Consider the following 65,107-nt stretch of genomic DNA (forward strand, 5'->3'; position numbering starts at 1 on the left):
CCCGATGGAGCAAGATTGGATTCATTGGGGTCCTGAAACCAGCACCCTGCAGCAGGGGTGAGGGGGCGAGGGTCCTGGGCCAGCGGGGCCAGCGTGACCTGGGGGCTTGATAGGAAGGGGGAGTCAGAGACCTGGCCTCAAGCCAGTCCATCAGAGTCTCTGGGTGGGGAGAGCCCAGAAGGTGTGTCCCCAAAGCCCCTTGACATTTCACTACATTCCCCGGGGGGGTTTTCCAAAACCTGACGGAGCTCAGAGCGACTCCCCACCTCCCCCCAGAGTACAGAAAGGGCATTTCGAAGTAATTCATCCCTAGCTACAGAAAAATACAATGTTTCCAATGTTTAACAATGAAATAAATTGCAACACCGCTTACCATTGCATATCGCCCCACGTCTCTGAAGAGACGTGGGCCTGACTACACATGTCCTGTCTCCAGGGCCCTGGGTGCTGGCCTAGAATTACCCACACGTACTTCATTTATACCTGTATTTATATAAGTTACAGCTTGTATAAGTTATGTAATTTATAACTGCACTCATTCTTATAAATATAGCTTAAGATTATTCTAATTTTATTCCTAGAATTCATTTCTAATGTATTTACTTGTGTTTATATGATTTATAAGCTCTGTGTGTATATTATAAATGACATAATTTATCATTATATTAACTGTGCAATTTCTAGATTTGTTACAGTAAATATCCTTCCTGAATCTCTATAACATTTCTATCTCATTGCTATACATAGTTACTTATATAATTCATAAACTCTATGTATAAGTTATAACTTACAGAGTTGAATTTGATATTATAAATACTTACATTTTATTTCTATTCTAATATAAAATGGCCACATAGAAATAGTGTGAAATTGTTGCCAAAAATGGCAGCCGCAGGGCAGAAGGCCTGGGGTTTCCCTGTTTGCTGGTATCGCAGGAGATTAAAAAGAATTTATGTGTTTTTCTGGGACATCTAGTGTTTTTTACAAGGAGTGTATTTTGTGCAATTACAGAGAAGTTGCTAACAAGAGGCATTTTTCTCTCCATGCTGTTTCCATCATGGATTGGAAATTATTCCTGATGTCAGAGGATCTACTTTTTAAGAAGAATGCATGGGCACATTTCCCATGTTTCCCTAAATTCATCAATTGTTTCCAACATAGCCTAACGTTTTCTTACTTTGAGGCATGAAAGTGATTGTTTGAACAGAGAGAGAATTCAAAACCCAGGACACATTTTTGACATGCTGTTGGATACCCCAAACATCGCAAGACCCAGAAAAATATGCCCCTTTGAAAAAATTGTTTTCTTCATTTTCAAATGTACTTGTATTTCTAACTGGGCTCTTTTTTCTCGTAGATGAAGATTTTAATTTATTGGATGCCTTGCCTGGTGAGTCACAGGGACATCATTTTTTTAAGTACGATGAACGTTTTATTTAAACAATAGTAAACATATAGTTGGAAAACGCAGGGGCTAAGCACACTGACAGTTGCTTCCCAACACAGCTGAAAATCCTCATATAACTTTTGAACCCCACACCCAAAAAAAAACTTAACTACTAATAGCCTATGACTGACCGGAAGCCCTGTGGAAAACATAAACAGTCAATTAATGCATATTTTGCCATTTATATGTATGATAGATTTGTATCCTTACAATAAAGCAACCTAGAGGAAAGCAAAGGTTTCTTGAAATGGTTGCAAACCTGCACAAAATTTCCCAATATACTTATTGAAAAAATCCACGTGTAAGTGGACCCGTATAGTTTGAACCTGCATCGTCCAAGGGTCAGGTGTATATAAGGCACTTGAGAGGGACTGTCCCCGGTGGGCGTGCTGACGTTCCGAGGTGCCCCACGCCTTTGCTGGTGGTGTCTGTCTTTGCACGCCACGTCCCTGCGTGTCGGTCCCTGTGTGTAGCCACATTTCCTTTTTATGGAGGCCCTTGTCCTGTAAGGGTGTGCCCTCATCTGCTAGGAACTCATCTTAAAGCACAGACTGCTGTCTGCAGAGACCCTGTTTGCAGGTGAGGTTCACGGAGTGGATGTGAATTTAGGGGGCATGTTATGCAGTTCAGGACACCTTCATAACTCTTGTGGGCTGTGGAAAAGGCTTGAGTCCAAACCGTGGGTTGGGCTGTTCGCAACAGCCTGGGCCACCGTGAGAGCTTTCCGGAAAGGGGGTGTGGCAGACGACCTCCACCTTCTTTTTCCAAATAAATGGAACGCCTTTGAGAATTGACTCCATGTCCCAGTTCACGTTTTACTGACTAAAATGTCTTTTCTCTTCAGATAATGCCCCGAAATCCACTCCAGTCCCCAAAAAACCTTCTGCCGGTAAGAAGCAAATGTTCCTGGTATGTGCAGGGGATGGGGATGTCACTGCTGGGGTGCGGAGGGGGCCCCGGGTCCCTGAGAGCCGGACGGGACGTCAGCAGCCGGGTAGATGCGTGATTCAGGGGCTCTGGGCAGAGTCTGCTCAATACTTGCATTCTGTTGTGATGGGACACCTTGGCGTCCCGTAATTGGTGTAGGACAGTGGACGCCAACGGTTCTGTGATGTGTTTTGGGGACGTTGGGACAGCACCTCTGGGTGCTTCGACTCTGAGCACCTGAGACTCTCATTTTGGATGTTTATTTCTTAGGAGAAGCCATTTTCGGGGCCGAGATGCTTGTACCATCCCAGAGCATACTCAGATCTCAGCCTCTAGGGTGCGCGAGCTGGTTTTCATTACAGAGTGCTTAAAAATTATAGTCAGGAGTCAGGGACAAATGATGGAATTGTTCAAGGGTCAGATGCATCGTCGGTCACCCGCCCAGAGGGACACGGATGCCAGGGTTATGGACGTCTCACCACGGTTCATGTTTGTATTTCACAGCTTAATAGGTCTGGTTGAAAACAGGGCACTGTTGTGCGGTGTCACCTCTTGAGTGGGTGGACGACTGGCTTCTGCCCATCCACATTCGGCTCCTTGAATGGTGCAGACGTGCAGAGGGTGCTGAGAAGTAACTGTGAATGACTGGCTGAATCTGTACCGTCACGGTCTCCTTGCGTGGACTGTATTCCCACGCAGGATTCATGATAGCTCACACCCTTGTGTTGGCCGGATACACACGTGTCTCTGGAGGTAGCCAGAGCTCGAAATGAGTTCTTAAAACTAAGAAGGCAACCTTTGAACCATCATGAATGGTCCCATCCTCGCGTGGAGCGTGCCCGGGTCCCTAGAACCACATGGTAGGTCCCGTTAGCCCAAATCTGAGCCAACATATCCATCCCTTCCCTGGCTGGGCCTTGCAGAAGTTTCTGGCCACTCGGCAGGAGGTGGCGTTAGAACAGGAAGTGCCTGCAGGCTGAGTTGGAAATCCACCTCGGTCCGTGAAGCGTAAGGGATGTATACATTCGTCTCATTTGGGGGGGAGCGTGTCTTCGATAATTCTCTTCACAGGAGAATGACATGGACATGCTCAGGGCTTTGCTGTTTCTGTGGCAATGCTGGTCAGGCTGGTATTCAGAAAAGTGTTTAGGGACGTGGAGATGCACCGTTTAATGGGTTAGGAACTGACCTCTTTCCGCGTTTCACCCAGGACTTCGGTATTAATGCCCACTTTGCCTTTTAGATGGTGGCGGCTTTGATTTAGAAGATGCCCTTTCTGACACAGGCCAAGGTAAGTCTCTCTATTCAATATCCTAGGTGGTTGAATTCCTTATTAACAGCAGATTATTCTCATTTCCAAGAGCCTTCTCTCTTTTAAAAGATACATACAACTGAATTTTGACCAGGAGAACCGAGGGAATGGTGTGGTGGTGGTGTGGGTTCTTGTTCTGGTCCTATATGATGCCTTTTGGGTTAAAACTGTCACAGCTTTGGAACACCACCCGGTAAGTGTGACCTTTACCAGGGGTGCCCTCTTGGGCATGTGACCTGCGCCTGTACTCCGACAAAGCCACGTTCTTGGTTGAATGCTTCGTGATGCCTTATTGAAAGGCGTAATATGATTTGGAGATGAGACCCTACATTCCATGTACACGGGGCCCCACATGCCCCGTCGCTGCCCCAGACACCTGCTTCACTTCCTGTGGGAAATACAAGGCACAGAGTCCTGCAGCTGGATAATGGTAGAAAGAAGTGGGCAAGTGGCCGTGGGTGGGTCTCCCCAGCAGAGAAACGCACCAGTTTCTGACTGTTTGGTTAGACCTTCTGTTTGCAAACCCATGTTTTGTTGTGTTTATAGCAAAGTGCCAGTAATTGTAACACGTATCTTTTACAGATGACCCAGGACGGCCTAACCCCCCCAAGCCGAAACCGAACCCAAACCCCAAACAGCCTGGATCTTCCGGTAAGACCCCCACTGGCTCTGCGGGCCCACTCTGTGTGTATTTAAGAGTACAGGGTTCCCACATCAGCCAAGGACAGGTAGCTCCAGCTTCGTATGTGGTAACCATGGAGTCTGCGTGCAGGGTTAGTTTTGTTCCAAAAGACTTTTTTAGTTCGCTTATTTTACTGCCAAGATTTTACAGACCTTGTAAATAAATGAATGCAAGATTTCAAATACATAGAATTGATATGGTGCATGGTGTCTGCCGTACTTCCCTTGTGGAGAAGCCATTGTGTTTTAAACCGTTTTTGCCTTTTTCTGGCATCCGTGTAGACTCAACAATAACCCGACACCTGTTCTCTGAATTGAATTGCTTTTGCAATTTTAGCTTTCGAGCAGGTTTTTTGCATACATCTTTGTTTAATTTTGAACAGAGAGGAATATAAGTATCGCTCACATTCTGCCGCTGTGAACCTTGTGATGATTCCTCTCCCCAGTGTTGTCTGTCAGTGTAAATGAAATAGATTTTATGTAAACAGGTCCATCTTTCATTCATTCTGCCATTAATATTGTTTTTTGCGATGAGTATTCCATAAACGTCTTCTCATGCCATTGGACGGTGTTTATTGTATGTCTTTTGATGGCTGTTTATACTGTTAGCTGAACCCTGATTTCAGAGCACTGCGTTTCTTCTGATGTTTTAGAATTAACGACTCATGAAACACCCCAAGTTGATGGTGCACTTTTGTTTTTTGGTGTTTTTTTTTTTACTATTCTAGAAGTTAGAATGTTTAGGTCAGTGTGTGTGAATAATGCTATAGTTTTTGGCATGTTTTTAAAAATTTGCTCCTAGAATTGTTACCACTATTCTGTCTCCATCCAGCCGTGGGCACAAATATCCCTTTCCTCACACCATCACCAGTCCTGTTATTATACCAGAAAACCCTTCTCAGATCATGTAAAATATTTTTCCCGCTTACCAGAGTTTCATGTCCTTACTTCTGAAATTCATTTCCGAAATCAAACAAAATTAAAAATTCAGCGTGTCAATTAGCCACATACGGGTTTTCTTTTGCGGGTTTGTCACTTCTGCGTTATATTTTAAGGTGACCCAGAATTTCCTTGCTGATTCATAAGCCTACTTTATTTCTTTGCGGATATCCATATTGTCAGTCATTTATTATGGAAGTTCTTTCCCACTTAATTTTTGCTTCTGAGTCAGGTGAGCAGTATTTTTTGATAAGCAGACTTTATACACTTTTTTCCTCCTGGTGTCCTTTATGCTTGAATGGCTTCCCTGCTTTTGGGGGGCTATAGATTTTTTTCCTTCTAATGTCAGAATCATTTTGTCATTACTTGTCTCCCTTCTTGGGAAAGATAAAGCTCTCTATTTTCATTGGAATTGTTTATAACTATAATTCGATTTATAGAGCGCTGACACATTTATAGGCTTTTTTCCTTGGGATTCTATTCTCTTTATGCTTCTTTCTCCTAATCTTTAAATATATTTCTAAATTTTCCCCTAGTTTTTATTTGTTTCTATATGAATATATTTTTATGTCCATTATCTTCCTGTTTATATATAGAAATGGGTTTGTACATTGTTCCCCACTAGCCACTTAATGATGAACCCTTACTAACTTTGAATAATTTTCTTTGTTCTGTGGCTTTTGAAAGAAGCCTGTCATATTATTTGTAAATGATTTCTTAAAGTGCCCCCCATTTTATGTTTATATTTCCTCTTTCCAGTTTACTTCTCTCTGCATCATTTGGCCTTGGCTAGAAAACTCAGGACACCCTAAAATATGAGGGGAGAGAGCAGCCATTTGTCATTCCTGAATTTTAAAGCCCAAAGAAATGCACCTTTCAATAAAAGGAATGGTCTTTATTTTTTAAAATAGATACTCATTTCGTGAAGCATCTTTCTATTCTCATTCACTTCCATTTCTAGTTCCTAAACATGAATAAATGTTCGATTTAATCAGGCGCATGTTGTCATCAAGGCCTGTGGCCTTTTTCTTTTTTTTCTTTTAACCTGTGACTATGACAAGGTATAGTGAAGGGTGCCTTTACCTAAAATACATCCTTGCATTCATGGAATAAACTGTCCTTAATCATGATAGATTTTATTAAACTGATAGGTTAGATTTGTTGTGTATCAGCTAGCTATTGCTACCTAACAAAACAGCCCCAAACCCACAGGCTTAAAAAAAGTCTTAAAATTTGTTGCATTGTTACATCTGACAAGTATGTTGTTACATCATTGCATTTGACAAATCTATTGTTATACTGTTACATCTGATGAGTCCGTTACATTGTTACATCTGATGAGCCTGTTGTTACATTGTTACATCTGATGAGTCTGGGCTGGGCTTAGCTGACCTTGGCTTGGCTGTCATACCTCTGTGATTGAGCTGGTGGGACTTTGGGGGTGACTTGTTTGGGGTGGCCTCGGCTCGGATGCCTGAGCCCATGCACATTTCCACTAGCTTTGTGCAAGCCCGTTCTCAAGGGGCAAGGGCACGAGCCCCCAAAAGATATCATTTTTAATTATCGATTTGTCTCCCATTTTGCTAACATCCCATTATCCAAGGTGAGTCACCCGGCCTCCCAGAGTCTAAGGGTGGACCAAATGCTCCACCCACCCACAATGGGAAGAATGGAAAATAGCGCTCTTAGTGCAATGACTCTATATCAGATAGTTCCTTATGGGATTATTTCATTTATAATCATTGAGAAATGGGTAGGCACTTTCAATTTCTGTGGGTGCCATTGTTTACAGGATCCACAGGTGAGTTTTGGGTAAGGCTTATTTTAGGGTTTTTAAAATAAATGGGGGTTTAGTTGTAGTTGCATATTCTGAGATTTCTTCCATCAAGTAGTACTTGTGTTGAGTCCGCCCACATCTGCTTTCGATTCTGAAGTTGTTTCTCCTCACTCCATGACTCCAGGACCCTGTGGACAGTTCCCGTGTGACCCATGACACTGTGTGTGCTTTCTCTCCTAGATGGCTTTTCGGATTCCGATCTCGTTGACGGGACCTCAGATGGAGGTATGGTTACATCTCCATCCGTGTTTTTCCTCTCTCTGTTCCTTGTTGCCCACCTGCTGTTTCGAATCAGGCAGGGTCTAAAGTCTTAGCCCTCAGCGAAGTCACAGCTGTTTGGAAACCACCTTTGGACCCTGCCGTTCACAGACAGGTCAAGGGCATGGACCATAGGACCTGCTCCACAGAGGCTGGTCCCTGGTTACCACCGTCGGTATCCATGGGAGTGGAGGCTGGCTGATCGGCCCTTACCAAACGTCTCCTAATCTAACCAGTCACCCGATTCTGCTGCGACTATGCGGGGTTGCTCATGGTGTGTGCTGTTTCTTATTATTTAATGCATGTGGAAGTCACAGTCATGAGCATGAAGTGGTGGGACTTCACACAGATGACCCTGCTTGCCTGCATTACAACTGATAAAGCAAATTTTCTACCTCTCTCTTTAAAATCTTAGGTCGGTGTAGGGTCCAAAGCAGTATTAAACATAAGTAAATAAGTATAGGTATGATAATACATATGTTTGTAATAATTATAATATATTTGTGTATATTTATTATATTTATGGTTGACCCTTGAACAACGTGGTTTTGAACGGTGCAGGTCACTTACATGGATTTTTTTTCCAATAAGAGTATTCAGAAATTTTGTGGAGATTGGCAACCCTTTAAAAAAAACATTTTCTTTTCTCTAGCTTACTTTATTCTAAGAATACAATATGTGATACTTATGCAAAATATGTGTTGGTTGTTTATGTTATCATAAGGCTTCTGATCAATAGTAGGTTATTCGCAGTTAAGATTTTGGGGAGTCGAACGTTATACGTGGATTTTTGACTACGTGAGGGACTGATGCTTGTAACCCCTGCATTGTTCAAGGGTCAAATGTGTATATGTTTACATACGGTTTGTTTTAATATGTATTTATATATATATACTGAGAATATTCTCAGTATATTATAGTGTGTTTTGGGTGGGCTTGAGGGCCCTGGCTGGGGAGAGGGGACAGCTCCTAGGACCCCCTGGAGCCCACCGTGGGGCTGATTTGAGTCGAGAGCTGAGCCTGGTTTTCAGGGAAATGGGAGAGGGAAGATACCATTCATAGCACAAGGATATCCCCACCCATGAAAGAAAAAGGGCTCCCTAATATTAAACAGCGGTATCAGTGCCAGACTTATTTCTGTTAAGGTTCCTTCCTATCTCAAGGTCACAGGAGTGGATGCTTAGTAGGTCGACACCTCTCTCACCAAAAATCTTCCCAATGCAGTTTGTCAACAAGCCTGTTCCTGTCTTGCAGGCGGTGGGGGTAGCGGCGGCCGACACAGCAATGACCAGGATGGGCAGGGTATGTACACCTGGTGTCTGATGTCTCAGGTTACCCAAATGTGCTTTTGGGAAAAGGTGGAAGGCAGGAGTCAAGACATAACCTTTAGCCTTTGCTCTGTTGTCCTAAAGATGCTGGCATGAAGTGGGGTTGTTCTGTGCCACGTACATGTTGAGCACCCGGCTGAAGTAGCTGGTTGACATCCTCCATGTCCTCGGCCAGAGATGCTGACACGGCCCGCATTGCAGTTCAGGCAGCTCAGCAGCCTCCCAAAGCCCCCTGAGAAGGAATACCATGTGTATGACCCAGGGTCCCCCGGAGAAACAGAACCAGTGGGGTACATATAGGTACACACAGATTTATTCTGAGGAATTGCCTTTTGCCTTAAGGGTCTAAGAAGGTCAGAGTCTGTCTCCTGCAAGCTGGCAACCCAGGGGAGCCCATGGCGTGGCTCAGCCCCACCAGCAGCGCCTGATTTTACTCTAACCAGACCCTCGGTGGTGTGTATGATGCACATCTATCTGCCTTGGTGAGGGCCATCTGCTTTCCTGAGTCTGTGGACTCAAATGTTCATCTTTCCTGGAAACACCCAGATGGACACACCCAGAAATAATGTTTTCCCAGCTCTCCAAGCATCCGCCAACCCCGTCAAGTTGGCACATGACACTCTGTCCTTTGTGCACGGAGCCGGTGTCTGTGTACCCACCATACTGTAGACACAGGACGGAGGTAGTTTGAGAATGACTGGTAGCGGATGGAAACACCATCGTAGCAAAGCACATGAGTGTTATGAAGGGTCAGTGGCTTTGATGTTTTGCAAAAGGCATGCAGAGCTGAGATCTGGCTACATGAGGCCGCTGGCTGCTTACTGGTCCCCACCTGGACACTTCCACTCTGAGATGTGTTCCCTCGCCGGCAACTTATCCAGGTGTTAGGACCATGAACTTGTCATGGGGCTGGGGAGGAAGCAGGTTTGTCCCCCTGAAAACCATTTCCTGGGGGAAACAGTACACATAGTAAAACAAATTCCAATTCCAGATGTCACTTTTGGGGGTCAGGAAGGAGGTGCCCCTCGGAGGGGCAGTATGGCTGGCCTCTCGTATCATGCAAACAGATGCGAGGCTGTGTTTGGGAACCTGGCAAGACCCAGGAGGGGTCCCCTCCACGGTTGCCCAGGGGCCCTGTGTCTCGGTGCCCAGCCTCACCTTCTCCCTGTGGTCGGGGCCACCTGCCACCTGCCCCGCGGTCACCTGTCCTTGACGGCTCCCCAGTGACTGCGCCCTGTGCTTCCTCCCACAGCCGACGCCCCTGGGGTGGTCCCCGGCATCATTGGGGCTGTGGTGGTCGCCGTAGCTGGAGCCATTTCTAGCTTTATTGCCTACCAGAAAAAGAAGCTGTGCTTCAAAGAAAATGGTAAGGTTTTCTCCGCTTGCGTCCTTTCCTGTGTGCCTCGCTAACTTGAAAATGGTGCTTTCTTAAACAAAAACAAAGGAAACTAACACAAAACCACAACTAGGTTGGCATGGAACATGTGCAAGGTGGCTGGTAGTTGGTAAAATCACTGGAGTCCTGGAATCGGACATTATTGCTGTGCTGCCAGGGCTGCTCTGCGCCCGGTGGCGTAAATGCTTCTATTAGTGACGGTCCAGTCCTTGGGCTTTCCGTCAGTAAAGTGGGGGTGGGGGGCTGGCAGTCCGTACAGCATAGGGCTTTCGTGAGGATCCATAAGGTGAGTGTGAATGTCCTGATGGGCCACCCGGCAGGGAGCAAGGGTTGCAGAAATGATTTATTCCTCATCGTTTACCACCACGATTATCTTCATCATCGTTAACACAGGAGCTATGGTTGCAGGGGTGGGAGGCGCCGCGTTCTCTCCACCCGAAGGAATTCAAATGGAAACACGGCGGCCGGTCCCAGTTCTGCTAGAAGTCGGTCCTCACGGGTAGCGGGAAGGCTCTTGGATGGGACATAAGATTTGTAGAACGTGGACAGTGCCACGCTTCCCACACACTGATGGGAGCCCCATCATCTGGCATTTTGGAACCTTATATGCAGAGTCCCTAAGTCTTATAGGATTTGCCATTGGGTGTCAGCAGGTTCTGCCGTGCACACGGCTAATGTTCATGCATCTCTGGACCACCTTCACCCTGGAAAGTCTACTGAGGGGTGCGCTGTGATGTGGTTTGTTGAGGGAATGTTCCGTGGACTGTGGATGGTCCCCCTCCACCTCCTCAGACCCTTCTGAGGTCTGGACGTCTCACACTACCTACAACATTCAGTCTTTATTCCTATTCAGCCCCTGCTCTCACCCACGTAAAGGACCACCAGCCGAGGTCTCTAGGGAAATTCCCAGAGATGTGCATCGGTGCTGACTGAGGCCAAGTTCGATTGTGGGGCTGGAGTTTCCCCTTCGTCTGCCATCATTCTGGAGTTTTAGGTCCACACACAGGATTTAGAGCCTGACATGGAAAATCCTACACAGCTCGTGGATTCAGAGGCTCAAACGAGCCGCTGCCCTTATGTCCCTCTCGTTGGCGTGAATGCTCAGGGTCTCTGACTATGTCTTATTTCACACACGGGACTGGGTGCCTCACATCTGCTCAGGGAAACCCCGCTTGGTTGGGCGTCAGGGGCCCAAATGGCAGATGACCAAGGTGGAGGACATGCCCCCAAAAGAAGTATGACCCTGAACCGAGAAGAAAAAAACAGAGCAAGTGTGTATTTGAGCTCCAGTGCAGATCTGGAGTCGGAAGCGTTTCTGTGACCGTGGGTACGGGACGGCGAAACCCTGGGATACTTGTGTGCCAAGGTACAGGGACTTGAGCAAGCATTCAGGGGTCTCAATAGACTCACCATTGTCCAGGATTTGGCAACGGGATTCAGAAATTGGGAAAAGCAGCCATTCCCCCTCCCAACCCATCCCTGGGTTTATGCTCTTTGGATGAAGTGCTTTGTCCGTCACAGGCGTGGGGCAGGCACGGAAACGGAATAGCTCCCAATGTAGGAGTAGTTGGACTTACAATGTTCAAAAATAAATGCATCCTTGTTGAAAAATTCGCTGAGGGCAGTCTAGGGTTTATGCTTCTGGGAAGCTGGCTACATTCATTTCCCCAGAATATTTCCTGTGAACTTAAATTCCTGAGCCAAATGAATGTTAGGTGCGACCTTAAGTCTTTATTTGCTTTCTAATTTTCATGGACACCATGCCTTTCAGCTTATGTAGATGCACAAAGAAAAGGACAAAAAAAGGGAAACCATGTACTGATTCCAGGAACTGGGGACTTTTGTGTCCAGTCATAAAAAGCCCAGCGTGAACACAAAGAAAATTAGGTAGTATTGTTGTTTAAACAAGCAAGGCTTCAGGGCAGAAGAGAGAGTGTCGCTCTGACTACCTGGGTAGGCATTTCAGCATTTACACTTGATACTGAAAAGTGAATTTAGCATGTGGTGCAGTTCCATGCATTTATGCACAGAGATAAGAGCTGAAGTGTGAATCCGGGTACTCGGTGCATAAAAATCCTACGACTTTCAGGGTCTGTGCAGGGCTGCTGGGTCGGTTTTATTTCTGGGACGGTCCCATTCACCCATATACAGTTGTGAGCTTGGAGACTGGATAAAAAGGATGTGGCCACCGCCAGCCTTACTCCTTGAAGAAACCTTCGTGTTCCCAGAGGGGACATTCACAGTGTGATTTCCCAGGACTTTGTCCTTATAAGTGGAGTTTGTGGGAGCTCTTGAATCTGCATCAAGACGCCGGTGGGTTTTCCCAACACGGCAATACATCAATCACATGGCATCAGCCTCGAGAGAAATTCATGTAAGAGCTTTTCCGTTATTACGGTTTGAACTGACGTATGAAAAAAATATCCCTAGCCGATGAGCAGGGATGGATCAGGCCTTTATTCCTAAAGGTTGGGTTTCGCAGTCCTGAGAGTTTCATGTGTTTTTCATCCAAATGACGGATGCCGGCCCATGGAGGTCGTTTTTGGACGCAGGCTCAGGGTGGACATGCATCTGGCATTTTGACGTATTGTCTTCAAGAAACTGGTGCAGGGGACGGGTGACGTGGAGCCGGCCCCGCTTGGATGGAGCTTCGCCTTGCGTTTTGTCTGTTGGTGTGAGCACTGCTGCTCTGTGTGCCGGGCCACTAACTTCCGATGCTCCCAGGCACGTGCACCCGCTGTTTGCAGCATCCTTGGCCGGTTGCAGTTTCTGGCAGCTTTCAGGACATGAGCTCACGGCATGTCCCCGGGCTTAATTTCAGTTTCCACTCTGCCCCTAGCTTCCTTTGCTGATGGGTCTGGACGCGTCTTCCTCCTTTTCTTCTGAGCGTCTTTCTAACATGTAGCACCCCCGGGAACGTGGGCACACGCCTAAAACCAACCTGTTGCAAGTTTACTTTTGTTTTTTGTGTTTGTTTTTGTTTCTGTTTCTCTTTTTTTCAATCTTCCGTTTCAGATGAGCCGAAGGTCTAGGGACAAGCAGAAAGCCCCGTGCAGGCCTCAAGATCGAGCTGTCCGGTCAGCGTCTGCCCACGGAGACCCAAACTTTTTATAAAGCAAACTGTGGCATTTGTCTCCGCTCGAGCTAAATGGCACGGGGATGCGATTCTCCCGGGCGGCAGTCCATCCCTTGAATTCTCTCGGTTTCCTCCCTTCTTCATGCACAGAAGTTTATTAGATAACCGCACAGGTGGCCTCAGAAAATGAAGAGAAACGCAGATATTTTTCTTTGAAACATTAGCCCAACAGCATGGGAGAGAGCAGCTTCCTTAACTGACTTAAGTTCTTCATGATTGACGGGTGACTCAGGGATCGGGCAAGGGGGTGGGGGCGGCCACCACCACCCCTGCCGCCTCCTGGGGCAAACCCCACCGCCTTTGGGTCATAGGGTTGATCCTTTAAGCCACCGGTGGAGGTGGGGACCCTGTCACGCCACAGCCCCTGGACTTCTTTGTTGTGTTTTTACTCCGTTTCTCCTGAGGCAATTCCTAATGGTCGCTGATCAGGTTTTCCCAAGAAGGGAACTTTCAGTTCCCGGGGGGAGAAGAAAAAAATCCATATTTTTAGGAATAAATAAAAATCTCACGATTTAAAACATTTTAAGGTCAGTGGAGAAGGGGTAGTAGGTATTCGGCTTTTGTTGACACCTGAGAATTTTTATGTGCCTGAGTGTCCCTTAAACTGGATGTTTATTCCCCTTCCACATGTGACTGTCACCTTTTCGGGCATAAAAATTACTTTTCTCCTTTTGACGAAGTGCTGGCATTGACTGTAATGTCCCTCCTGGGCTGGGATGGGTGGTAGAGATTTCTGAACCGAGTGGCAGGTTTAGGGGCTAGTGTGACTGGTCCATTGGGAGGAGGGTTGGGTGCCCCACAATGAGAAAGTCCTTTTCTGGGGACAGGGGGAGTCCCAGCACCATCCAGGGGTCCCCTGGAGCTTGACAGAGGTCACCTGGATGACCTTCTGGCTGTTTGGACGATATGTGCACAGGTGTCTGCATTCTGATAAAGGAGGCCTGTGCCCCAGTCAGCCCCATCAAATCCTTCTGTGCCCACTAAAAATAATGTCACTGTGGCCCCCAAAATCAGGCACTGCTAGACAGTCCCCTGGTCCCCCCCAGGGCCAGTTTTGCCACCAAGGTCATGGCATCTATATCCATAAAGAGACCCTCTAAATGCTGCTCTAATAACTGCTAATGGTCCCTACCCTGAAAGGAACCCGTGGGAATTACTTTAACAGCCTGAGACCCGGCGTGTTTGGCCTCTTCAATTGCAAGGTTGACTTGGGAGGATCCATGGAGCATCTTAGGGAATCTGTTCTCCGGCTTCTGCCCCCTGCACATATCTGTTCAGAGGATGTAGAACTTAAGATGCCTTCTATTGGTCCGAGATAATTTTGGCCCCAGAGGATCTTACCTTCCTGCCCCTTCATTCCACATGGTCTTTTTTGATTTTTTTTTCCCACGGAGCCAGATTTGACAGGCTGTTTCATGGCCCCATTAGAATATTTTTGTCCTTAGCCACCTGCATTTTTTTTCTTGGTTGGTTCAGATGATTTGCCCTGTGAAATCACTGCAGATTTAGAATTTCTTGCCCCGACAGTTTTCTCTAACCACGTACCCGAGCTTTTCACGCACCCCACATCCTGCTGATGCAAAGACCAGTGTTTGCAGCCACTGCTGTGTAATGCTTCTCACGGGCTCTTCCCTGTGGGCATTGTTCTTTACTTTTTAAATGTAGGCTTTGAGTCTCCCAGGGGTCTCCTTACAGACGACGGCATTCATTCTGTGCCCCGCCCTGCTCCGTTTTTTTCTGGGACCTGGGTGCAAATTATGTTGTGCGCTGTTCATGAAAGTGTTGCAAGATGGTGCATTTTCACAAAGATTAAAGCTTTGCGGGTGGAAAACAAATGCTGGTGAGTGGGGAGAGCTCGTGCGGGTCCCTTTCACGCGGAAAACGCTTACATTGTCTTAGCAACAGTGCTGTTGAGAAATAAATGTATTTTGTGTGTGACTCCCAAGTGTGTTTTGAATTCTGTCGCCTGTGCTGTGTGCCCGGGAGAACCTTTGGGGGCGTGGTTGTGTTTTCTGTTGATGTGTGTTTGAGAAATGTGCAGATAGAAATTTGGAAATGAGAGAAACGCAGCAGCCGAGACGCAGGAGCGCCCAGGGCTGGTGAGCTTGCGATGCCCCTGACCGGGCCGTCCTCCGTGGCCTGGTTCCCAGTGCATCGCATCACTCATGCTGCTTTGGGGGTGGGCGGCCGGTAGGGTAGGGGGTCCATCACCAGGAGGCTGCCCCCTTTAATTACCCCCTTGGGATTTTGTTCCTGCTTTCAGCCAACCAAGGCGAGCTCAACATGGAAAACCATCCGGGCAGCAGTGCCGAGCCTCCCGGTGAGCCGGGCTTTTGCCCGTCCCTTTTCTTTGCCATTTGCTTTCCTCTGCCCCCACCCTACCCGCCGGCCTGCCCCAGACCCTGCCCGTGGGGTTGGATGGCTTCTGCGGCATCCTATGGTGTTCTTGTGAAACGGGGTCCCTTCCTCTTGGCAGTTCACCGGACTCTGCTAGAGAAATAGGAGCTGGGCCGTGGAGCCGGCCCCCCGCAGGCTCCCCGCCGGATCACCAGGCCCGCCACGCCAGCCCCGGCCAGCCTGGGCCTTCGCTCCAACCGGGAGTCTGCTTGGATCTCGAGCTGCCCGTCGCCGGTTGGGTTGATGCTGTTGACTAACCTTGAGTTTTGCATCCAGAAGGGAGTGGCCATCATCTCCCCCATAGCCCTTGGGGGCTTCCTGTGGGACGTGAAGGGCTCCCCATCACAAAGCCCCCAGCATTTGAATGTCGACCCCACCGAGGTTCCCCGACCTGGAACTCTGGGCCGTGTACAAATGACACATCTGTTGAACGCGTCCAAAACGTCCCCAGCATTGACCCTTTACAGAGTGGGGTAAGACTCCATGAGCTTCCTCACTGCTTCCATTGGGTAGGAACTTTTTCACATAAGACTAATAAAAAAGAAATTAGAAACCACGTACTTTTTCTTTAAATGTTTTGCCAGAGGGTGGCTTTGCACCACAGACAGGCTGTGGAGAGGAGGGAGGTGGACCCCGTATTCTCTTTTCTAGTCTGGAAGACATATGATTGATGTGTGTGCCAGCTCTTAATTTCTGGGGTTTTTCTTTCTCTGCCAGTTTCCTTACCCTGTCGCACTGGGGACAGACTTCTCAGCATTCGGATACTCCCCTGCATCGGCTACTCCATGCATTCAGATACTCCCCTGTATCAGCTATTCCATGCATTCAGATATTCAGCATACATTCAGATACTCCTATGCATTCTGATACCATGAATTAGGATACACCCCTGTGTCAGCTACTCCCCGTGCCATCAGCTATTCCCCTGCATCAGCTGCTGTACATGCATTCAGATACTCCCTTGCAACATGTATTGCCCTGCATGTTGCATTAATGTCTAAAGTTGTGTTTGTTAGGCAAAAGGGTGTGGTGTGGGCATATTTTTTTTATGAGTACTGCCCAAGCATCCTCCAAAGATGTTGTATAAAATCATGGTACCCCCCCCCTTACCCCCAATGGTGTCTCAGATCTACAAACTTTCTGATCATTGCTAATCTATTAATTGAAAGAAATCAAAACCAATTGTTTTACATTGCATTTCTCTTCACACAAGTGAGTTTGAGAATCTGTGTGTGGAAAACCCATTTCTGTGGCACCCATTTTAATTACGCCTTCTGCCATTTTTCCTTTCCCGGTCCTCTTCTTATTGATCTGTAGCAACTCTTTACATATTAAAGATCATGCCATTGGCCTGGGAAGTAGGTAGCAAATGAGATTTTTCACTTTATCGTAAGCCTTTAAAATTTTAAATGAAGTGAATTTTCCTCATTTATTTTTATTATTTTTGTATTATTTTATATTAGTGAAAATTAGTTCATGGTTTCTGGGTTTGCTTTCCTACTTAGAAACACATCTGCTATCCTGATATCATTTTGTTTTATTGTTATAGTTTCTACTAACACTTTTATGGGTTTATTATTTTTTTAACCTTAAAATACTTGATCTCCTAGGAATGCATTTTTGTATGGGGAATGGGAAAGAGGTTCTTTTTTATACAGGTTCCCTCCCCACCCCCAAAACATTTTTTTAACTGACCCATATTTTCTCCATAGATTAGAAATACAGTTTACATCATGCACTAAATTCCTGGCTATTGAGGGTAAAGGGGATAATTGTATTCTCTTCTCTCCTGTGATCACTGTTTACAATGAAGCCAGTGTCACATATTTTTCATTTTTGTGGGTTGGTAATTATGAGTTTTTGTATGTGGTAGGATAATGGTCTATCCATTATTTGTAGTCTTCAGAGGTTTCTTGGTCTCATTTTGCTGTTAAATTTTTCATTTGTGTCTTAGAATCAGCACCTTATTCTAAGAAAAATCCTGTTTGCATTTTAACCAGGATTACATTTTCAGACTCATGTAGGCACATTCATAATTTAGAGTCGGTGTGTTTATGAACGAGCTATACCTCCCCTTTCCTGGACGTCTTTTCTATCCCGTGTAGTATTTTCCTGTTTTCATGTAGATTTGTACATTTCTTACTTTATATAAATGCTGCTGCTTTCTGTTAACTGTGATATGAAAATTTACTTAATCTTATTGCTTGCTCATACATATGAATGCACACACATACACATAATCATAATTATGAAAAATATGTACATCTAGAAAGTCCTGAAAGTATTTGTGTGCGTACAAAATCATGAAAGATCTGTTCCTCTTAAAACCTTTCCCCAGGTATGGGTTCTAAGTTCAGTTAAATGATTTTTCCAGATGTGTAGAGATCATCAGAGGACTTGTATAAATATAATGAATTAAATATACTCACATATGCTCTCATAAATAACCTAACACAGAACCGTCCTTTTACTGGTCACATGGGACCTCACTTGCTTTTTGAACGGGGAGAAGTACGGAAAAGTTAATTTTTACATTTATTTCTCCCCAAGGGAGAAACAAGAAAACAAAACAGAATCCCTCCTACCCGCACATACCCATGCCAGGCCGCCCGGGTAATGAGCCAAACCAATTTCCCAGAATATAAAGAAGAAAGCTTGTTTTTCTCTTGAGGATTCCTGTGTCCATATCTGAGTGTGAAACTGCTTTGTGTCGCATGTTTGGATGGGTTCACAGCTCCATTTTTTCATTTCAGTGGACTCTCCTCTTCTGTGCCTGCGTAGGAGTAACTGGGGCTTGGTTTGTGCTTCTCTCTTGGGGAGAAATAAACGTAAAAATCAGCTGGAAAATCCTCCATTGTTGCTAAGTTTTCAGATGCGGCTGCCTAGATTTTAGGTTCCCTCCTTATGCTCCAAGCCTGGGGGGGATTCACATTCATGTCATTTTATTTATTTTGTGTAGTGTTACTTTTCCACTTGACCTTCTCAAAAGAATCATTCAGCGATTACGCTGCCATTTCTCAGTTTGTGGTTCATGAATGCATCTCGTCTGCCTTCTCTGGAGTTACCCACCCTGCACACACACACACATCCCCCGAATCGGACGTTTATTCCCTTCATTTCTACTCTTTTTCAACATTCTAAGTATGCAAGGCTCTACCTTTTTATTTGAGCCCCCGTGTTCACATGGATATTTCTTGTTATTGTTATTTTCTAGAGAGTTGGTCTTTTTAAAAAAAAAAATCTCCTGTCAACCCAGCGGCTTTAAAAACGTCCACATGACACGTTTGTGTCCTTGGCTTTCTGCTTTGGTGATCCAAGGTCTGGTGTTCTAGTCCTGGGGGAAAAGAATGCTGTCTAGTGATTGGTCTTTCTTTGGAGTCCAGTGGTGAATTCTGTAAAAGCTCCAGGAACGTGGAGAAGGATGGGTGTGCCCTGTTGTTAAGGTATTTAATTTTAATGAACCACCTCTGGTTCCAAGATGGTTTTATAGCCGAGATCCTGGGGCACGCCTGGGAGGCTGTCACAGAGCATCAGAGATGAGGGGCGGGTGGGGCTTAACCGACAGAGGAACATTCTCTCACGGTCTGGAGACCACACTTCCTTGACCAAGGCATCAGCAGGGTTGGTCCCTTCTGCAGGCTTCCAGGAGAATTAGGTCCCTCCCAGCTTGTAGAGGCTGCCTGCCACCCTTGGCTTCCCTCTATCCCAGATTCTGCCATCACGTTGCCTTACCACATGCCTGTCTGTGTCCAAATGTCCCTCTCATTCATGAGAGCACCATTCGTTGGGTTACATCCCATGTGACTCCAGTACACCTTCATCCTAACTGTATCAGCACCGACCCCATTTCCAACCAAGGTCACATTTGGAGGTATTGCCCGTTAGGACTCCAACACAGGATTTTGGGGGTGGGGTGGACACAAATCAACACAATTCCCCATCCCTTCCCCCAGCGCCTGGCAAACACCCCCTGCTTTCTGTCTCTATGTCTGCTCTGGACATTTCCTATCAATGGGATCCCATCCGTTGTGGCCTTTTGTGTCTGGCTTCTGTCATTGAACACAGTTTTTCGTCCATGTTGTAGCATGTGTCGGCTTCATTCATCTTCATGGCCAAGGATATTCAAAGGAAACATCTTTCCAAACATGTCACCTGCTCTCCTTGGCCGTCCCTTTGATGGTTCAGGATTCCAGGTGCAGGATTCCTAAAAGCTTCACACACTTGTGTGCACCAAGACACGATCTGTACATGTAACTTAGCTTTATAAAGTTTTACACGGAAAACAAAACCCAGATCCTGACAGTGGAGAATAATACACACATTTCTAGATGCCAAAAATAATGCAGAAAATGTCAAAGGTTCATGTGTCCTTTAAGTCTTTGACCTAAATCCAGCTCTTCTGGGGATTTATAAATTGCTTTCACAACCAAGATTTACTTATTTTTCTTTTTCATGCACGTAACCCTATTCATCAGAGGGGTCAAAACCCTTTGCAAATTTTAACTTTTTATTTTTCCCCATTGCTTTGTTAATCAATGAGAGGATAGGGATAAATATGGCTTTAGGGGAAACAAATAAACACTGTGAAAATAGGAAAAATAACTCGGCTCAGCCACCGGGCAGTTTTCTTCTCCAGACAGGTTTCAAGTGGACGATGCCAAGAATTTGGCAATTACGTAAAATGCCTCCAACTTCAATCATGTATGTTCATCCATTTTTGCCTTTTCTGTGGAGTGAAGCCAAAAGAAACAGCAAAGGGGGAATTATCCAAACTGAGATGGAGCAGAAAGCTGCAGATTTCTGTCCCAGATGGCATCACAGGTCTTGGAGGGGACGACACGGTGAATTATCGCAGGAGACATCTCAGCCCCTGTTCCCTGACACGAAGCGGTTCTGCAGCGGTCGTGAAATGTGGTGATTATGGAATTCATGTCAGGTGATGACCCTGATTTTCCATTCAATGGTTCTTCCTCGCTACCTTAGGGGGCCCCTGAAAAGTTCGGTTTGGGTGATGAGAATTGCTGGTGGGGACAGTCCTTCCATGTTTCATGCAGGTCAGTGTGTCAGGGAGTGCCGATGGGAATTTGGCTCAGCTCCAATTTTTTTCAGAACTATGACATCTTTTGTTGAATCCAAGTTCTGTTTGGGGCTGGGGGAACACAACAATTCAAAAAATCAAAAAATGTCCGTGGCTAGCACTACTTCTGTGTAGTTGTGCTGAGTGACATGTTGTAGCATTCCCACCCTGACAATGACAGCTAGCATTTGGGGCTGTGGGCTTTTTTCTGGGCTGGAAGGAAAAATGTTTTTGCTTACTAACTGCCTTTCTTCTTTGTTTCAAAGAAAGGAAGCCACAGGACTCTCTGGGGGTCGCTGTATTAAATGGCCACAAACCAGGGGGCTTAAGCCCCAGGAGTCATCCTCCCCGGCTTTGGAGACCAGAAGTCTGAGGTCCAGGCGGGGGGGGGGGGGTGCAAAGTCGAAGTGCAGAAATTCAAAAGTACCCCAAGGCTCAGCATCATATAATGTGGCACTACAGTTGTTGGGTGAAGGTTCTGTGTCCCCTCCTCTTTGCAGAAAACCTCCTGTTTGTCATGCACACGTTGCACCTGGCAGTGCCTGGCTCTGAGCAAGCGTTCATGGCATGTTCACTGGGTGGAGGTGCAGCCTCCGCCCATGCCCCAGGCCCAGGAGGCAGAAACCCCGGAATTTATAAACGGGCTTCTCACCACCTCTAACCCAGCTCAGGTGAAAAGACACACGACCAGGTATTGTGTGCTTCCCTCACACCCATATCCCCACCCACATGTGTTCTCCCTCCTGTAAAGATACCTGAGAGCCAAGCACATGGAGTGACTCTTTCAAGGCACACAGTCTATTCGATGCAAAAGCAGGGATTTGAACTCGGGTCTGTGCCCTGTCCCGGGGCTGGGTCTCACCATCGCCGCCCTGTAGGAAGGCTCTTGGGAAGGACTCTGTCCCCCTGTGCTCAGGGCTGGCCCCTTTGATGTTGCTGCACCGCTCACGCCCGCAGAAAGCAGAGCTGCTGAGCCGGTGTGCCGGCTTTGCGAAGCCGAGGATGCCCATTGGCTCCCGGTGGCCACCTGTCTTCCCGTCCCTCCAGAGGGCTGGCCACTGCAGCCTCAGAGCAGGGAGCCTGGCACCAGGACGACCTTGAGCGTGCGCACACTTGTCCCACGGGTTCCTGGCTGTGGGGTTAGGCATCTGAGCGCCGGGCCCGTTTGGTTTTGGCGAGCAGATCATCTTTTGGTTCATTCTTTCCACTTGGAGACATCGCCTGCTTCCTTCCAAGCTGGGACACCAGACGTCAGCACGTCCGGGGTGGAGTGGCCGGACCTCACACAGCCTGCTGAGCCTCTTTCCTCCCGCAGCCGGCCATGGGTGGCAGCCGGGGACTCTCCTGTCTCCTGTTCCTGTGTCTTCTGACGCACATCCGAGGTGAGGGGCGCTCTGCTCTCCAGGGAGGGCTGTGTGGGTGTGGATCTGTCTGCTTGCTTTTAAAAACTCCTTTCCAAGGAGGTTTACCGAGGAAATGCCTCGCATGTGCAGGAATGGATGGCAAAGGACAGGGGCAAGGGTGGCTCTGAGTGTGGAAAGGACAGGTCCTGGGAACTGGAAAAAGAGGATGTGGGCAACAGCGTTTAGAGGCACACTGCGTTCTCTGGTTTGGGGCAGGGTGTGTCTCACCCACTTCAAAAATGGCCTGTTTCACTCGTGATCTAAGCATGGCAGGGCATGATGGGATTTGTAAACTCCTCGTTTCGGGGGGTGGGGGAGTGGAATGTGAGTCCAGCTTGGCGAGGTGGACATGGAGTTGCACATGGCTGTGTCCCGTGCGCCGGCTTCCCCGGGGTTGGGTTGGCGTGCAGGACGGCCTCCCTCCACATTTTTCAGCTTTTTCATAAATGTCATCCTTCCGTTGTTGTTGCAAATTGAAAACATCTGACTTGTTTACGCCCCAGACTAGAGCCCAGCTGGCAGTGTTCCCCAGAATCCAGGATGTGGGTTTGGTGGGGAGTCGGGGGACCCAAGTGGGGGGCCTCATTTGGGGGGACGATATGGAAACTGTGAAGCGTAGAACAGAAGCTGCAGTTGGGCAGGTGCCTTGGGCCATTTTGATATTCAGATTCCAGGGGTGGATGCCAGCCAGGATTTGAGAGTGAGAAGTATTGTCCGTGAGAAGTGAGGGCATTTCATTCAGCGGCGGTATTTCCTGTTTGCCCTGTTTCGGGGATGATAAAGGACCAGGACTTGGTATGCAGGAGCAGGTGTGGTGTGATGTTGGGAGACACCCCATGGCCCCACCCAGGACACCCGGGACCCTCCTATTAACGGTGCCACCTTCCATCCCATGTGGCATGCGGATCGTGTCAGGGTGTTCACTGGTCTCTGAGGATGGAGACATGGTCGTCCCTAAATGTCCACACAGAGGGAAAGCAGGAGGGCAGATGTCCTGTGTCCCACAGAGATGCTCGGCCACAAACCCGGCCCCAGGAAAGCCCTGCCGGGACTATGCTAGTTCCCAGGCACCCATAGCTTAGCCACGGTCCTCCTGCAGCTCAGATGCTCAGTGCGCCGTCCAAGAGATGCTCGGGGCAACCGGGGGTGGGATTCCTTCTGTTAGCCGTGCAGGTTATCAGGAATCTGTGGGGACCCTCCATGGGTTTTAACATGTTCTTCCCAAGAGACAAAAGCCAAGGGCCGTCCTGGCCCACGGCTGCCACGTAGTTTGAGTGCCGCCACATGGAGGTCTCTTCATGCCATTAGCTGATTCTCCCGCACCTCTGTGACGACGTGTCATGTTTTTTGCAATTGTTTAGGGAAGTTTTGGAAGTGCTGTGTGAAGACAGGCACTCAGGGGTCCTGGGCGCCCCCCAGGGTCATTCCATCAGCCTCAGGACTTGCCATACTAGAGGGTCAGCCCCTCAGGCCCCGGAGGGCATGTGAGTCTGCCTGTAATTTGGCTCCGTGTAGATTCCGGGTCAGCAGGTCTGGGTGCAGCTGGTATTTCTTACCAGGGGGCCGCACTTGGAGGTGTGTGGGGGGAGCCGGTTACACCGTCCAGGGAAGGGGACCCCCAGGTCCACGAGGTCCACAGCCCAGAGAATAACAGCGTTGGTGATGGGGGAGGGAATGGAGCCACAACAAGCCCTGGTGGCTTCATCCTAGACGAGGAGGAAAGGCAACCTTGAACCTGCCTGGCGACCTTATTTATGGAGCCCTGAGTATCCCACACCCGGGCCTGCCGGGCCACCGTCAGAACAGCCCTGTGAGTCACTCCAGAGGAAGGCAGTTGGTGTGGAGCTGTCACACTTGGGCACTCTGGCAGAAGGAAACCGCCTTCGGGTGGCACATGGGTGGGCGTGACATGCTGCCGCTTCCCAAGACCCCCCAAAGATGGTGAATTTGGTCCCATCAAAACCAGCCTTAAATGCCAGCATCTGACTTGCATCATCTGGGGTGGAAGCTGTTAAATGTTCCCCATGTGATTCTGGGGTGCAGTGGATGAAAAGCGGGGACAGCCCAGTGTGTCTCTTGGAAATCCAGTGGGGTCCCCAGCATAGGGTTCAATATAGGTGCGCCTGGGTGATGCTTAGAGACAGAGATCTTGCAGCCTGCCTTCGAATCATGCACAGAACTGGAGTTTCAGAGGCTTAAGCAGAAAGTTGAAAATGCGCCGGATGGTTAATTTTATATGTCACCGTGCCTGGGCTATGGCCCCAGCGGTGTGCTCAAACACCAGTCTAGGTGCCCCTGAGAAGGGGTTTTGTGGGTGGGATTACTATCCACCATCAGCTGAACAGAAGGGAAGCAGGTTGTCTGTGACCATGTGGGGCCCCCCTCCTAATTTGTTGGAGGCCTAAAAGCAAAGAGTGAGGTTTTCTGGAAAGAAGGAAGGTCGAGTGAAGATGGCAGGGTCATCTCCTGCCTCGCTGTCTAGTCGGTCCCACTGATTCCAGTCTGGCCAGTCCCACAATCTTGTGAGCCAATTCCTTAAGATAAATCTCACTAGATGGATGGATGGATGGATGGATGGATGGATGGATGGATGGATGGATGGATGGATAAATAAGGAGGTAGATGGGCAGATAGATACATAGATGATAGCTAGCTAGCTAGCTATAGATAGATGAATAGATAGGTAGGTCGACAGATAAATAGATGACAGGTAGGTGGACTGAAAGATAGATGACATTTACGTAGATAGAATTTAGATACACGATAGAGAGTCTCTCACGTAAGGCAGGATTTCTCTGTCTCACACTGGGACACTCGGGGCTGGGTCACTCTTGGGGTGGGGAGCTGTCTGGTGCACTGCAGGACAGTGAATGGCATATGTGGCCTCCACCCATTTAATAACAGCTGTCCCCCACTCCCAGTGTGATGACCAAAAGTGACTCCAGATATTGCCATCCCTCCCCAGGGCAAAGCCGCCCCCCCAACCCCAGCTGAAACTTGCTGGCTGCAGCATCTCTCCGTGGGGATGGTGCTTCTGGTGTGTGCATGCTGGGTACGCATCCCTGAATCGGGAACCACGAAGTGGCCTCCCACATGGGTCAGGGGTCCATGAAGCTCAACCCGAGGCTCCACCAGATGGCCGGGTGCTCAGTCGCTCATCGTTTCTCACAGGGGCCCTGACTTGGGCGTGATGTCACCCAGGGCACTTTGTAAACAGTAGGACTGCAGAAACCCCAACATGTTCCCCACAAATCGTGGGGAGATCCCAAGGGGTGGGGCCAGGAGGAGCCTATAAACCAGCTCCCTGGCAGGTGATGACTCTTTTGAACATCAAGGAGTGACACTCACAACGCTAAACAGCCTGGCAGGTGGATGCGGTGATACCGGGAGGGTCACACAACCCATTTGTGGCTCGACCTCCACGCCCACAGATCAAACAGTGGTTGCCAACACGCCCCGGGGAAGGATGCAATTTCAAGGGAGTCTCTGTTGATGGATGTGGGTCAGGCCAGCGTGGGTCAACTTGCTGCCGCCGGCGGGTGTCCCAGCCTCTGCAGGCCGCAGTTCTCCAAACCCGAACCCAACAGCCCATAGCAGCTGAACGCAGCCGGGGATGTGAAATGCCTACCCAGTGTCTGACACTCCGGCAGGTAACAGGAAATACCCAGAAACCTCAGAGGCTGCTGTTAAAATCTATAAAGAACATCTCTGTCCATTTTCCCTCTTTTTATAGGCTAAACATAAGGGGCAGCTGCCTTCCAACTCATGCAGAATTCTAGTTACGGCAGACACGGGAAGATGCACGGGGTGTGGAAAAGAAAGTTGGCGCCTGTGCATAACACCCATAGAGGAAAAAGGATAATTTGTACAGGAAAATGATGATTTATGTACAGGAGAAAATAGGTACACAGGGGAAAAAGGAAATATAAAAATATACATAGAAGATACAAAAGATAAGATATATGTAATTATAGATATACATAAGAAAACATTTATAATTATGTACATTCCTGTATATGTTTCCTTCCCCCCCTCCCCCAAACTGAACACAGCAAGCAGCCCCTGGGTATTTCTGTTCCCGGCTGTTCGTTTCCGAATCTGTCATCGTTTAGAACGTCTGAGCTGCTGCAAGTCTTCTGGGGTTTGATCACGAGCCCTTGTGAAATATACTGGGAATTTGGGGGCACAAAATTGTAAGCTGCTGTGTATGGGGAGTATAACCCTGTTTTATTTTCTATTTTATTGGGTAGGAATGATTTAGGGTTTGGGGCAGCACAACATCCCTCCACTTTGCAGGGCGCTGGTGTGAGGCGTCTCCAGCGCCTCACGCGATGCGTTTGGACCTTGGGAATGTGCTCAGTCCTGCAGCTGGTGCGGCTGCGTGTGCACAGCGTGGTTACACGGGGCACCGGGACCCACACCTCATTTCTTGTCTCCCCAACCTGCCCTTGCGTTTTCCCAGAGCTGTGACCCCAGACAAGTTATTGAGGCCGCAGTTCCTCTCCTGGATGCGGGGCGGGTGGCTGCCTCCACTGCAATCCACCAGGCTGTCGATGCAGCTCCGTCGTGGCTGAATGAGTTTCTCCTGTGGGTTTACGTCTGTCAGGGGCTGAACTGTGTCCTTGCAAATCCACAGGTTGCAGCCATTACTCCCAAGACCTCACAATGGGGGTATATTTGGAGATGGGGCCTTTAAAGAAAGAATTTAGATAAATGAGGTCATAGGGTGGCCCTGCTCACTTATGACTGGTGTCCTTGGAAGAGGACATGAGGACACAGACACGCACAGAGGGATGACCCGTGAGGACGCAGGGAGACGACAATGTCCACACGCCCAGGAGGGAGGCTTAGGAGGACCAGCCCTGCCCACACCTGGACCTCAGGGCCCAGCCTCCAGGACTGCGGGGCATAATATCTGTTTTTAAGCTGCCCCCTGGGTCATTTGCCATGGTGGCTGCAGGAAAGCAAAGCCAAGTGCTTGTCCTGCAAAGTGGAGTCGGCGGGCGTGCAGCCTCAGTATCCCCCAGCTGCTGGTGAGAGGCGCCACGTCTCAGGCCTGTGCAGACCTACCGGAGCTGAGCCTGGGTGCCACCCTTGTGCCGAGGGATCCGTGGGCAGCTGTCTGTTTGCAGAGGCTGGTTCAGGACGCGCCAGCCAAGATGCCTCCTGTGCAGGGACCGTCCGCCGAGTTTTCCTTAAGCCTCCGTTTCGCGGCTCCTCTCTCGCCTTGTATGATGTAGGGTCATTCCTTCCTCTTGTGACCACAGCCATCTGTGACCCTGTGACTCTGCGCGGTGCACAGGACTTTGATCTGCAAAGCGCTGAGAAGGCCGCAGGAAGACGGGGCGAAGCCCAGTTGCTATCATCTGCTGGGAGCGGGGAGGGTCAGTGGGCCTGAGGTGCCGACCAAGCACTACTACCGGGCCTCCGGCTCAGCTCCGGGGAGGTCCTGCAGCCCCTGGGGCCAGTGTCAGTCCCTGAGTCCCTGGGGTGTGGAGGGTGGGAACCCAGCTCTCTTTAAGGCTGTTCGCTCTGCCGGAGACCAAGCCTCGGAGCACATAGACACTGGAATGGACTCAGTCACACCCTCTTCCAGGGGAGGACGTGGAGCCCCACCAGAGGCACACCGACCGCCGGGAGCAATGCACCGCTGGCCGCACCCCTCCCCTCCGGCTTCTCGCCTCCATTCTAAACCTACACTGAAAACCTAGGCACAGTATTGCGTTTCTCTGCTCTGGGGGTCACGTGGTCCAAGGAAAGAGCCGCTATCATATACTTTCTGGGCATATTTAAAAAAAACTGATGGAGCCGGCGTCAAAGAGGGGCCTGGGCCGTGTGCCTAAAGGAAGCCCAGATTTGTCCCCTTGTGTCCCTGCTCCAGCTGTGGGTGATCCCGGACCTGCCCTCTGGGGGATCCCTAGAGGACACTGAGGGTCGCAGAGACTGAAGGCTTGTGGAGTCTGCACACCCCAAGAGGACTGGTTAAACAAGGGGGGGACGGTGATCATGGAACTGGTGCCGGGCCTTTGGACAGGCCGCGTGTTTTCCTTTGGGTTCAGGGACTGCCTGGACCTCCTTCTCTCCTTAGCTGGAAGGAAGTCATTTGGAGGCCGGTGGCAGCTGGCGTGTGCACGTTTCTCCCACCCCTGTACCCACGGCAGGCAAGCGCTCTTCACTGCGAGGCGCTGGCCCGGCTCTGTGTCACGATTATTCCAACGGCAGCCAAGCAGTTGTGTTGCCAACAGCCCTTTATCACCAGGACTCGAGGGTCAGCATGGAAGCTGAGAAATTCAGGCTGTGGAAACTCTGATGGGAAGTGTGTCAGAACCTCCCAGGGGTGCAGTCGGAACTGGGGAGGGGCTGGTGCTCTGGGTCTGGTCCGTGGAGACGACAGAATTCCTCCTCCACATGCTACTGAGGGCGGTTTTCTCTTAAAGCCCCAGGAACAGCTTTTCTTGGGGGTGGGGGGCAGACAGGAGGGTCATGTTTAGTGCTAGACCCTCCCCCACCACCAGCATGGGCCTGTCCGCAGATGTCTGCGGAGGAGCAGCCTCCTGCTTGCAGGGCACGTGGGGCTGCCGGGTCCTTGGGCATTCCCGGATCCCAGAATATGCGGCTTTGATTAAAAGTTGCCGAGCTTGCTAAGAAGATGCTCATCAGGAACAGAGGTTAGGCCCAAACCCTGCCACGCACACTGCGTGGACAATAAGGCGAGTGAAATCAAGTGTCCTGCATTTCTGGGACTGGCATCATGTGCTGGAGTAACCTCCCCACCGGGGCCACAAAGTGAAGTGCACGGGGACCCCTGCAATGGGTGGGGACCCCCGTCATGACGTGGCTCCAGCCCCTCAGGACAGCAGAGGGTGTCCAGGGCTTCCTGCCTGGGCTCCGGGACTGGACGGTGTCCGGGCGGCCGCCCGATGCTGGCTGGAGGCCACCGTGTTTATGCAACAAGGCCGGGTGGGACCACACCCGCCCACACGTGTGAGTCATGCTCACATACTCTGCCTGAGTCATGCATGCACACTGTCCCCCCTCCAGTGCCACACCTATAGCTGTTGCTGGGCAACTGTGTCCAGGGAGGCCTCTCCCTGCTCTCCAGGGGGAACCCCAACTCAGATGGGGAGGGCTCTTGAGTCTAATCGGGAGGGAATTCTCAACCAGGTCAAACAAGTGCCAGCAAGGAAAGGATTCATTAACACCAGAGTGGATGCAAATGTCAGCTGCCGCTCAGAGGAAAAGGAGGGGGAAACCACTGAATTCCTGTTACGCATGGAGCCATCTCCTGCCAAAGCCAGGGTCACCCGGTGTCCGGTGTCCACTTGATCTGCACGGTGTGGGGACGAGGCCCTCACCACCCCAGGATGTGGGGCACCCTCAGAGCCCCCGGATGGCGTGCGATTCTGTGCTGAGAACTTCTACTTCCCTACTGGTCTGAAATAAACCAGGGAGAGAGAAAAAGATTGCGTTAAGATTAAAAAGCTGAAAAGGGGTCGTGTCAAAGACATTGACCACCACAGGCGGACGTCGCAGAGTTCTTGGCCTTATGGAGGACAAGCTTGCAGAGAGACAAGGGCAATCGGCTTATGCAACAGGAACTTTATTTCTTTAAGACAGTACTCACTTGAGCGAGAGTGTGGGTGACCTCAGAGACGAGGTACATTTAAGGCTTTATTTAGGGTCTGGGGGTTTTACAGGGCCTTTTGTCGGGGTCTGCATAAGGCATGATGTGTATAGCTGATCCACAATTCCTTTGAATTTGTCGCAAGAACAGGGTTATTTAGGTGACTGTGTTGATTCCGATCTCAGCATTCTTTATCCACATAGGTTCACTTACGGTTTGGAGGTCTGCCTCCTGTCCTGGTTATAAAGTGACACTTCACTCATGAAAGAGCTGGCGGAAGAGGGATAGCAGCATATGGATTAAGTTGAAGAATAAACTGGGCCTTTTTTGCAAAGTAGGTAGATTTTACAAGGACATGACCCTTGTCCCATATCCTTGTTCTATCTCCCCAGCACAGCTGCAGGCAGGACCCGCCCTCCTTCCTGCCACCCCGGGAGCATCAGAGACCTCACCCAGTGGAGGGGAGGCTGCACAGAAGGAGACGTGGAGCCCTGGGCCGTTTCAGAGCCGCAGGGGAAGGAAGGCCCTGTGGCTTCCTGCTACAAGCCAAGCGCTGCCAGGGTCCCATATCCCAACAAATTGAAATTCCCAAAGGCGGCCCGGGGCCGTTTCAGGGGACACCCGGGTGCCTCCCAGCCGTGCACGTTTCAGAGAAGCCAGGAGGGGAGATAACACGGGCCTCCCCAGAGCCATGGGAGTGGCCGGCATGCAGCCTGCAGGAGATTATTAGCTGACTCTCTACGGGAACTGGCGGAAAACCGGACACTTGTGCAGCGGGGGAGAATGTTTGCAAACTCTCAGGGCTGTTGGAATGCCAGCTCTGCCCAGCAGAGCCGCCCCTGCAGGTGTCTGCCCCTTTGACCTGCATGGACAGCCAGCTGCACATCCATCCGCTGGGTGCTCTGAAAGGGAGGTGGTTGACTGCCTCCTTGCCTCCAGCCCCTGGCGGGTGACCGAGAACCCTGGAGGGAGCAGAGAGGGGCCAGCTGTTCCCGAGAGAGGGGCTGGCAGAGGCTGGAGCACAGCAGACCCTGGCAGCAGAGAGGGTGTCTGAAGGGACGCGGTGCATCCCAGAGCTGGAAACGGCTTGTTGGGGGTTGATCTGTGATTGTCTGGGACCGCGTGCCACTGCTGGGTGCACCCTCGCCTCGGTTTTCCCTGCCCTCTGATGCCTGAGGCTTGTCCTGGAGCTCAGACAGAATGCTGGTTCCTCGTCAAGGAGCCCAGAGCGTGCCCTCGGGGTACCCCAGCCGGGCCACTCCGGAGGCTTTGCGGACCCCAGGCTGGATCCAGAACCTTCCTCGAGGGCAGGCCCAAGAAGGGTACACAGGGAAAGAGACCGGGCATCTGGAAGTCACCTTGTTCCCCCAGGGCCACCTCCTAATGGGTGTGGGGGCCAGGCTGAGGCCACCGCAGGGTCTGGGTGTGAATTCCGACTGTGCCCAGAAAGGTCCGAAACACGGCCTCCGCTGATGGACACACCAACGTCCTGGCGTGAAGCGAAATCCTGCCCCCCTTGCAAATTTAGGATTCCTTTCTGAGACATGCTACCGTGTGGATGAACCTCAAAGCATGATTCTGCATGAAAGACGCAGACCCACGAAGATGTTGGTTATGGGATCCGCTCACGGGAAACGCCCGGAAGAGGCCGATCTGCAGACACACGTGGATTCGTGGCTGTCAGGGGCTGCGAGGGGTGGGGAGGCCTGCTCGTGGGGACGGGGTGGCCTCTGGGGGCCGGAATGTTCTGGAACCAGACAGCGGGGGTGGTTGTGCAACAAGGTGAATGTGCCAAATGCCCCTGAATTGTCCCTCCATAGGGGTGAACCCACGATCTGCAGCTTATGCGTCCCTAACGATGTGACAAAAGTTTGTCTGCAAAATGTGAGGTTCGCAAGAGCAAACGTTGGCCGATGTCCACCTGATGTTAGAGGCAGTGAGGAGGGAAATGTGTGTGGAGGAACCACTTTCTCAAGGGCCGGACAGCAGGCGTGCAACCCTGCCACCCTCCGCTCCTGCAAAGGAATTTTTGTGGTTTTTTTTTTTTCTTTTGGAGATAACATTCATATGCGTAAGCATCCCCAGGCCAGCCGTTTTAAAGTCAAGACTTCACTGAATTCAAACTGGGGGTGGAAACCCTCCCCCTGAGGGATTCCAGAGCTGGTTCATCACCCTCAAAAGGAGCCCCATTCCCGTCAGCAGCCCCCCACGGTACCCCGCACGCCACTTTTTATCCCCTAAAGCTGTGAGCCTCCAAGCGGCTTCCCTCCACGTCCCAGACCTCCTGCTGCTGTTTTTAGCGAGGCGGAACCCCGCACGTAAACAGAATGTCTGAGCCCTTGAGCACAGATGGGGGGGAGGCAGTGTGGAGTGTCAGTGACAGCCTTGGGTGTGGGGGGGCTGGGCTCAGTTCCAGGTCTGGTGTGTCTCAGTGATCGAGGACCACACCCCAGAATTCCAGTCTATGGTCCCACTTTTCCTCTGAGCAATCTTGAAGCTAAAAACGGGCTCCCGTCATTTCCTGGTGCATAAACCAGCTCCTTCTAAACCGCTCACAGGCCACCTCCTCCAGGCAGAGCTCCAGGTGTTAGCCCAGAAGTGGAATTGGCCCCACTGCCCTGTGGACAGTCTGCGGAGGCATGACTGCTGGGACTCCTTGTCCCTCCCCAGCATGCAACGGGGTTGTGCATAGACATTCGCAGAATGCGTGAATGCTCAGGCTTTCTGAAACATGGACGTGCTCTGCTCGGGTGCTTGAGCCTCCTGCGATCCCATTAGGACCCGTAAGACAATGATGCGGTCACCTCCCGTAAGATGTGTGCTGGTGAGGGACACAGGCCTGCCCGGAAAGATAAGACGTTGGTTTGATAAGCACACAGGCGGTGTGAGCGTCCAGGGGGCTTGGGACCTCTGTTCAGCAAGCTGAGGATAGACCTCTGGCTGAGCCAGGGGCCCTGACCTGTCATCCTGTGTGACCTGTGCCCTTGCCTCCCCACAGGTCAAGGTGATTTCGATTTGGCTGATGCCCTCGATGACCTGGGTAAGTGGTGCCCTGTCTCAGCAGCTCTGCTTCTGTGGCCCGTGTGTTTGTTTGGGGGCTGTGTGGGGCCACATTCCCAATTCCCTGCAGGATCCTGGAGATTTGCAGCCACAGCCTCTTTCCCAAGGACGCCTCGGGACAGGGGCTCAGTTGCACTTCTCGGTAGGTCTGTGGCGTCCGTGTCTGTGGGGTGGGCATGCTGCTGCTCTCTTTGTGGTTCGTAAACCACAGCTTTTCCCACAGTGTCCCCTGTCATGACTGCGATCAGCCTAGTCCAGCCCGACGGGCTCCTGGGCCACCTCCACTCTTGAGGCACCTAGCTTTCCCCTTAAGGGGCATTTATGATTTGAAAGACCCCCCACGCCTCTGTTTTCACCACCTTCAAGTCCAGCTAGAGCTTCCTGCCAGACAGGAAGCTGCACACACAGATTCTGGACCCTAGAGGAAGGGCTGCATTAGGGCCCACATCTGGCTGGGAGGCATGGGTGGGTGGGAGAGGGCAAGGGTTTGGCACACAGGCTCTGTGGAAAGAAAGATAAATGCTGGTCTGCTCAGACTGAGATCATAGGGTCTGGCCATCGGGAGCAGCTCCCAGTCACTCAGCCCAGATAACCCACCATGACTGCTGGAGGAAGTGAGAAGACATGTGACAATCAATCCCCAATTTTAAAACGGGCATCAAGGACACAATGATAGAAAGCCACCCCCCTCCCGATTTTCCCTGTCCGTGGAGGCTTTTGGTAATTATTGCTACAGTGGAGCAGACAGGAGGTTATTGTCTATGCTGTAGAGAAATGTAATCGCACACACCCACATGGAGACACGCTTCATCCTGCCTGGGGTGGATGCCATGGGGTCAGAGTGGCAGGGGGCGCATGGTTGCAGCTGCGCTGGAGGGCATGGGGGGCTGTATCCTCTGAGAAGCAGCCTGAGCTGTTGGCACCAGGGGCCGGAATTGATGGACAAGGACTGTGCCCACGCAGAACACCTGCAACAGTGAGGCTGGGCTCAGATGCAGAATCATCTAAGAGGCTTTGACATCGTTGACCTATGAACCTCCTATGTGGGCATGGAAAGCAGGGATTCAAACACATACATGTACAGTAGCATAATTCACAGCAGCCGAAAGGTGGAAACAGCCCAGGCATCCATGGATGGATGGATGAATAAGCACAATGGGGTCCGGCCAAGCAGTGGAATATTATACAACTGTGAAAAGGACTGGGATCCTGACATATGCCACAACGTGGATGAACCTTGAGGACATTATGGCACCTGCTGAGGGGACTTCCAAATGCCTGGGTTCCTCTGTAGTGACTGACCATGGTGCCTGTGCCCTTGGGGCCACACTTTTATCAGCCTCTGTTTCTCTGAGAATCTCCCCCCTGTGGGTCCACCTTCCCATCCAGACCCCACACACAGGCGTACTGTGTCAGGTGTTATGCAGACTTGGTGATCCCGCGTCTGTGCAGGCTGACCTCATGGCATCACAATTGCCTGGGGTTGTGGATGACCCTGTGTATGCACTTCCTGGCACCAACAGGTGCTCCGTGAATGTTTGTTGAATGAATAAACACAAGCATGAGGACAGTGAGAGAAGCATCGTTTTGGAAACAGGAAGCCTCTCTACATATGTTTCTTTCTTCTCTTACCTGCTTGTCAGACATGTGGCCAACTTGCTGGGTCCCGTGCACCAGCTGTGTGCTCTCCTGTCCCGGATGCTTGCAGCTAAGAGGATGTTGCCGCAGCTGTCTGAACTCCCTTACTTCCTGAAAGCCTTCACTCAAATTTACTTCCAAATGGGCTGAGCTGACCACCTTTATAGAGCCATCTCCACCCTCAAACCCCTGCACAGAGCCAGGGAAGACTGGTGGGCATGGGATTTAAGGGAGTGTGCATTCTCTTGGTTCTGAACACAACAAGGAATTTATGTTCATATCACTTCATCATTAGTGCCTTGAGGTTGTCATTTTTTAAATCAGGTATTAATGAATCTCTGAGCTGTTGATAAATCCTTGATACTTATGGAATTTCTCTTCTCTCTTTGTACACAGAGCCCACCAAGAAGCCCAACTCAGGTGAGTGATGGGATGGAGCCGATGCCTTTGGGCTGGTGTTTTTGAAGGGATGAGTGGAGATGTTTACAGGGTGGTGGATCATGTAAAGGATGTGGGTGATAAAGGAAATCCCAGTCACCGGGGAAATGAAAATCAAAATCATAGTGAGATATCACTTATTCCCACTGGGCTAGCTAGCGTCAAACTAGAGGGGAAAAAAAAAACAGGGTTGGCAAAGGTGGGCAGAAACTGGAACCCTCATGCATTATTACTGGTGGGATTGGCAGCTGATGTGGAAAGCAGCCTGGAAACTCCTCTAAAAGCTAAAAATAGAATTCCCATATGATCCAGCAAAGACATTCCTAGATGTATATTAAAAAGAATTGAAAACAAGACTCCAGCAAAAACATATGCATAGATGTTCATAGCAGCATTATTCACAACCACCGAAAGGTGGAAGTGACCCACGTGTCCAACAACAGATGAACAGATAAACAAAATGTGGACCTTCCACACAATGGAATATTACTCAGCCATGAAAAAGGAAGACCCTATGGACACGTGCTCCAATGTAGGTGAACCCAGAGGATGTGAGGCTGAGTAAAATCAGCCAGACACCAAAATATGCAATCATAAATGGACGTATGATTCCATTTATGTGAAATGTTCAAAATAGGCATTTCCTGTCCCTGTGTAAGCCTGCCTGCGTGGAGTGAGTGTAGTCCCCTCGTGGGCCTGGCCAAGGGTACTTCAAAACAACAAACTGGCATTAACAAAAAGATGGAATTAAATTCCAAAGTTAAGTACTAGGAGCCAGTTACAGGGAAATTGGGAAGGGGGAGAATTGAGTCCCAGTAATCCAGTATTGCTGGATTTTGACTTTTTTTTGACTCACATTTTCTTGTTAAACATAAAATTTGAGTGTATATTCCTACATGAGTTGAGGAGAGAAAAATGAAGAGAAGGTAAATTTGATAAGGTAAATAGAGGTCTGGAAAGAATTAAAAAAAAGGACCATCAAATTTGTCATTGTTAGATCCTTTTTTCATGTCCCTCTGCCATTTCTATATTTTAAGGAATTTAATTATGAATTCAGTAACCAGTACTTTAATACCACCACATGTCTACCTATGAATCCCTTCCGATAACCATCACCCTGTCAAAGATCAACAGTCTACTGAACTTTGCCTGAATTGTTTCCCTTGCTGTGTTTAATTTTGCCTCATCTTCGATGTGCCTACCTAAATACTAAAAGTTTATTTCCTTTTTACCATTTTCATGAATCCCCCCTTCCCTACCTTCCCACACCCCACCTTTGAAAGTCACCAATCTGTTCTCTGTATCTGTGGGCTTGGTTTTTTATTTTATTTTTCAGATTCCATTTATAAATGCATCATATGGTATTTGTCTTTCTCTGTCTGACTTAAACGCCCTCAGAGTCCATCCTTGTTGTCACAAACGTCAGGATGTCTTCTTTTTCATGGCTGCATAATATTCCATTGTATATGTATATAAACCACCTTTTTTTTTTTCATCCATTCATCCATTGATTTTGGCAGAATAGAGGGATATGTTTTACAACTTCAGGGTAGTAAGAATTTTCTTAGGTAAGATTCAAAAAGCACAGAGCTGTAAAAAAAATCCATCAATTGGCCAATGCTAAAATATGAAACAATAATTATAATAATCTCTTAAGCACAGACTCTCCAAAGTGGGAATGTAAGTTGCTGGCTAGCAGAGGCTCTTTGCTGCTCATCAAACCAGAGAAGGTTTAATATACAAAATACATTGGTAGCTCCTTCCAAAAAAAGACAGATAGCCAAAAAAGAGAAGGCAGCTCAGAGGATAAGACGCCAACACCCTACACAGGTAAGAAAAAGTGCCCAAGGTCACACATATTCAGTCACAGACCAACGGAAATCACACCCAATGGGTTAAAGTTCTGGCAACTCCCCTTTATGGAAAGTCAAGCTGTTGCACATTGCGGCTAAGATGGTAACCCAGAAACCTGATTTGGAGAGCTGTTTAAATATAAGCATTGCTCTTCCCCGGAAACTCCACTACTGGGAACACACAGCCGAAGCTCAAGGACTTGCATGTGAAGACACATGCAGGGAAGGGTTGGTTATGGCATTGTTTGTAAAAGGGAAAAAAGAAAAATAGAATCCCTCAGAGTCCATCCATCAGGTCATGGGGGGAAACAGGCATCAGAGTGACTCATTTGAAGGGTGCATCTCAAAAATGGAGTATGCAGGGTTAATAATACCACACTGCGTACCTCCAAGTTGCTAGGAGAGCAGATCTTAAAAAAGTGTCGTAACTATATGTGGTGGCACACGTCAGCTAGAGTTACTGTGGTAATCATTTGCAATATATACCAATAATGCATCCTGACGTCTCACACCTGGAGCTAATATAATTCTATGTCAATCCTACCTCAATTTTAAAAATTACATATATGCATATATATATATAAAATAAACAGCTTTAAAAGAGAGAGAGAGAGAAACAGCCAGAATAAGCGCATGTTTACTAAGAACATTGACACCACTTATGCACCAAAGAAATGATATGTATGTAGTAAAGTGTTAAAAGTCAATTAGCACAGGTGCCCTCTGGAAAAGAGGTGGACTGAGAGGTTTACACCGAGCCAGATATTCCTATTTTGAAAAGGAAGAAAAAAAAAGTTACAAATAGAGTAAAATACAATTTCTTTTCTGGGGAACAAAAATGAGTTTTTTTTGTGTGTGTATGGTGTTTTCCTTTAAGTTCTCGGTTTTGAAGGTTCACTGCAAGGGGCTGAGTGGTGGGCGTCTGTAAGCCCGTGGGCAGCAGATGTGAATAAGATGTGGACGCTGCAGTGGCGAGGGTGTTTCACAGGCTGCTTGTAAGGGAGGGCTGCTTTTCTCTGCTAAAAGCGCGATGTCGTTTTCCCCACAGATATCTACCCGAGGCCGAAACCGCCTTATCGTCCACAGCCTGGAGATCCCAGCAGCGGTGGAAGTAAGGCTTCCCAGCGTGCAGACTCATCTGCAGCCTGGTTTCAGTGAAACTGGCTTTGGAGTCATTGGGAGGGTTCACGTGGCTGTTTCAAAAATAAGTAAAAGGAAACTTGAGTTCAGGAAAGGGTGAATCGACAGTAATTACCTTAATGTCCAGCTCCCCTGACACCTGGAAAATATTTCATCTTCTGTGGGCATTGTGTGCCAGTGTGATCGATTTTTAACTTGGCTAGAGGACAGGTTGTTTTTATAGCCTATTTGTGGCTTTCCAAACAGGTTTGCCTTCAAGAAATCCCCTCCGGACTATGCATTATATATCATTTATTGTCAGTGTCCCCACTGGAAAGCAGGTGGGGGGTGGGACATTGGCCAATAAAGGCAAAATATCCTTATGTATCCAACACCGGTCAAACCCTAAAATCTGCTCTGGAGACACGGAGGGCTTCTGGAACCTTCTTCTGGAGCTGAGAAGTCTGAAACTCACCTCCTTGCAGGAAGAGGCTGCTGCAACTAAGGATGAGATCGAGGCTGTTACCTAATCAAAAAGCCACACCCAACACTAAATATATTTACGGGATGGTTAGCTGACCTCTTTTCCTGCATTATTAGCATCCCCAGTTCCGTGAATTGTTCCTCATACTTAGTCCTTTGAGTATTTTCTGAAAGCTGATGTTGCATGGACCACTTCCCTTCTACACAGTACTGGGAGAAAGTTCTTTCTTGCTCCAGTCTATTCGGGAAACACTGGGGTGGCCATATGGCCACAGGCTTTCCTCTTGAGGGACTCCTCTGGACTCAAAGTGCCAGCGTTCCCCTGGGATGAATCAGCAGATCTAGGGTGACTCATCAGCCCCGGGAGTGGAGGCCACTGCACAGCCTGTTGGTTGGGGGGACCCTCTGTGCATCAGGTCTCCGGCTGGGCGTGGAACCATTCTCGAATAAAGAGGGACATTGTTTTCCTGTCTCTGTTTTTATGCTGTGCTTAAAGCCGGTAGGATGATGCCTTTCAGACGACCCTGAATTGTTCATGTATCTGTGGCAGGAGACACGAGAGTCTTTTGGGACACTGGGAAAGAGGAAAATCAATGCACACACTAAATCAACAGGGAAATCCAGTCGGTTAGGACTTAACTATGGGAGCTGCCATATAGGATGTACTCCTTACATAGCACGGTCACCCGGGCTCACCCAGGCTCCTGCATAGGTACCTAGAAAAGGAGGATCCATCATTGAAAGCAGTGGTGAAAAGTGCTTTGAATATAGGTGTTCTGGAACATACAAGAAAGGCCACTGTGGGGGGACAATATTGACAAATGAATGGATGGAAAGTTATGGCAGTTCTGCAAGGTCCTGCCCCTCAGGGATTTGACAGACAGCTGGGGGATGAGTTTACAGGTAGTCACCATACCACAGCAAGTCCCGTTAAGACTGCTACAAGGTCCCATGAAGCCAGGGGTCCTTCTCTTAGAAATAGACGGAGGGGAACCTAAGATTCAACTCGGCAGCACCTGTTCCATTCAGCTCCGTGGCTCCCCTGGGGCACCGACTCCATTTCCCAGTCCTGCTGTTGGGTTTACCCCTCATGTCTGCACCTGCCCCTTCAGGAGACCCTGATGTTGCACTCTGCTCGTCTCGCTGGACCCCAGCCTTGGCTCTCCATGGTGTTTTGAGAGTGCTCATGAGGGAGGCACAAATTCTCTTTGCTGGAAACTGTCATGGGGTGAATTGTGTCCCCACCAAATTGACATATTGAGATCCCAACGTCCAGGAGCTCAGAGTGGGACTGTATTTACAGACGAGGTCCCTGAAGAGGTGATTAAGGTAAATTGAGGTCATCAGGTGGGCCCTGGTCCCTCAGGACTGGCATCTTTATAAGAAGAGGCCATCAGGACACTGACGCACACAGAGGGATGACCATGTGGGGGACACAGAAAGAAGACGGTGTTTACACACCCAAGAGAGAGACTGGAGGGCCAGCCCTGCTCACACCTGAATCTTGGACTTCTAGATTCTACAACTTCAAGAAATGAATGTCTGTTGTGTTTGTCCCCAAGTCTGTGGCATTTGATTAAGGAAGCCCTGGAAGACTCATACAGAAGCTTTGCTTAGTTTCTAAGAAATTGCTTAAATTCACAAACATGTCTGCTTTTACCCTTTTGCATTTTTATTTTAAGTTCCTCTGCTTTTAAATGGTGGGTTTACTTGGGAGGCTGGGATGGAGTCCAGAACCTCGTGAAGGAGCGATTGATGTAGGGTTGCTCTGGACTGACTTCTGAGAAATGCAAGTTCTGTGTCTGGCATTTGAACGGCGCCCCGATTTCAAGGCATCTCAGAGAAGCATTTTGTGCAGAGGCACTCTGCCTGGTGACTCCAGCGGGAGGCAGATGCTGGCAGAAATAAAGCTCCGGGGGCAGGAGGCTTGGGCTAAGCTTCAAGGACCACTGAAGGGCATTGTGACCAAAGTTAAGAAATGCCAATGAGAGAATGTGTACACACAGGTGGATAGTACAGCACAGCATCAAAGACAGGTGACTGGCTTTCGTAAACAGTTCTGGCATTTGTGATAACCCTAGGCATGGGAATATTGACAGCCGAGCATGCACCGTATAACTTTCTGGAATCCATGAACTTCTTGCCATAAGAACCAGATGGGAGCCTCAGGAATCCACAAGCTTCCTGCATAAGAACCAGGCAAGGAGCTTCAAGAATCTGTGAACTTCCTGCATAAGAACCCGATAAGGAGCCTCAGGAATCCACCAGCTTCCTCCATAAGAACCAGGCGAAGTGCTTCTGGGCACAAAGATGCTTTCTTAAGCTTCATGCTTGAAGATTTTCCATGAAAAGAGAGTCCATGAGAGGTCTGAATGGCAAATATAGATAAGCCATAAGGTTGCTTTGTATTTTAGTCTTTACTGTGTGGGTGGTTCATCGCTGGGAGATGTCATTATTTTCCTAAATTCACCTTGTTATTTTCTAACAGATATCTACCCCAGGCCGAAGCCACAGCCTCGCCCGCAGCCTGGAAGTTCTGACCACGGTGGAGGTAAGTCTCAGGAGTGTTAAGACATGTGTCAGAAGCATTCCCATACGATGTACCATTTACTGTCCTGAAATTTCCACCCTGGATGGTGAGATACCAATTGCTTTTGAAATACCCAGAGGTTCTTTCCCAAGGAGCCCAGTCTTCTCACCAGCACCCAAGCGTATGTCAGCAGAACACATTTTCTTCTCTTTTGGTTTACTGGACTGAAAAAAAGGATCGTGCTCCAAAGACAGGCTGTGTTTCTTAGGAAGGAAAGCGATGCTTTCTTTGTCCTTTGCTGTTCTTTTTGGATGTTCTGTTGACTTTGGCTTCCCTTTTTGAGAGGCACTGGGGCCACGTTGACAGAGTTCCAGGAATATTTCATGTGAGATTTTGGGGAATGACGTACAAGTGGGAAGGCCACTCAGGAACGTGTGCTGGCAGATGACAATGGAAGCATCTCAGCAGTTCCACTGCTTGGACAAACACATGTGCAGACAGATGGGTGTTGGGGAAGGCTAAGCTACGCTGAGCATCTTAGTTTCTTCCGGCTCTGACAATAGGGCGCAGCCCTGTTTCGGACGCTCTCATTCCGGAATTCCAAAACACTCATGGTTACGTCCAACTGGACAACCTACAGATATGTTCAAGCACTGTTTCCTGCAAGGCTTGGCTTGGGGGCATCTCCATCTCCAAGACCAGACCTCCTGACCCTAAAATGTTGTCTCTGCACACCCCACTCTCCTTGGCCAGCCTTTCTCCACATTGCTTTGCTCTGCGGTGTCTTTTATGTTCTAATAAGCCATGTCATGATGTTGTTTTTAATTAATTTCGTTGAATTAGAACAGAAAATTCACAAAGGTATGGGACTTTGCTTTCCTTTACTGCTTTCTGAGCCCCAAGCACTGCGGGACATATAACAGGTCCTAGATAAAGATTGGTTACGTGAACAATGTCGGAGCCAATTTCCTCGATGGAGGACTAATTCCTAAATGCCTCGGTCAAGCACAGACCCTCAACTCTGTTTGCTGGAAATGTCTGCAACAGCCCCCACACCCCCAAATCCCTGGCCGGCCCTGTGATTCACAATGTCCTTGAATATGTTAGTAAGGGATTCTCATCAAGACTGTCCTCTATGCAAAGATGTTTCAGGAGATACCCCTTTAAATAAAATAAAATAGATTTCTTGAGGTCCCCAGAGCCTTGAGTCTAATCTTGAAATTGCTGTCGTATCTCCAACTTTGGACATTTCTTTGAGCGCAGGACGTGCTTAGGGACCTACTGTGTAGGGTTCCTCTCCAACCCTGCTCTGGGAATGTTTGGCTGATGGAGTGAAATCAACCACCCTTCCAAGCCTGATGGGTTCCCTGACCCCTGTCCCTGCAAGCAAGGCGGGCTGCCCACCAGACACCTCCCTGGGACATGTGACCGTTTGGCCCCTGTGTCCTGGCGTCCTGCAAGGGACCTGCCCCGTTCCCATAAGCTGCTCATGCAGGCTTGCATTTAAAGAGGGCTTTACCTGGGGAAGGGTTTTAGGAAGGCCTTATTCTCCACCCCACAGGGTACTTCAGCGATGTGGACCGGGATGATGGCCGCTACCCACCCAGGCCCAGGCCACCTGCAGGTATGCACAGGGCTCCTCTGCCTTGGTTGGGGAGGGTGTTGGGGTGGCCATGGCCCCGAGTGGAAGATGGTGTTCTGGGCCCAGTCCCGCAGCACTGCATCGGGGTGGGGGGGGGGTGGTGTTTGTCATATTTGTGCATTGTGCGGGTTTGTGAGGTGGACAAAAACTGGCAGTGGGACAGACTCCATTTAAAAATCAGGTGCTTGTCCTTATATGGACATGTGTGTGTATCCATTTATCTGTAACATATACATGTGTGTACACATATACATACCTTTATACATACACTTGTATACATACCGTATGGATCATTATATGTGTGTGCATATATGTGCCTTTATATATGTAGGTATTTCTATTTGTATTTCAATATATATCCCTTTATTTGCACTTATATATATACTTTATATGTGCATGTACATATTTACATGTCTGTGTTACATATACATTTTTATAAATACATATATGCATATTCCTCATAAATATGTGTTTATATACATATATTTCTTTACATAGTGTGTATGTATATGTGTATATTTCTGCATATCTTTATGTATATATAATTTATATACATAACACTCTATATGTTTGCATATATATTTATATATGTATCTTTGTATATATGCATATACCTATTTTTATATAGGTATATATGTACACCTTTATATATGTACATTGATATTTTATATGAATATATTTATGTACCTTTATGCACATATATCTTTATGTGTTTACATATCTTTTTGTATATTTATATAACTTTAATATACATATATGCACTTATATATGTATTTATTGTATACTTTTAACATATATAAATATGTGCATATATATTTTTATACTCACAAATATATAAAATTTGTATGTGCCTATATCTTTATATATATACATATATCTTTATACACACATGTACACATGAAATTCATATGTGCATAATCTTTATGTACACATCTTTTACACACATGTATATATAAAATTTTAATGTAAATTTTTTGTGTAATTGGCATGTGCATACATGCATAGAGTTTTCATACATAAATATATTAAAAAATGCATAAAGACAAATATATTTGTGCATGTTAAAGTACAGATACAAATAAGTGGAAATATATAAAGTATATACGTCTGTGAAGCATAGAGTCCATACATGAATATACAAAGAGCACACAGAAATGCATAAAGTGCAAATACACATGCTCTTTCTGGAGACAGAAAGGCGCAGACTTTATGAGAGGGCAGCTCTCCCGGCCGGGACCCACGGTGCAGCGTGCAAGGCTGTGTTTCACGGTGCAGGAGGTCTCTCATCCGCTCAGTTCTGCGATTTAATTTAGGAGAAGTAAAGGACCTCTCCCCGATCTCTCGCCAAGGGGTGTATTTGTCATATGGATGAGCAGGTGGCCTCTGCTCATCTTTTCCAAGAGGGTTAAACGCCGTCAATCCGTAGGTTTGTGTGAAGGCTTATTGCAGTGATGGCCAGAGAAACACGAACTGTCCGTCTTTCATCAGGGGCACCGATGGCTGGTATGGTCTGCCCAGACCTCCTGGTCACAGCTGAGCCTGCATTTGGGTCTCTGGTTCTGCCTGAATTTCTGTACAGGAGGCGGACATGGCGGTGTTGTGGTATGAGGCCCTTGGGGTGCACATGTCTTCTCTGAAGTTCTTTCCACAGGGCCATGTCTTGGTGTGACTTTTCCCACCGGGAGTCCCTGACTTTGGAAGGCTCCCTGGTGGCCCCTGCTTTTTGCCACCGTGTGGGGCTCCTTCTGCAGTAACTCTGGGGCACGACTTTGTCACCATTACCGATGACCCAGGCAGACACCTGCTTTTCTCCCACAGGAGGCGGTGGAGGCTACAACCCCGGTTATGACGGCTACGGAAACACGCACGGTACACCCAGGGTGGGGGCCGCGGGGGGTGCTGGGCTGGGGGGCTGTTTCTCTGGCTCCCAGCTGCACCCCGCATGCCTTCCTGCAGAGTCCTGGTGTGGGTTTGCTCTCTGCCGGCGAGCGCTCTCCCATGCCCCCGCCTGGCCGGACTCCCCGGCTCTCCCACCTCTGCTGTCCCGGGTGCCGCCCCACCCACCCTAATCCAGGGCGTGAGAAACAGCAGGGGACCCACGGTCCTCATTCCGGGGAAGCGTGAAGAACACTGGGGCCTCTCCATCAGGCGGCTGAGCCATTTCAAATAGAAAACACTTCAGGGGAGCAAATAACGCCAAAGGAAAAAATAGGACTTCCTGCAGGAGGGGTAGACAGGGTCCTTGTGTGGGCTGAGCGTTCCTCCAAGCCGCCCGTGGGTCCTGAAGTCCTCAGACAGTCTCTGGTTCTGTGCAGGACGATTGGGAGCCACATGTCATCAATGGCAGAAAAAAACAGTACGGACTGATGTTTTTAAAAACTTGATTTGTACTTGACATATACTAGTTTCACGCGTACAACATAGCGATTCAGTATTTCTGTTATTGCCAAGAAATCACCCCAATAAGTCTCCTGAACATCTGTCACCCCACAGTGTCCATATTTTTTCTCATGATGAGGACTTTTACGATTTCCTGCCTCGGCAGGTGTTTCATGTACAACACGGCCTTGTTAACTACGGTCACCGTGCTGTGCATTGCGCCCCCAGGACTTTCTACTTTATAACTGAAGTTTGTGCCTTTGGACCCCCTTCAACCTCCAGGCAATCTGTGGATCGATTTTAAAGCATTCTTTTTTGTGTAGTTGCCATTAGTTAAGGGTTCTGAGCATCACTTGTGAATGGAGGGAGCATCTTTTTGGTGCGAACTGGTATTTCTGTGGGGTTCTAACACAATGTGCCTTCTTCCCAGGGGGATGAATCTTCCTAACCTCTGGAGGGGGAGCTGTTATCACCTCAGTTTTACAAAAGGCAGAGACTAATGCTCACTGTGTCCACGTTAACGGACAGACAGCCGTCCCCATAAGGTGGCCCTGTCAAGAGCTTCAGCTTTGAGCTCAACGTGCTAACAGGACACTCCTGTCTTCCTGTTCCTACAGAAATAGCAGGGCCAGAGCCATTTCAGTCTTTTTATGAACGGCCACGTGGAGCCGGGTCAGGCAAGCCCTTGTCCCCCATGCACATGCCCCGTAAGAGTCCCTGCGTGTCCCTTTGGCCAGATGCACAAAGTTAGAAAGAAATGACTCATCCCACAGTGGCTCCGGAGCCCCAAGAGTTTCTGTGAGTTCTTTGGAGCATCAGTCAGGACCGCATTGGCACAGCGGGTTTTCCAGGAGCCGGACGCACGCCCATCTGCACGATGGATCTTGTATCCTGAAGGCTAAACTTTTATAAAACATCCGGTGCTCAGGAGCGGGGCTGGGGCTGAGCGACTGGACAGAGCTGGTCTGGCCCCAGGGGCCCAGCACGGTTCCAGGGGCTCCACGCTCATGTCTGTGTCCGGCTCCTGCCAACACCGTCTCCCGTCGGTGTCTGGAGCCCCGTCCTCCGGCTCTGAGCTGGGCGAGGCTGTGAGTCCCATCAGCGCGGGGTGTGGGCTCCGCAGCAGGTGAGTCACGCAGCCTCTCCCTGCAGGCGGCAAAACGTGTTTGACACCTTCTTCCTCAGGTGGAATGCGGACAGGCCGGGGCTGACCTCGGTCCCAGGGCTACTCTGATTCCTGGTGATGGGGACACAGGTCCCCTCGTGTCCTGAGACCTGCTTTTAAAGGGCGGGTTTCTCTAATGCCCAGTGCACCAATCTGCTCAGGTCTCCACAGCAAAGGACACCTGATGGGTGGTGTATGCCTCACACATTATGTCCCCTGTCTGGCGGCTGGACCCCGAGGTCCAGGTGTGGGCAGGGCTGGGCCTCCTGAGCCTCCCTCCTGGGCGTGTGGACCGTCTTCTCCCTGCGTCCCCACGGGGTCATTCTCTGTCCTCATCTCCTCTTACATGGACACCAGTCCTATGGAATCAGGGCCCCCCCTGTGACCTCAGTTTACATCAATCTCCTCTTTAAAGACTCGTCTCTGAAAACAGCCCCATTCTGAGTTCCTGGGGGTGAGGCCTGCAACATATGAATTTCGGGGCCGTGCAGTCTAGCCCCAGAGAGCCATTATCCACGTGGAGGAGGCAGTTAATTAACTCATTCTTCAGTATTTAAACAATTCCCACATAGGCTATTCCACTTCAAAAGGAATGAACTTATCACCAAGCCATTGGTTAGCACCATGTCGAAGCTTTCTTGAAAAATTTGCCCCCAGATCTTACAAGAAGGACCAAGAAATGTCCCTTCCTTTTCCCTGGCTGGGACTACTATTTGGGGTCTGTTTCCCTGGCAGGCCGGCCCCTCCCACACTGGCTGTTCTCTGACCGCACAGCACGTGTTTGCACGCAGGCTGAGCCACATCTGCTCTTCCGGGCCGAGTGTTAACGTGACTTGGTCTTGGTGGGTCTGAGGATGCCGGCAGAAGCCACGCGGTTTGCAGGGCAGGCTCAGCCCCCCAGTGTGCGTGGTGGGAGGACGCCCCCAGGGACTGGGCTTTCCCTCTGCGAGGGTGAGATCCGGCCAGCCTCCCACGCACCCTGCCTCAGGCGGGTGGGCTTGTTCATCACGGTTCTTGGGAGATGGGAGTCTTCCGTCTCATGCGCTCTTTCTGTCCTGCCTGCAGGAGGAGGGCGGTATAGACCCAACTCTCATGGAAGTCATGGTACAGGGAGTATTTTGTAAAAGCTGGGTGTGGGGAGGCTGTCTTTCCCTAGAACTAATGCTGTCTGGGTGCCTGGGGAGCTCATCTTATGCCTCCTGCATGGAAGCTAATTGGCCCCCAGGGTCTCTGCTTATGGGCTCACGGGGTCAGCGAAGCATTCCATGTGGCCTTAATTCCGGAAGGACGAAGGCTGGCATGCAGTGTTACTGTGGGTGTATGCGCCCACATGTGTGTGTCAGAGTAAGCGTGTGCACGTGTGGGTCCATCTGTGTGCCACACACACATTCATGTGAATGTGCGGGCATGGAGGTATGTATGCAGATATGTCCTGTGTGTATGTGCATAGGGCACGTGAGGTTGTACATGCATGTGCATATGTTTTGTGCATGTGTGCATTGTTTGTGGGGGGTATGTACACGTGTATGTATGCCTGTGGCTTTTGCACATATGCATTCCCGTATGCACACGTGTTGCCATGCCCCCTGCACGTGTGGGCATGTGCATTATGTAGAGGTGTCTGTGCACGTGTGTGCATATGTTCCATGCACAGCATGCACATGGATGCTTGCACACACGCGTGCATATGCCTTCACCCCTGTGATGGAAGCGAGTCTCTGGCTCCCTCGTGGCCCAGCCCGCTGCTCCCCATCCCACACAGGGTCCACGCCTCCGTCCTAAGGCTGCCGCCCCCTGGGAGGCCAGTCTTACGCCCTCTGCTCACGATCCTGTCCCCAGCTCCCCACAGCGCCCAGCAAGGCGAGGTGCTTCCAGATGCATGACCATGTGGCTTTCCCTTCCAGGTGGAGGCGGATACGCGGGTTATGACAACATGCAGGGTGAGGCCCGGGGCCCCTGACGTCTCAAACACCCTGCGCTGGCCTTTACTGGGGGAAGGGCTGCTGAGGGCCATGTTCAGCCTGATGGCTCTTCTGCAGGAAGTCCTGAACCCAGATGTGTCCCTTCAGCACAGAAGCAGCTCTGGGGGCATCAGAAGAGACGAGGGGGTTGATGCCTCCCAGCTTTGAGAGCAGGGGTTCCTGCAGCCACCCCACTGCCATCACACTCCCCATCCTGTGCCTGGTACTAACGTGAAGCCAAGCAGGAGAAGGGGAGAAATTCGTGGACATTTTGCCCCAGAAAAGCCCCCAAGCACCCTGCCATGTCAAAAAGCCAGGGGCTGAAGTGCGGGAGGCAGGCTGACCTGTGCTTTGGTGGTACATACAGGGTCCTGTGGCAAGATAGGGGGGCTCCCCCTCGACTCGGCTGGGGTGTGGGCAGGGAACATTTCCTGGAGGCAAGATGTCCAAACCATGTGTCCTGGGAGCCTCCTGCAGGGAGTCCCACATATCCGCCCCCTCCTACATGCCTGGTGCTTGACCCAGGCCGATGGAACACACAGCTGGTTCTCTCCCATGGATGCAGCGATGTCTCCCTTTGGGGTGGAGTGGGTTTTTGCCACACAGGTCCCCCACCTGGGGTCTTTGGAAAACCAAAACTTCCCCATGAGCTTGCCTTGAAGGCATTGATGTCCAGCGGGCACCAGTGCCCAGAGCCCCACTGTACATTGAACACTTGGGTTCAACGTGTTTTGTGGGGATTTCTTTTTGCATGACTAAACATTCCAAGTCTAAAAAGGTACAAATCTGACAACCTAAACAAATCTCCCCAAAACACATCAGAGCAGCTTCTGTGCGCTTCTCTGCCTTTGATGCCCCAGACGGGACCGGGCACGGCACACTTAATAAAATAAAAAGCTGAGCAGAACCTGTTCCTCAGGTTTCTCACTGAGATCTGCTCTTTTTTTCCACGGATGTGACAGTGGGGAGGGCGAGGGGACGTGGGTGTGGAGCTGTTTAAAATAAGCGTTCTTCTCAGAGGACTGTGCTTTTGTCGACTCTGGCAGGTAACACAGTAGCGAAAATCGTGTCTCCCATCGTATCGGTGGTGGTGGTGACCCTGGTGGGCGCAGCGGCCAGCTATTTCCAGTACAACAGGAGGAGAAACTGCTTCCGGACACACGGCAAGTTGCCCTCCAGTTTTCGGAGTTCTCATTCTAAAGCGTGATGAAAATATTTTCTGGCGTATTTCCCTCGCCGTGGTATATTCCTGCTTAAGTCCGGGAGTGACCCCCTGGCCCCATGCATTGATTGTAAGTTGGGGTTTTATCACAGACACACGGGAGTGTCACAGAAAACAGTGCATGCATTTTAATAGAGGACATGTTCCCCTTATTAGTTTAAAATACTTTGCAACCTGCATGATTTGGCATGCCAGCAAACTGTAAGTAACTAATGCACACTGGACATTTCCCAGTGAAATTTTTAACAGAAGCAAGTCAGGAAAAATACTTGTGTTCCACCTAGAATGTGCGCATCTTTGTGCCAAGAGAAACCCCCAATTGTCAAGCTTTCTGTCGCATTCAGAGGCTATGTGCAGACCCTGCAGAAATGGGTGGGGGTCCTTTGGATTTCTGCTTCAGGGTGGGGTCCTCGCTCTGGATTTGAAGGCTTGTGCCCGGCCGGATGCACTTGGGTGCAGAGGTCCTGGCTGCCGGTGCCTGAATGCCCCAGAGACCCAAAGGGAGGGTCAGAGCTGAGAGAAGGATGCTTTATTGCAGAAACAGCAGCTCAAAATTTAACTGGGGGGCGGGGGGAATTGCAAGGTTTGGTCCCAAGACCACCCATGTCTGAATCTGTCTGGGCTTCGCCGGCTTCACCCCGTCAGGCTCCTTCTGTCCTCAGAGGAAGCTATGAACCAGAAACCGATTCTGTCTTTTCTTCTGCATTTTTGTGCCTTCAAAAGCCTCAAAACCTGCCGGCGGCCTCCCTCTGCTGGTGGATAGGAGGTACTGACTGATGCCGGGGCAGGCAGACACCCCCACGGTTTGCAGGGGAAACTGACCTAGAACCTGACATTCGTGACTAGGCGCCTTGTTATTCACACAGGCACCGTGCGTTTCCTTCGGGGCATCGCCGGCGGTGACCTGTAAGCCCTCGTGAGCCCCTGAGCTCAGGGCTGGAACAGGTGGGGGGAAAAGGGAGGCATTTGTCCCAGGCACAGAACGTTAAGCGTTAGCGAGGCGGCACCCACAAACTCAGTTATCAGGATACATGGTATTCTAGTGCGGCATGAGAACCCGAGTCACGATTTGGCAAAGTCTGGCCTGGGTCTCGCTGTCCGTTTGCATAAAGTTTTCTTGGAACCCGGGGCCGAAGTGAGATGAATAAGGCAGGGATGCACAGATCCATGCAAGCCCAGACTCCGCCTTTTTTCAGATTGCGAGCCTATCGTGGACTTTGTGGCGCATTAATTTTGATGTTGTTTAAAACATGGCGTTCAAGTGTGACTGTGTATCTTGATTTCTGAGTTTTCTGGTGCCTGCGGGAAGTTTTTGTGTCCACATGTCTCGGCCGATTTGGATTTCAGGAGCAGGTGGAGGTTTTTTTGGTTTCTTTGTTGTTGTTTTTTTTTTAATGTGGGTCACAGCCTCCCAGTTTATGTGAGGTGGAGGCCTTTTTTGGAAGCCCTTTCCTGTGTTTTCGGGGATGACACAAATATCCCACCTACTTCTTTCATTGTGTTTCTCTGGTAACATCACCAAGTCCACCCAGGACGGAGTAAGCCAGGGGTGCACACAGGCTGTCCCGCCATGAGGGGACCCCTCCCAAGGTGGGCAGGACCAGTGCTGGGTCAGCGTGGTCTTGCTGGTTGCAAAACTCTATAAGCGGTCTAAGAAACAGGAACCCCCAGATGGGAGGCAGGGCTACCACAGGTGGACACGAAGCTTTCCTGCTAATGTCGCCCAACATCCATGAGTTCCATCATCGATGTCACCTGTCTCTGAAGGATGGTTGACATGGTCTGTTGACCCATGTGTAGGGATGAATCGCAGTGCACTAGCTGGGCAGCTGTTTGCACAGCGCAGCCTCACCCTGGAGTGTGAGCAGCTTAAAGGGCCCGTGTTATGAGGACGGGGCCACCTCCAGGGTGACCAATGTCTGTCCCTCAACGTGGACTGTGTGACCATCATGCCTCACTTTTATTCTGCAAAACAGAAGTAGCAATAACTCTGATATCAGAGATGAGGATGTCTAATGGGACCACATCCCCAAAAGCGGTTCATACAAAATTCGTTGCGACCAAAAAGGTTATTCATTCGGTTCATTCACGTTGCTTAACAAATGGCAAACAGTAGAAACGATAATAATGCTTTAAAATCCATCCATAGAGTTGTTTTTTTTTTAATTTTCCGCCTGGAGATGACATTTTCCTCCTGCTTTTTCCTTACAGAACCAGAGAACATCTGAGGATTTCAAGACCCACCAGTTGCCTTAAGAAAATACGAGTCCAGACAAGTACTCTGTTTATCCCTCTTGCAGAAAGTTCTTTTTTATTCTTGGTGCCATCTGCCTTCCCAGAGTGGCTTCTGTCCCGCTCAAAACACGAGCTGCCTGACCAAGTGTTCCCACCACACAGGATACATTAGATGGCCCAGCTCTGGGCTGTAAAGAGGTTGCTGACCTGTGGGTTCGACCACAAATTTGGACTCTGTTTGGGGTTGCCAGCTACCTCACAGGGTGGCAGGCACATATTTGACCCCGTGGACCTCATCTGCATGCACAGTGGCCATGGAACAGCCTGGGGTCTTGGGTGGGGATGTTGTCTGCTTCTGAGAGAGGAAGAAGGGGGTGCAGGTTTCAAACAAGCTGAGGCCAGAAGCTGGCCTTCTGTCGCCCTGTTCAGCTGCGTCAGAAGTCCTGAGTGTTCACCTTGCAGGCAAAGGGGGAAGGGATGACTCCCCCCAGCAATGTGAGCATGATTTTCACAAATACGCATCCTGATTCCCTGGAGAAAACCAGAGTTGGAATGTCAAATGCAAAATCGCTGGTTCAGACCATCTCGGGGAAAGGGTCTTCGGATCCTTTGTCGTGTGAAATCTTACGGTTTCGATGTTCTCTGCAAAGCACAGAACTGCAATGCAGATATGCACATGTTGGGTCTTTCCGTGTTTATAGACTGATGCTCTCAAGGTACTGATTCTTCGGGCAACCGCATTGTTTCCCCTGGTGTATGCTTTTTATTTTTACAGGAATACAAAATCTTAAATCTTCAAACATCTAGGACGTATATTCACTCTTCTTCTGTTCTAATAATACTTCAGCGGGCAGTTTGGACCTGTTGGTATCGTGTGATTCAACCGAAGGAAATGTTCATAGAAGTTTGCAGCTTTGCCCTGAAATTCAGAAGCAAAGATGAGGACATGCATTGCAACGTGTAATTCAAACAGGACTTGTGAAAATCTGTGCATGCGGGGTGCTCACCCTTGTGGACTGGGAACTAAGTCTCCCAAGAGAAGGCGCCAAATGCAGAAAGCATTTCAAAAAGCCTCCCAAACTGGAAAAGAACTCTGAACTAACTTGAGACTTAAAATCAGACATCCCAGCATTACGCGTCTCCCATCATGAATTCCTGTACGATGGGAACGATCCGAAGGCAGCTCTATTTCCGATTTGAATACGAGGATTCTCGACGTTTCTGCATGTTTTCTTCTATGTGACAAAGTTTCAATATGTGCGTCTCAGTGTGATTTTAATGGACCCTTTGGTAAAAAGCACACGTGTGGGTGTATATATTCGGCCACACACACGGTTCCCACAGACGCATATATCGCCACGTGGATCTGAAGCATTTTTAAAGATAATTCCCCCCATTTGCTGGAACTGTCATGAACAGTTTCTCCATTGTCATCAACCATCGTTCAACGTGACATAAACGTAAAGGGGAGACTTGGGCTTTGAGGCTTGTGTGGTGCATTTTGGGTTTTCCATCTCCTTTCCACATTTAGGTTTATAAACCTAAACGTGTAGAACGGGAGTGGAAGGGTGTACACATCGTGAAGCAACGTTGCTTTGCATGGATGCCGTAAAGCCCTTTCTGGTCTCCGTTGTGTGGCCTCGGGTGCACATCCCCCCCGGGCTGGTCTGTGCTCAGTCCCGATGGACAAGGTAGATATTGGAGAACCGGACGGCGTCTGGCGTCAGCCAAAGGAGGAAATAGTCTCGTTGGCCCACTCAGAACAGGATGGATTCTGAATGCATAAAACTAATGGCAGAATTATGGGATCACACTCCCCACATAACAAGAACAAAGAATGGTTAATGTTCAACCTAGTACAAATAAACTATATTTGGCTTTCCATCCCTGGGAGAGTCTTTTTTTCAGGAGTGACCAGGCCACCTGCGGGGCATTCTCCCCACACTGCAAAGAGCAAGAACTTCTCGGTCAGTCTCAGTCTTGAAAGGGGGAGAGGGCAGCATTGATCGTAGACTATAAACAGCTCCAGGCCTGTCGTCTTCCTGGAACTTGAACCTGCGTGGTGGTCCGGAGGTGACTCTCTTCAAGTTGCAACAGCCGCCAACAAGCGGATGGATGGTCACCGTGGAAGCTGCATTAACATTTCCACTTCCCTACATACCTTTCTCCCCAGGTGTAACCCGTGCTGGGCACATCCTTCCGGCTGCAGGAGAAGACAGTGTGGACATGCTCATTCCGCTGTGACTTGTAAAGTTGGAGGCGCAAACCACACACACGCGCGCACAGGCACACACACACACAATATTCGTATATCTTTACAGCTTGAATTGCATCCCTCTGCCCAAATCCCTGTGTTGGATTTCTAACCCGCAGGAACTCAGACGTGACCTTATTTGGAAATAGGGTCCATGCGGATGTAATTACTTAAGGTCGCGCAGGAGTGACCCAGTAGGACTGGCATAAAGGGGAAATTATAAATGGACTGGTAATAAAATGTATTCATAAATTGACATATAACACTATAAAATATAGAAAGGGGGAATTTGGACACCAACAGACACAGGGAGCATGTTATGTGCAGCTGGGGTTTAAGCTGCCACACGCCACGGACACCCCAGAAGCTAGGGGGAGGATCCAGACCCTGCCAGGAGCTGTGGGCGGGGCTGTGGCCCCGTGGAGGTCTTGGTCTCAGATTGGCCCCCTGCAAAGCTGGGAGACATGGACTATCTGTTGTTGAAGCTGCCTGTTTGTGGGACTGTGTTAGGCACCTGCAAGAAAATCCTCATCCCTATTGGGTATGTGATTTTTCTTCATTTAAGACACATGATGGGGATCCATGTAGCTTGCCTGCAGAGGTGGTCTGCGAGGCCCATCATGATTAAACGCTGGACTCGGAGGCTCACCTCAGGGGTTCACAGACTGGCTTCTCCACTGGGGGCTGGGTGACATTAGGCAAGTTGTACACTCTCCCTGGGCTTCCTTGACCTCAAGAGAAAAATAGAATCTGCCTCATCCAGCGGTGGGGAGGGTGTGTGAGCTGATATAGGAAATGCATCCCGTGTAGGGCCTGGTAGACAGAAAGGGCAGCAGATGCAATGGGGAAAAAAATAAAAATTCGCTTTGATCTTAAAGAGAAGGAAACTCATTATCATAGAAATAGGACCTTATGTAGAACCTGGATGAAAGTTGAGACTAATGAAATCAACACCTCAGAAGGGGATTAAAAGCACCCAGTGTTTGACAATTCTGGTCATCACCCCATTCCCCCAGCCCAGTCAACCTACAATTCTCAGCATTCTGGGCTGGTCACTGAGGACTTGGGGCAGTTCTGGGTGATAATGTACATGCCACCTCCATTTGTGAGGATGTGTGAATCTCCTGTTTTCCAAAAATAGCATCTTCCAGCATGCGAAGTCTGTCTTGCTTTTGGGGAGGGACTGGTGCCCCTGCGGTCCAGATGGAGGGACCCTTCTCCTGGGTGGGCTCTGTCCACATACCCTCTTTAAACTATTCCTGCCCTCATCTCTGCAAACTAGCAATAGAAAGATACCTTTTCAAATGTCACCCTTAAATGTTCCCTTGTTTTCTTCTGATGCATGCATTTTCTTAAGATATCAAGGTTTTCTCATACAACAGAGTTGCCAAGCATCATTAGCCTCTTATGATAATGGCAAAAAGCCAATTGTGCTTCCTGACCAGATCGCACTTATATGTGGAATCTCAACCAGCCAGACTCAGGGAAACAGAGCATAGACTGTTGGTTGCCAGGGTCTGGGAGCTGGGGACTGGGGAAAAGTTGGTTTACAGGTACACATTTCTATTGTAAGATGAGTTAAGTTCTGGGGACCTACTATTCAGCATGGTGACTACAGTGAACATGTATCTAGTTAACTTAAGGAGTGCTTGCATGTTGCCAGAAGAGTAGATCTTAAATGTTGTCACCATGAAAAAGAAATGGGAATTGCATGGTGGGGTGGAGGGGTTTGCTAAGGCCATGGTGGCATCATACTGCCCATGGTGTATTCTTATTAAACTTCCACAATTTTATGTGTCAGTTGTATGTCAACAAAGCTGGAAAAACATGTTCTTTCTGACTTTCCTGCAGGCATTTTTGCTTGGATTCTGTAGATGATGTTTATAGTGACTCTGGAGAGATTCGCCTCTTTCTTTCCATGGCAAATTCCCTATGAATGTAATTTTCTGTGATAATTCATATTGTTTGCCAAACGACTTTGTGTCTTTGCTAACCATATGGAATCTGACTTTCACATCGTGTTTTCTTTCTACTGCAATGCAGCTTGTTTATTTGGGACACTTTAATAGGATCTGTGTGCGCATCTGTCACTTTACCTTCTTTGAGATAATTTGCTGTACATTTGGTTGCTGTTTCATCCAGAGATTGTTGAGCACCTCATTCAGCGTCTTCAGGTGTCCTTGTGATTCACCTTTGAGGAGAACTCTGTCGCCTCCCACCTGTCCCCAAATCCAATTCTTAAAAAAAGCATCTTTACGAAACCCTGAAGATGGGAATACCCATCCAAAACACCTTTCCTTGCTGTCTTAGGAGAGCCCGTCACCCCTAAATCTCACATCCATCTTTTTCTTCGTTAACAAACGTCACGTGGAAATGTCTTGTGATGCAGAGAATGGTTTCGGGTCTCACCAGACCTTTTCCCATCGAGTATCTCAAAGCGGTGTTGAAACCGATTTTCAGGCGTGCCCAGATGGGGCTCTGCTCACGCTGACAGGTCTTCAGGATTCAAATTCTAATCATAGCAGCGAACCGTGTAATTCTGTTCTGCAAAGCCTTGCTCTGAACCTGTCAGGCGTTTCCATACACATTCAACCTATTTTCTCACGGCCCTTGAATTTTTCTTTCTTCCATGAGGCCCGCTGGGAGGGTCAGAAACACAGGTAAGGGAGTCATTTGAGGCTAATAGCTCACTTTCTCAATTGGCAGCTTTAGCATCCTTTTCAAGAAGAGGATTCAATTCTTTTTTCGCTCTTAGAACAGTGACATGAGACCCGGGTTTGGGAGAGCTGCCGGCTTCGGTAGAAGGGAAGGCTGCATTCCGATGCGCTCCCCTACTCTGAGGGGACAGTGGCGAGAGGCAACCATTTGGCTTTCCTGAAATTCACCATTTTGAGCACCGCTGATTCACCATTTCAGTTTATGGGCTCAAAATCTCTGGAAATAAAAGCAACCAAATTGGCAGCAAATTGAGAGAAGATAAAGTAACAGAGGCATGTCCGGTCCCAGGAAGAAGTCGTACCAGGTGCTCCAACTTTCTACCTTTGACAATGTGTTTCTGGAATCCCTGGGGCTCTGGGGACTTGCCCTGCATGTGAATAAGGTCCCCTGTGCCTTGCCCAGATGTGGGACATGGTCGGAAAGTAATCTTAATCTCTTCAAAGGGCTTCTTGACTACTTAACCGGTTTCACCTCCTAATGGTTGGTTTTCATGCTCCTGTGGTGCATGTAAGCACGTCTCCTTGGGAATTCTGACAAGGGATGGTCCTTTGCACCCAGGTACGGGGCTGCCTGGCCACAAGCCCTCCCTGAAGATCTGAAAATGCATCTGTTAAGAGCCCGGGGTCAAGTGGCACCTTTCCTGTGTCCTTGGCCCCGCTGGTGCAGACCATGAGGTGACAGATTCCCTGCGCATGGATGATTCTGCGGTTGTGCACTGCATTTGGGTCTCAGTGATCATTGCTTTCGGAGCTCAGCAGATACCTCTGTCCCCATAAGACCGTTATGTCATACAATTGGCCCTCGCTGACCCGTTACAGAGCTCAGATCCTCATTCTGTGCAAGAGGGCCATTGTATGTATGCTGCAGAACCACACCTTGTATTTCATGAGATGAATTTTCCATGCAAACGAGACCTTGGACCTCAGGAGAAAAGATGGGGGATGCAGAATTCCCAGGGGAGAAAGGCCTCTTAAATTAGCAGATGAAGACTCTGGTCTTGTATGGGATTCTAATGACATTTGGTAGAGGGAAAAACAAAGAAAAACTATATGTATTTTGTAAAAATGGAAATATATTTTACTTAAGGGGAGTTGGGCCTTAGAATATCAAAAATGTCATTTTTTTCAATATCTTATTCTAAGGTCTACAGTCTTAAAAATCGTTTAAAACAAGCTGACCAACAATTTCACAAATGCAATCAACGAGAGAGGGAGAGGTGGGTGTTAACGTTCACTGAATTTTATCATTAAAATTCCTTAAGATTTGCAAGAGAGAGAGAGAATGCTACAATTTCTGTATCCACCAGACTCTTTTAAAATCAGGTTTCCTGAGGCCACCAAGTCCCATATGATTTTGTGTCAGTGAATTTAGGGGCAGGGATGATTGGGGAGTTGGGTTGTATTCCCCTACGACATGCTGTCCTGGGATGAATTAGTAACTGCAGAATTCGGAGGATGTCCCAAGGGTGTCTCCCACGTGGTGCCGAATTCTTCGCTGAGCCCGTGTAAGTGTGTGAGTAGCTTGAAAATTAACTTGCATTTGCGATCCGCTTTGGCATCCCACAGGGCACCTCTGAATTATGCATTTGCATAGACGTCATTCCTATTCACCCTGACGTTTTTAACAGAGTTATTACTGGTAGTGTTTCCCCAGTGTCTTCATTTGCTTCTGTAGGCAGAGAATGTCTCCCACCAAGTTCTGTCTGAGCAGCGCAGGAGGTCGCCATCCACAGGAAGGAACCCAGGGGCGTAGATCAAAGACTTGGGAGATGCCACGGTAGAGAGAGAGGCATGGGGAAAACTGGGGAAAGGGGGAAGCTTCCGGGGCCAGGCCTGTCCGGTGAACACTTTCCCGAAGGTCAGACGCACAGGAAAATGTGTGAGCGTGTCCGGTTCCACAACAGGCACCAGTCCAGCTTCTAGTGTTGAAGCACGTGGGTGATCTGGGTTGGCCTCCACCCATGGACCATCTTCCTAATGGAGGCTTGTCCGCTGCAGTTCCAAACATGGATTCAGTGCATTGCCTGGGACCCAGCCAGCTAAGGGCACATCTGTGCTTGACAGGTGGCTCCCGCCCCCTCCCAGCCATCTCCCGCTTCTTGAACAGGTGCATGTGTGAAGTGAAGGATAACTGCTCATCTGTGAAGAGCTGGGGATGCATAAACGGGCCATAGGGGGAGACTGTCTGATTTCCCCTCAACTCGACATGAAACCACCCGGACCTGACTGACAACAAGTTTGGAACATTTCGCTCCCTGGGGGGCAACTAAGTGCTGGCTGCTCGAGGGCTGGGGCTGTAGACAATGAAAAAATTGGGGGAGGGGGTTATTGTAATCCCAGCTGCCTCGCCCACCCTCCCTGCTTGAAGCTTTGTTCTGTATCTCATACCCCCTCCTGACGTCCTCTACAATGGGGCTTTTCATCGTTTGATGTCTGGCTTTCTAACTCGTAAACCCCACTAGCTCATAAACCCCACAAAGGCCAGGGTGGATCCCCAACTGCTACAACTGTGGCCAGCATAGACTGGTGATCACTGAATATTTATTGAATGCACATAATGGAAAAGTGTATGAGTGACTCCGTATTGCTCCGCTTGGGCTGCTATGACAAAATACTACATACTGGGTGGCTTAAAGAACAGACAGTTACTCTCAGAGTTCTGGAGATGCTGCCTGGTTTCCAGATTCAACATTAGAGAGACGACCATGTGGAGATGCTGCCTGATTCGCTCCCGGCGACAGCCTCTTCCTGGCTGGAGAGGGTTGTGTCCTCACATGGCACCAAGAGACCCCTGGGTTTTCCTCCTCTTGTTATATGGACACTAATCCCATCACAGGGGTCCCCCCTTGTGGTTGAAAAAGGGAGAAACATTCTGGCAGGCTTTTCAAATAATTGTGGACATTCTTTCTGGCTACACCAAAACTGGATAATTGGTAGTTTCGACTAAAATTGGTAACCCACCTAAAAATGGTAAAACCGTAAACAGAGTATCACATAAAGTGACCTACTGGAGTTTGGGGGTCTTTGGAGTTGGAGTCATTTGAGGGTTTAGTGATATCTTCAAGTGGCTGGGTGCTCTGTGTCTTGTGAGCCTGGCTTTGAAAGGCATTAAGCAGTTTGACTCATGGTGTCAGAGGGCTGCTGAAGCTCCAGCCATCACAGACTCATCCATTACAATCCAGAGGCCCAGATAAGCTCATGAGGCCCACTTCATGACCTCATCTCAACCTGATCATCCCCCAAAGGCCCATCCCCAAATACCATCACCTCGGGGGTCAGGGATAAACATGAATTTGGGGGTGGGAGCACACACATTTGGTACATGTGGAGATGGCAAACTTCATTCAGCAGAAAAAGCATTTCTTCTTGGTAGTCTAGCTAAATGTCTCTGTGTGGTGAGATCTGTGCTTAAAAATGTTTATTGTATAATGAAATGTGCTGACTTTTGGAAGACTCCTATATGACCCATGCATGATGCTGCAAAATCAGAAAAGGATAAAATGTGTCTGAAGTTCAAGATGAACCCGTGGATTTTAACTTTGTAAAAATTCACTGATAGGTTTCCAGATTCAACATGAGATAAACTACCAATTATCAAGTTTTGGTGTAGCCAGAAAGAGCATGTCCCCAGTTATTTGAAAAGCCTCTCATTTTCAACTAGGTATCTATCTGAGGCCAGATTTTCTTCCTATTGAACAACATATTGCAACAGAATGAATATAGAAGCAGATGTCAGAAAACAGGTATCTTCTATTAAGCCAGATAGTAAAGAGACTTGCAAATATATAAAACAATGCTACACTTCTGCCCTCCACCCAGGCCCAATTTTTTGTTTGGGAAAGTATGCTTATTTTTCTTCCATAACAATATGATATTTATGTAAAATGTAATGGGTTTATTGTGATTGAGCTGTTGTTAAAGTTATTAAATATATAAACATTTTCAGTTCTGATTTTGATACAGGAAATACGGACATGTATAACCCACAGAAACTAAAAACTCTTTGGGTTCCTCAGTACTTTTTAAGATTGTCAGAGTCCTGTGACCCAAAGATTTCAGAACTTCTGCTGGACTGGATAAATTAGGATGTTCTGAGGTGGAAATAACAGGAAACCCATCTAAAAATGGCTAAAATCATAAAAATAGTATTACTTAAAATGACCTCCTGAGGTTTGGGATCTTTGGAGTGGAGTCATTTGAGGGTTGAATGATGTCTTCCAGTGGCCAGAGAACCTTCCAGGTTCTCTGTGTCTTGTGAGCCTTCCCTTTGCAACGCATTAAGCAGTTTGACTCATGGAGTCTAATGGCTGCTGAAGCTCCAGCCATCACAGACTCATCCATGACTATCCAGAGGCCCAATTATGATAATTTCCTCCCTGCTTTCCTATTTTATGAGCAAAAAATTTCCTTCTAGAGGCCACCAGCTGATTTCTTTTTCCAGATTAACACACAGACCCTTACTAAAATTGATCCGGTGAGGCCTCATGAATCCTGGAAGAAAATCCCAGCTGTGTCCACAGCGTGTAAGAAAAAAATGGTGGTTGAAGGGTAACCAATTGCATGTGCAATAAATCCTTTGCTTATTTCTGTATCAAGTTGCTTACAATTGAGGTTCTTTATATATTAGTATGTCAATCTTTATCAACACAGAAATATGGATATATAATTGCAATTGTGATAGACACCCACACGTGTATGTGTGTGTGGTGTGTGTGTGTGTGTGTGTGTGTGTGTTGCAAGCATTTTCTCTCATTCTTTTGCTTGCTTTTCCAGTTAATTTTAGGGCCTTTGTCACACAAACGTGTTGCACAATCAAATTGGCTGCCGTGTCCTTTTCACAGGAGCGCAAAGAAGAGGCCACCTTCGGCCGACCACCCCCACGGTGGAGGTCACAGGGGCCCCTCCCCACAGCTTCCTGGAGACAATGCGCCCTGCAGCCCAGCAATGCCCACGGCGGGTTTAAAAATGGCCCTAGCCTTTGCTCAGGGGTCAGGGAGGATCGCCTGTGGCTTCCTGCCCTGGGCCCTGCTTTCTGAGCCCGTAGCTGGAGAAGTAAGGAGTCTGATGGTGTGACCTCTGTGGAAGTTTGTGTTGGGAGCCAGAGGCGCACTGCTGGGAGGTCTTAAACCTCCCAAACAACTCTGCAGGGACCGCATTCTCTCCGGCGGCTGCCCCTCCGCACTTTGTCCAAATACCAGAAATCCGAGTGCTGGTTGTCCAGCCTGAATGTGCAGGGGGGTGCTTGTTAACACAGGGTATCTGCCCCCCAGACTCAATTTCCTGATGGTGGAGAGTTTGCTGGGCCTGAACGTGTTCATTTCTCAGAACTCCCAGGGGAGGCAGCTGCTGCCAGTCTAGGAGTGACCAGGGCTTGCTCTGAAAGCAAAAGATGGCAGGGAGTACTTGGAGTTAAGCACAGCTAGGGGGACCTGCTGGTGCAACCTGCTCCGTGGTGGGGGGGTGGGAGGTGAGGAGCCTGTGCCCCGGGCAATGCTCATTTCTTGCTGGGGCACCAGCCACCTGGTCTTCTTTCCTGCTCTCCTGGGAGCTGCAGTGAATTGTCAGTGTCCCAAGGAAACTTCCACTTTGGGGGGCTTCTATCTCAGGGGGGAAAGCATTACAGGGCGTTGGTTCAGGGGTAGCGTGGACGGGATGAGCTGTTTTGTGGCTTGCGTTTCAAACATGGCATCGAAGTTGCACCCAGCTTCCCCCAACCCAGCAGGAAGGTGCCACCAATCCCCAACCCAGAATGTGTGCCGTGGAAACCTGCCAACCGCTCTGGGTGATGCGATCCCCTCCTGCCCTCAGCCGATTCTCATTCTGAAGACCCCCTGTCAACACCGGGAGGGATGCTCCTGGCATCTGGGGGGTGGAGACACCCTACATTGCACAGGATGGCCCCCAGGACCACAGAGACGTCAGCTCTGAGGAGCGAAACGCCAGGATGGTGCCTGGTGCCAACTGACTTTTGCTCCTGGTAAGACGCCCAGCGGTTTCTGAGCAGCTTGGAGAGATGTCAGCCAGGCAGGGGTAGTGGGAGGCCGGAGGCAGCCCTCTCTCTGCCCCGCTAACCCGCTACCCTGCTAACAAGCCCCTCCACAGAGAGGGTCCATGTGGGATGGCAGACCCATGGCTGGGCTTGAGGCCTGTTTTCTTGATCAGTCCATGGGGAGACCCCTGGAACAAACTTAGGGATGCTGTGGGGGCAATCGTGGAAGGTGGCATGGCCCCATTTCTTTTCTTGGGACCTGACAGAGGTTCAGCTCATGGTTGGCCTCCACCAAGAAGGTTCTGTCTTGCCACAGGGCACAGTTTCTCAACAAGGGGTGATTGGCACCCAGAAACCATGGGACAATGTCTGGAGACGTTTTCGACTGTTGCAACTGGGTGGGAGGGCTTCTGATTGCTGGCATCAGGGTGTCAGCCCTGGGGTGTCACTAACGAATCTGGCTGGTGGGTCACTGGTCACCAAGGAGACAATCTGGGGATCTCAGCCTCTGTGCATGAAGGAGGAAGGGCCATGTGGGTCATTTCTAAATGCTTCTTGTTGGAAGCTGTGGCCGCTTTGCTTAGGGTGTGTGGAGACAGAGGCTGCAGAGGCCTGGAAGTCAGGGGGGCCTCCTGGGGCCCCTCTCCTGTTGCAGGAAAGCTGACAGGGGATAGGCCACCGGGGCACTGTCTGCAGAAGGGGTTCCCCACTGGATCTGTCTCAGATCCTGGTGCTTGCTCCAGCGGTTTGGGGGCTACAGGGGTTTCTAGGAGCCTGCTGCAGGTATTTTATGGCACCCCAAATGAGTTGAGCATGTGCACACAGCCCACGGGAGCAGGGGGCGTTTGAGAGGTCTATGCCCTCTCTCTGCTGAGAAAGAGGGGAGATACTTCCACCGCACAGCAGACATGCCTTCTGGAGATGGCCAGTGCAGAAAAGGTCACTCTGAGGAGGCGGGGCCCTGCACTCGTGTTTTGTACATGACCTGGATGCGATTTCTCAACAGCTCTGGGTCCATCGGTGACGTGGACCAGAAAACACCGCCGGAAACTGTCTGCCAAGGCTGCCTGCTCTCTCCCCAGGGTGCTGCCTCTGTGGCTAGGTGTCACTAGGACCTGACGATCTTTCTCCTTGGTCTCTCCCCTTGAAGCCCCATCTTCTCCAAGGCAAGGAAGCTCCGATGGCTTCTAAGCATGAAAAGGGGTCTCACTGTGGGAGCTTATCATAAAGGGGATCAGATAGAATTTAGCAACGCCCTGCTCTGGGAGACCTTTGTTCTTGGAAAGTCTGAGACTGGATGGATAATGAGATCGGACATTGGTGATGTCCTCTCGGCATGTTTAAAAGCATCTTGTCTCACTTCTTGAGACTAAATCCTATCAGTTATCAAAATGTGAGCTGTGGAACCCTGAGGAGGGGGGGGTGGTCCCTGACACCCGGAGGTCTGGGTGGGGGCAAAATGTTTTTCATGGCAATGAAACGAGATCTGTGGATGTCTGCATCCATGTTGTAGAAGCTGCAGAGGTGAGCTTTACCTGGATGGTTGGCTGGTTTACTGCGGAGGTGACCCTGAACAGTAGCAGTGCCCACGGTCCATGGGACTTACACGTCTCCTGGCACTTGCAATCTGTTGCACTGAGATGGTCCACAGAGATCGGATTGCTTTTGTTACACTCCTGTGTGGCCCCAGATGAGGGCTGCTGCCTCCCCAAGCTTCTCTCCGTCACCTGGCCCATGCCTGTCTCCCTCCCTGACTCTCCATGGCTCACGGGTCCCCTGCCCAACAGGCAGGCAGCTCTAACTCTTGCTGTGCGTTGTTGTCCTGACCCTTTCCGGTGTGTGTCCAATAGGGTCACCTGTCCAGGACACCATCTCTGTACCTTTCACCATACCCAGGGTGTAGTGGACGTTTCACATTGGAGGCTCTGGGGTTGCCCCTGAGCTGCCCAAGTCTTTTGCTCGCGCAGTTCTGGACAGTGGGCTTGAAATACTCGCCGACGTTTGACCATCAGAACAGTCCACATGATAAGGGGGACACACGGTAAGGGCCGCCCACCCTGGTGGCACCCTCCGCCCTCTCCCCAGACACTGCTGCAAAGCGGATCTCAGCCCCACTGCCCCTCGGCCCCCAAGAATGGCCCCTTTGACCTTCCCCCGAAAAGGCCCTTCTGGCTCCGGGCTTGGAGGCCCTGACTCCGTATCTGCAGGGGGACCCTGGCAGGCCCCTTACGTGCGGCTCTGGGGCTCTGCAGGTTCAGAAGGGGCTTGCACGCCAAAGGCCGGGAGGCCGGCTTTCCCCTGAGCGCACGTGCCGGCGCATTCCCCCATGCGTGCACGCATGGACACTCGCACACCCTCCTGCGTCCGCGCGGTCGCCTGCTCACTCGCTCACGCGTGCACCCGCATCCCCGCACGGACACACGTGTGCGCCCGCGCTCACCCGCCCCTGCCCGCGTGCAGCAGCCGAGGCTGCACCGCCCAGGGTTGGCAGCGCTGGCCTCGCGCGCGGCCGGTGGGCCCGCGACAAACATTTGCTTTGGGGCCGGCGGGTTAAAGGTGAAACGCGCGAAGCCCGAGGCGCGCGCTCCAGGCCCCGGCGGGACGGGCGGACGGGGGGCGCCCCGGGGCGCCCCCCAGCGTCTCCCTCCCGGTAGCCGGGG

General features: G+C 49.4%; 3 protein-coding genes across 6 annotated transcripts in view; all 3 read left to right on the plus strand.

The window, feature by feature from the left end:
• CD99 (CD99 molecule (Xg blood group)) overlaps nt 1-16,214 on the plus strand; it is a 25,381-nt gene extending 9,167 nt beyond the window's left edge. For 2 of the 3 annotated variants that reach the window (XM_037013416.2, XM_073227715.1), the window contains exons 2-10: nt 1,358-1,390; nt 2,292-2,336; nt 3,618-3,665; nt 4,269-4,337; nt 7,324-7,368; nt 8,656-8,703; nt 9,982-10,095; nt 15,525-15,581; nt 15,738-16,214. In XM_037013416.2, coding sequence (XP_036869311.2) covers nt 1,358-1,390; nt 2,292-2,336; nt 3,618-3,665; nt 4,269-4,337; nt 7,324-7,368; nt 8,656-8,703; nt 9,982-10,095; nt 15,525-15,581; nt 15,738-15,763 — 485 coding nt within the window. In that variant the 3' untranslated portion in view covers nt 15,764-16,214. Of the gene's footprint in view, nt 1-1,357; nt 1,391-2,291; nt 2,337-3,617; nt 3,666-4,268; nt 4,338-7,323; nt 7,369-8,655; nt 8,704-9,981; nt 10,096-13,140; nt 15,200-15,524; nt 15,582-15,737 lie in introns of those variants that run through there. The other variant, XM_037013417.2, reaches the window with a different exon arrangement.
• Nucleotides 16,215-21,837: 5,623 nt separating this feature from the next.
• Nucleotides 21,838-53,371, plus strand: XG (Xg glycoprotein (Xg blood group)). Of its 2 annotated transcripts, XM_073227714.1 has the most exons (11): nt 21,838-22,117; nt 32,761-32,802; nt 34,857-34,880; nt 37,800-37,862; nt 40,842-40,904; nt 42,445-42,507; nt 44,344-44,394; nt 47,135-47,173; nt 47,974-48,009; nt 49,077-49,193; nt 51,464-53,371. In XM_073227714.1, the coding sequence occupies exons 1-11, from the start codon at nt 22,057-22,059 to the stop codon at nt 51,478-51,480; spliced, it is 576 nt and encodes a 191-aa protein (XP_073083815.1). In that variant the 5' UTR covers nt 21,838-22,056; the 3' UTR covers nt 51,481-53,371. The 2 variants fall into 2 exon arrangements, with proteins under 2 accessions (XP_073083815.1, XP_017524689.3); XM_017669200.3 differs by lacking the exon at nt 47,135-47,173.
• Nucleotides 53,372-64,978: 11,607 nt separating this feature from the next.
• GYG2 (glycogenin 2) overlaps nt 64,979-65,107 on the plus strand; it is a 23,768-nt gene continuing 23,639 nt past the window's right edge. The window contains exon 1 of the mRNA XM_073227475.1: nt 64,979-65,003. The gene's annotated coding sequence lies outside the window, so the exon portion shown is untranslated. The remainder of the gene's footprint in view (nt 65,004-65,107) is intronic.

Source organism: Manis javanica, chromosome X, assembly GCF_040802235.1.
Source record: "Manis javanica isolate MJ-LG chromosome X, MJ_LKY, whole genome shotgun sequence".
In the NCBI taxonomy this organism is placed as follows: Eukaryota; Metazoa; Chordata; class Mammalia; order Pholidota; family Manidae; genus Manis; species Manis javanica.

Bases quoted from the DNA above. Each gene is read 5' to 3' on its own strand.
- XG (XM_073227714.1), top strand. From the start codon at position 22,057: ATGGGTGGCAGCCGGGGACTCTCCTGTCTCCTGTTCCTGTGTCTTCTG. The intron at 22,118-32,760 runs GTGAGGGGCGCT...GCCTCCCCACAG, and splicing joins TCTTCTGACGCACATCCGAG to GTCAAGGTGATTTCGATTTG. The intron at 44,395-47,134 runs GTACACCCAGGG...TCCTGCCTGCAG, and splicing joins CGGCTACGGAAACACGCACG to GAGGAGGGCGGTATAGACCC.